Source organism: Vitis riparia, chromosome 8 (genome assembly GCF_004353265.1).
Source record: "Vitis riparia cultivar Riparia Gloire de Montpellier isolate 1030 chromosome 8, EGFV_Vit.rip_1.0, whole genome shotgun sequence".
Classification (NCBI taxonomy): domain Eukaryota; kingdom Viridiplantae; phylum Streptophyta; class Magnoliopsida; order Vitales; family Vitaceae; genus Vitis; species Vitis riparia.
Window position 1 is genome coordinate 1,039,106 of NC_048438.1, and position 72,089 is coordinate 1,111,194.

Consider the following 72,089-nt stretch of genomic DNA (forward strand, 5'->3'; position numbering starts at 1 on the left):
AAATGATGGTGGATTTTTCATGTTGATGGAGCATCCCAGGTCTCGGGGTCCGAAGTAAACCTCCTCTTACAATCACCAACTGAGGAACAGTTAGAGCAGGTTGTCCGACTTGGGTTCCCTGTCTCTAACAATAAAGCTGAATATGAGGCAATACTGGTCGGGTTAGATCTTGCTTTCACCCTATCTACAACTAAATTGGAGATATACAGCGATTCCCAACTAGTGATTGGGCAGATCTAAGGGGAATACGAAGCCAAGGACGAACGTATGGCTCGATACCTCTCAAAGGTACGAGCTAACTTAGACAAATTAAGCAAATGGGTTGTCAAGAGAATCCCCCGCGCAAAAAACATGCACGTAGACGCCTTAGCTGGAATAGTTTCTACTATCCCGATAAAGGAAGTGGTATTACTACCCGTCTACCTCCAAGTCGTATCATCAATAGCAATCGCACTAGTATGCAGCACCAGCTAAACAAGCATCAGTTGGATGAACGAGATTGAGGCATACATTCAGACAGGAAAACTATCTGAAGATAGCAAGCAAGCTCACTCACAAGATTCGGGTGCAAGCTGCCCGCTTCACTCTGATCGGGGACAACCTTTATAGGCGATATTTTATAGAACCATACATCAAGTGTTTAAATGATGCGAAAGCACAGTACGTATTGGCTGAGCTCCATGAAGGTGTGTGTGGCAATCACATAGGCATGCGTACCTTAGTGCATCGTGCTCATTCACAAGGATACTATTGGCCCACCATGAGACAAGACGCTGAGAACTATGTCAAAATGTGTGATCGATGCAAAATGTATGCCCCCATTCCTCGCATGCCCTCCGAAGTCCTTAATCCAGTTACAAGCCCTTGGCCATTCGCACTATGGGGGATGGACATAGTTGGCCCCCTACTCGTCGTAGCCGCATAGAAAAAGTTTATGTTCGTAGCCACAAATTACTTCAGTAAATAGGTAGAGGCAGAAGCTCATGCCAACATCAAAGGTAAGGACGTTTCCAAGTTTGTTTGGAAAAATATCGTCTACCGGTTTGGAATCCCACAAGCAATTGTAGTTGATAATGAGCCGCAATTTGATAGCATTGCCTTCAGAACCTTCTATTCAAAGCTAAAGATCAAGAATTTGTACTCCACGCCACATTACCCTCAAAGTAATGGACAAGAGGAGGCAACTTACAAAACTTTGCTCTCTGCGCTAAAGAAAAGACTGGAAAAATCCAAAGAAAAGTGGGTAGATGAACTACTTGGAGTCTTATGGGCCTACCGAACGACACCTGGAAGACCAACGAGAACCATTCACTTTGCTCTCGCATATGGGATGGAGTTAATTATTCCAACCGAGATAGGCATGCCCACAGCCAAGACAGTCGTCCAGGGCTAGAGAAACAAGAGTCAAGAGCTTGAAAGATACCTGGATTGGGCAAACGCAGCAAAAATGAACGAAGCCATCCGGATGGCATCCTATCAGCAAAGAGCTATTGCCCACTATAATAGGAAGGCCCGGTCATGCGTTTTTAGGACTAGGACTCTAGTTCTCATAAGGGTCTTTGAAAACACAGTTGAAAGAGGGGCCGGGAAACTTTAGGCAAACTGGAAAGGACCCTACGTTGTATTTAAGACTGGAGACTCATGGGCTTACCATCTGATTGGAGCCAAAATATGTGCTCGAATGGCACATATTCTATATGATTTGTGCACCAAAGGACATTCAAATCACCCAACTTGACCTAAATCAATACTAAGGACCTAGCCATGAGTTTAATTTGTACTTTGAAGACTTATCTCAGGTTTAAGGGAAGAAAATGGTGCAAGTTGAATCACTTTAAATTTTGAAATATCAAGAAAGGGCTAAATGAGGAAATAAGTGAGTCAAGACTCATGGACCATAAGGAAAGGCGAGATGATGATATCATGAGTTTTTAAGATGAGAAATAACCATTATGGAGTAAGAACGAAGACAACAAAACATGGAAAATGAGGCATGAAGCAAGATTTAGCCGGATGGAAATTTAGCACTCAAAAATCTGATGTCATTATATATTCTGACTTTGAGGATAAATTTAGAGCACTTTTTGGAGTCTATTGTATACATACTATATATCGTTTCGAAGCTCGAGAAGTCAAAAGTCCAATTCTTCAAACGGTGTACAAATTGGAGCTGAAATGAAGAAGTTGTGGTCATTTGAAGACCACTACACCAAGCTGGATGGTCATTTCAAAATCATTTCGAAATTCAACTTATGAATTTGAAATCCACTTTGAAATGACACCAATTTCGAATTCACCCACTGCCACTTTGATGTTTCGTCTCCTCTACCCCGGGAATTGCATTTATTCAACTTATGAATTCAAAATCCACTTCGAAATGACACTAATTTCGAATTCACCCAATGTCACTTTGATGTTTCGACTCCTCTACCTCGGGAATTGCATCCAGGGCACTTCATCTCCCTAAGTGGACCCACACGATTATAAATCACCATTTTATTATTTTTTTAATCATTTTGAGGAAATTATTTTGTAATAAGTGGTCAATCAGAGTGTGTCACATGTTAGGTAATTGATGATTTTATATAAACTCTCTCAATTCTAGGTTTTAGGGATCTTGGATTTTTTCTAGAGAGTTTGACATTGAAGGTGGAAGAATACAAGAACTTTGGTTTGTTTTCTTTTTCTTCTTTATTAAATATATTGTTTTAGGTTCTTTTGATTCAATTTATGGATTTTTACCCTATTATGGATTGTGAATGTGACATCACCCCCATGAGAGGCTAAGAGCCAACTTGGGGCTTGAAGCATGAAAACCTAAGGGTTAGGAAACCTATAAAGACAATGGGTAAATTATTATAACAATGAGATTAATTATTGGTTGGGTGATAATTTATCAATTTTTTTATTCTATCCTTGCGAGTTAGTTTAGAGAATGATACGGTAGGTTATTACTCGATACTAGCGATTCTTGGTAATTTTTTATTATTGGTTATCCTCGTCTTCTCTATCGTTATTTTCCCCAAAACAAAGCTATAAGGAGTAGGAATGGTTAAAAAGACAAATCTTAAACTATTAATGTCATTCATATGATGGTTTTAGGAATCTGTTTTAAAAAGAAAAAATTAGGTTTCAGATGCAATTTTGAGTTATAGAACTCAACTTGATCACGAGCGATCAAGGATCCCAAAACCCTAAGATCATATTACTTAAAAGACCCTTGTTTTCTCTAATTTTTATACCCTAGGTTGGATTATGGAAAACCTCAAACTTGAATCAATCGAATTTAAAATCAATATTCATTTTTTTATTAATTTAATTTCTTTTACTTAGTTTCATATCATTCACATATTGTTTTTCACTTTAGGATTTAAACAAAAGCAATTCATTTATTATAGTATTGACAATTTCCATAAGCTAATCATTGAGGACGATACCCGAAATACTAGAAAAGTCGTAGTGACTCTTTCTCTAGTTTTCTTGACCAGAGTTAATACGTAAAAAGGCTAAATATTTTGGTACAACAGAGAAGTTCGGTCATCATCTACAAACGCTAGACGGAGTGCCCCTGCTCCGCCCCTTAAAGGTATCTAACTTGAAGCAATACTATCAATAAATTGGGTTTAATGAAAGAAGATTTAGTAAAAAGACACAAATAAAAATAAACAAGTATGCATTGTTAGAAAGTGTTCATTACAAGGTCGTGTCCGGATAAAGCAATAAAAGAAAAAGAGAACAGAAATTGCAAGAATGCAATCACTGCCAGTCGGAGGACCCCACTGCATCTGAATCCTTATCTCCTTGGGCGGGGCCGCTGATTGCTGCATCCTCCTCATCGGAAGGGTAGCTAAGGATATCATGAGTAATGTCGTTCTTTCTTATACAACATTGGTAGCCAAAGAAGAACATATCATCAACTTGCTTATGATAATCCTCTTCTAGCTCCTTTTTCTCAACAGCAAACCCCGCCCGGAGCTCCTCCGGCTCTTTCTTCAGTTGGTTTTTTTACTGTTTTGCATCCTTGCACTTAGACTCCGCAACCTCCCTTTCTTCTCTTATCCGACACGTCTCGACCTTCGCCACCTCATTTTCCTCCTCCGTCTCTTTTAGTAGCTTTTCCCCGTCTATGATGGCTTTTTGAGCGACAACCAGGTCGCTCTCTGCTTGCTCAAATTGGGTACAAACAAGGATGAAAGTATCGATAATCACGGATATATCGGTATTTCGATTTTATAGATATATCGGATATATTTAAGATATATCGGATATATCTAAGATATATCAATGGATATTTTGACATAAAATATCGGTAAACCTAAAATTGATCAAAACTTATAAAAATATAAAATAAAACTTTTAGAAATGAAATTAAAAATATAATAGACATTTTAAAGTTATTTTGTATATATATAATATTGTAGGTATCCATAAAAAATATAAATTTGATAAGTGTATATTGATTATTAAATTATATCAAATATTATTTGATGATTATATTGTGATATTTGATTATAATATATTTCGGTTGATATTTTGACACAAAATATCGACGGACCTAAAATTGATCAAAACTTATTAAAATATAAAATAAAACTCTTAAAAATGAAATTAAAAGCATAATAGACATTTTAAAGTTATTTTTTTTTAATAAATTGGTATATATATATATATATAATATTGTACGTGTTAATAAAAAATATAAATTTGATAAGTGTACATTGATTATTAAATTACATTAAATATTATTTGGTGATAATATTATGATATGTGATTATAATATGTTTAATTTTAAAATCTATTTAATATTAAAATTATGATACATTATAAAATAAATGATGATAAATTATAAATTTTTAATATTTAATTAATATATTAATAATATTAAAAACAGTATGAAGAAAATTGTGATATGTTTTTACTCATCAATTAAATAAAAATATTTCATTCAAATTATAAAATAGTTATAATTAATTTGTTCTTTAAAGTGTTTTTTTTTTTTATATTTTATTTATATCATAACTTTTGATATATATTTCTTTAGTGCATATTATTTATCAAAGGGCAAGTTTGCCCTAGTGAAGCTTGTGATGCATGCTGAACCTTTTGTTGGGGGTTCGAACCCCCCCAATAGCAACAAAAAATAGCTCAATTTTGAGTTTTGACCTCATTGACCACCCGCATTGACTAGTCGTTGACCACTAATATATCCATGTTATATATCATTTCGAAACCCGCCACACACCGATACTTTCTTTCCCTGGGTACGGAGCTCTTTGTTGTTGTCCAACCGCTGGGTAAAAAATGCCCTCATAGTTTCCGCGACCTCCAGCTATTTGAAGAGTAAGGCTCATTGGCGCATCAAGTTACGAATAGCAGTCATTGCTTGAATGAATATTAAAGCAAGCGTTAGAACTCAGAGACTAAGGAAACGTAAACTAGGAAGGGGCAAGTTTTACCACTTCCGTCGTCTCCATAGCATTGTACTCCTGCATCGGCTGAATGTGGAAAAGAACGGATTCTAGGGTGTCGTGTGGAAAGCGAGGAGCGACAACAACGGGGGGTTACCAAGCATATCAATGCAAAATTGACAAATGAGCGGAAATAAATCGTCCATGCTAGTTGAAGGGGGCTTAGGCGCAGTGAAGCAGGGGACCTACTTCAACAAAGTCGCTATCTCTTCCCAGCTAGGAGCGGGAGAGCTGACCGGGGCATCTTTGTCGACAAGATCATCACTCGATGTTTGAGCGATAAAGGTCATTTCTTGCACCGAGCAGGCGTCCTTCTCAGTAGAAGAACGCACGACCAACGCTGGGTCGAACCCAACAACATCAGATAGAGGCATCAATGCCAGAGGAACATTCGAGACTGGCATTTCGGAAGGTACCTCCAGGCAAGTCCTCTTAGCAGGAAGAAGGGCAGTTGGAAGTGACTCAGAGAGGCATTTACGCTGCCTTTCCTTGAAACCAACCCTTAAGTTCGGTGCCATTTCTTCTTCTTCTTCTTTTTCTTCTAGCTCAAGTATGATGCAGGACACCACTAGCTCAAGCTCCTAATTCGGATTGGCCCCTATGGAGGGTGAGCCGGTTGAGTCCTGATCAGTGCTAACCTCAAAAGAAAGCGAACGAGAAGAAGCAGATGGAGATAAGTCCAAGGCCTTCCCCGGTAAGCCGAATGACAGACTTTCTCTTAGCAAGAGGATGAGTAATAGAGCTGGTGGACGACCGACTTACACTTAGAGCTTGTCTTAAGGGCCTCTCTTGGTGTTTTTTCTTTCTTTGATCGAGCCTATCTTGCTATGCCTTTGCGTTTGTCACTCGGGCCTCCTCGTAGAAAAGAAGATTCTCCAATACGTGATGTTTTTCGGGCACCAAAACTTTGGGCGCAAGACAAAAAATGATGGGGAGGACGTAAGGCTACAACTCCCGGACCACTATTAACAAGTTCCGATCAGTCAGCAGAGTCTGATGATGCCGCTCATTGGCATAAATCACAAATAACTTGTTAAGTCGGTCGAAAAAAGCTTTCTCCACACACTCTACCAACCTACCTCTCTTCTTCTTTCCTATATCACACAAAGCAATAAACATTAGCAACAATCTCACAATTAGTACAACCGTAAGGATAAAAGAGCTATGGTCTATTCTACCCAGAATTGTCAACGAACGACGTGGTTCGAATTCTCGGCCTGGATGCTCGAGTGAGTCAGCCTAAGGGCCTAAAACAACGACATGTCCCTTGGTTGCGCCCTTAGTAGAATCTGGAAGCCCCGTCACCAACTGACGAGAAGGGATATGAGCAAACAAGGTGAATATCCCTTTCCCGCTCATCTTCACAATGTAAATAAAAATGACCTCTAACAAGGAAATGTCCAAGCGGAATAGCATATCCAAAATGCTACACCCCATTAGGACTCTGACCGCATTTCAAATGAAGAAATGATGGGGGAATCTTCGTGAAATGAAGAAACTGCTTGAAGAGTGAAAGAAGAGGGAAGCAGAGCCCGACATTAAATTGCTCCTTATTGAAGACGGTAGCATTGAAGGGTTTCTTTTCGGTAGGCACAGGGCCACCATTCATCAAGCGAATAGCAAGACCATTCGAAATGCTGAAACACTCCCTAAACTCCCGCTTAGAAAGGAATTCGGTAGGCTTTTCCGAATGGGTGCGACTGACACCTTTTCTTGGCTGACCACTTTTCTTGCCTTTACTAGCCGCACTGGTAGAAACCACACCCCCTCGTGCTGACATGCTGAAGTAGTGGGCCAAGTAAGACTTGCACGACACAATGACCGGTTATTAGAAAGTAGTCACTCGACCCTTTTGCCAATAGGCAACACCTCAGATATGCAGCGATTAGCCAACACAAGCTTAAACCCACATTTAGGCGGAACGCTTGGCCAGTATGCAAGGAAAGCCCCAGCCAAGGCTCCCCCTAACCATACCCCACAGAGGTCTTAAAAAAAAAAAAAAAAAAAAAACAATGAAAAAGCCCTAGTTCTAATAACCGCCATCAGTCCTAACACCGGCGGCAATTCCTTTTCCCAGGGAAGCACTAAAACCTTGCATTCTACGCACTGCAGCGCCCATTTTGTACCCAAAAAAACCACAAATAATCCCAATAGCAATTAAGTGCACCATTGAAAATAAAGAAGTTAATGCGAGGGATTAATGGCTTGCCTAAAACTAGGAGAAGCACCGCTAACAGAAGTAGAACTAGTACAGATAGCGGGACCACCAAGAAAATGAATGGTAAACCAGAATCGTAGTAACACATAATGCAAAAGCCATCAGAGAAAATGAATGAAAAAACAACGGGGAATGCGTCAATTGGAGTTGCAGTGGGCAGAATGCAGAGGAAATGAAGGCAAGATTAAGTTGCAGGAGCAAGAAACGTCCAAAAAATGTGTTCCTAAAGGCTTGGAGTCCCCTATTTATAAGGAACCAAAACCCTAGGGATCCCAAAAGACATGCCGCCTGGGAATGCGCCCCGAAACGACACGTCGCCTAACAAAACGCTTTGATGGAAGCAACTCTCATTTAATGGCAGACACATGTCTCATCCTCACTAGAGGATCCCAATGGGCATTTTTAGCACATCCACATCTGCTAGAACACAAGTACACGTGCTAAAGGGGGTATTGTGGGGACCTTCTCCCACGTGTCTACCCACATGTACATCCACACGTCTGTCCACGTGGCAGTATCATTGCTGAACCACGTGTCACTCCTTCCATTACTGTCGGGACAACCTTTAAGGCACCCGAGAGCACACTATCCGGACCCTTTGGGGCCATTGAGCAAACCACATTTTCCTAATAGCCTTAAATCCTCCCTGATATGTGAAACGACGACATTCTGACACTGGAACGACTAATGGGACCTTCCCCATCCATACGTCAACATCAATGGGCCATCCTGCCCATCACCCATACTTTCAACAAGCTGAAATAACGGTAAGTTGTATCATGACGCACTGTCTGACACAACCACCAACCATCTTGCAACTACAATGATTGTCATGTCACTTACTACATAGTCATCATTGCATCATTAGGTGAAGACACCAACTAATAACTATTGTGTTTTCCCCATTTGAGCACTATAAAAACCCCACTGAAACAGGACTCAGGTACACAACACTAACGACCCCCTCATTTACTCTCTCTCAAAGGGTTCCTACCCACTTCAGTATTTGACATAGGCTTTGGAGGGTGTGTCCGGACGACCAGTTCGGACATCTTTTGTGCATAAAAAAATGGGAACCAATCTTTAGCAGCTAAGCACAAGCTTTTCCTGCCACAACCAAGGGAGGAGGCCATCCTCGGTTGACCTAGTATCAATAAGATTGACATGTAATCTTCATTAATTTTAACCAAAGTACATAATGGAATTTATTAATTTAATTAAACCGACTAAGTAATTCAAAGCATCAAATATGATATAACGTTAGTGGGATATGCTCCATAGATAATGTTTAGAGTAACATGTCGTTCAGTAAAACTAAAAATTAAGTATTGAAAAATTTTGGTATTGAATCATAAGAGTTAAGTTAATAACAACAAAAAGTGTTTGATATTAATTTAAATTTAAATTCTTAATTTAATATGACAATTTGATAATTAAAACAACTAAGTCTAAGAATGAATGATTTTTACAAATTTAACTTTATATTTATTATAAAGTATATTGTTTAAGTGAAATGGTTAACATATTTAAATATTAATGTTATTTAATAAAATTCATTTTAAATCATCAAAATAACATATTTATTTTCATAAATTATAATTAGGCAAATAAAATCGGGTAGTAAAATAGATTATAAAAGTAAGTAGGATAGGAGTGAAAAGGTACAATAAAGATGTGGACTTAAGAATAAGTTAACTATGTTTATTTATTACTTAAAATTATTTTTTACTTTGAGTTATATCATTCCGTCATTTTACTAAGTATATTTAATTTATTTAATAATTTAAATTAAATTATTAAGTTACTTTAAGTTATTAAGTTGGTTTACTAAATATCTACTTAGTCAAATCTTTTTTATTAAATAAAATTACAAAATTATTTAATAAAAGAATATTTTATTAAAAATGATAAATAAAAAATAAAAAAAGTTATAAAATTAAAAATTTACTTGTCGGTTTTCATTGGAAGTGATTAGAAAAGAATTCCTTAATTGGATAAGCAGTCCAAAAGTATCACAATTCAAGAATGACATGAGTGGGCCCATCTCGCGTAGAAAATTAATATTTTAAGTTAATTTCACACTCCATTTTATTTATTTATTTTTCAATAAATTGACTCCAATTATTAGACTATGACCCACGTATCATCTTCACACGCTCTATTATTTCGAACAATTCAAATAATCAACTTGAAAATTACATGAATAAGACTTAAGTCCTTTTCCTTGTATTTTAAAAAAATACTTTTAATCTAAAAAGTATTTTTAGAAAATTATATATTTAGTAAAATTTATCAAAAGCTTTTAAAATTTTGAAAAATCAATTATAATATTGAAAAATCGTTTACAATATTTTTTATTATAAATACTTAAAAGTACATATAATAAAATTTTTATTATAAGTGTTTTTAGTGAAATCATTTTATTATAAAGTAATTGTAGGAGAATCACATATGAGGTGTTTTTTCATAAGATATCATAAGTGATATTTCCATTTTTTTCTTAAAGTTTGTCAAATACCTAATATTTTTTAAAAACACTTTTTAGATTAAAACGTTTTTTAGAATCACTATCAAGTGATTCTCCTAAAAATGCTTTCAAAAAAAACAATTTCATTTAAGACAATCAAAATAAAAATACTATCAAATGCACTTCAGTGTTTTTAAAAAACACTTTTAACCTTTTTTTTTTACATAAAAAATTAAGGGTTTATTTGACAACTGTTTTCAATTACAAATTTATGTTCTCCATAACAAAAAAAAAAAAAAAAAACCATGAAAACAAATTTGACAATAAAAAACTTATTTTATATTTTTTGTTATTAAAAAAAAAGTGTTTTCAAATAACATCTTTTAGTTGTTTTATATTATTTTAACTTGTTTTCTGATAATTATTTTAAAAAATAATTATACAAACATGTAGAATGATTAAAAATAAAATACTATACATAAAAAAAAATTAAAAACATATCCAAAAATATTGAAAATAAGTTAAAAATATTTTAAGTTTTCAAATAGACTTTTTTATTTTTAAAACATCAAAATAACAAATTTTAAAAATTATTCTCAAACATACCTTAAGTGTTTGATATAATTTATGAAACAATTTTGAAAATTTTGAAAAATCACTTGTGATGTTGACAAATCACTATAATATTTACTTAATAAACATTTGATAGATTTCCTAAAAACACTTTAAAAAAAAACATTTTCAATTAAAACACTATCAAAATATAATTTTATTAATATCAACTATGTTTATAACCAATTTTGCATTATTCTCAATCTATTTGAAAAAAGTAATTCAATAAATTATCTCATAAAATTATATGAGAGAAAATCATATATAATCTTCACATACTCGAGCCACCATTATCGGTCTTATGAAATTAAACATAAAAAATCTATGTATAACCTTCATAATAGTATACGAGCAATCCAAATATTTACTTTGAAACTCATATGAATGGGACCCATGGCCCACATAAAATTTACACTGATGAAACTCAACTACGGTCTTCCGTGGTACCATGACCCAATTTCTTAGAAAATATTAAGGATATAAAAAAATAATAAGAAAATTTTATTTTTTTCTTTTATATTGAATAAAATAATTATTTTTTATATTTCATTTCCTTTTATATTCTATTGTTTTAAATTTATTTTTATTTTGATAAAAAATAAACAAATTCAAATATAATTTTTTTACTATTTTTGAAAACAAAAAACTAACATTTCTATAAATAAATATAAATATAAAAAATAAAAAGTATAATCATTATAGGTATTTAAAGTAACAAAAATAAATTTTATTTAATACTGAATTTTTTTTAAGACAAAATGACTTAAAAAATTAAATTAAATTTTTTAACAAATGAGTGCCCATGGGCCACGGCTTGCCGACATGACACGAAATGACATGATTAGCGGAACTTATGAGCTATGTCGGGCTACTTATTTAGCTTGCATGGATTAACTCAACCTGACACGATTTTTAAGTGGACCGTGCTGGCCTAACACGACTTGGACAACTCTACACTCAAATATACTGCAACTTTTGCTATCTAATTATATAATAAATAATAATTAAATATAATAAAAATGGTTCATGGCTATTAAATGCAAAAAGTATATTAATTCTAATCATCACCCATCATTGATAAAAATACATTGACTCAATTTATTGGGATGCACCCATGACCCACGAGTAGGTAGTCTTTAATACCTTGCCCTAATTTTGTATCATCATCATATATGTATAGTAAAGAATTTCCCCAATTTTGCCCCCAAAATTAAAATTTGTTAAAGAGCAATATTTTGCCATAACTTATCAATGAATAAATCATCGATGAAATAAATAAATACGAAAAATAATGAAAAATATTCGTTGTCTAGTTTGAAGCTGTCAATTTTACATTAGCATGCAAAAATCAAAATCGATGTTTTGAAAGTATTTGAGAAATTATATTTGAAAATTATTAATTTAAAGTTGGTTATATCAAGGTTTAAACTAATAAAACCGAAGTATGAAAAATAACGATCATTTTATAATTTTATAAAAAGTTTGTAATTAAAAACAAAATATTTGATTTTTAACAATTAAAATATTAAGCTTTGAAAACTAATGACATAAAATATATTTAACCTCTAATAAAAATGGTTTATTTATTAAAAGCAAAAAAATTAACTAATATTTCATCATCATCTATCATAAATAAAAATGATAATACATCCTAAGTATTTCTTAAGAGTTAATAGGGAGCATAATGAGAGTCATGAGACTACCCTCACAATTACCAAACCTTTATTAACTTAACTCTAGCCAATTAGTTGGGCGGGTCAATCACGCACGTGAAGATAATCATCATTATCTTAAATTTAAATTAAATTTTATTTATTTAGAAAAGCAATTTTATACAATCGAGAAATTACAGAATTGACCCTCAAATAACCCGCAACTATATACGATAAAAAAGTTAAAAACACCTAACACGATCCGCTTGTGGGAGCAGAGTGGAAGTAGACGGAGTTTGGGAGTTCTGGAGAGAGAGCAGAGACACTTTGTGCCAATAACAAAACCGCGTTCTCCATTTCCTACAATCGATGCTCTGTCGTTTTGCGCCCTCTCTCTCTTTCTCTACACCAACCCCAAAACCCTAGACCCGCCCATTCTTTCTTCAATAACCTCCTTAACGTCTCGATCACTTTTTTTTTTTTTGTTCGATAACGATCACTGTCGGTTCGTATTTGTTGTGATCGTTTGTTGATTGTATTGAAAACAGTGGACTCGGGTGCGTCGTGATCGGGGTTGGTGCTGCGATCGCGATGCCGGCGGCGGTGGAGGTTGCAACCTCGATTACAAGCGATGGGGGTGCGGAGATGGAGCCGGGGCTCGACGAGGTTGGGGAAAAGGTTAATGTGGATGAGGAGGTGAAGGCATCGCCGTGGAAGAAGCCGGAGGATGGGAGTGGTGCCGTTGCGGAGGCGCCGGTGATGGGGATGGAGTCGTGGCCGGCGTTGGATGAGGCGAGACCGAATGGAGGCGCCGGCGTTGGTGGGGGGCAGGCGGCGGCGCGTTGTGGCCCGCAGGAGGGTGGGAGTTCTCCGCCACCCACTCCGGTGTCCTCGGTGAGAAAAGTTATTGGATTTTTGGGCTGTGCCTGTTCCTAGGTTTTGATTGGTTTCCGGGAAAATGCAGGAATTCCTTTTTCTTCGTTTTTTTTCCCCTGAAATTGGATGTGCAATTTTCTGAAATTGGGTATGAAATGCTGACACAAATGAAAAATGCTATAGCATGTGTCGTTTTGTGGTTGTTTGTTCATTGTCTTTGTTTGGTTGCCAAGAAAATATAGGAAAGTTTTCATCTTTATCATAAGTTCCTGTGTATCTTTTGGTCGAATTTGGGAGTAAAAATGGTGACACAAATGATAAATACTAGTCAGATGAATATGTTTTTATGCTAGCTTATTTTTACATTTTTTTGGTTGCTGAGAAAATATATGAAAATGGATGAAAATATGAGAAAAATTTCATCCTTCTATTTAGCAATGGAGGATAAAAATGCTGGAACAAATCAAAAACCCGATCAGTCAGGATCATTTGTGTACTTGTTTGCTGTTTGACTTCCATTGGTTGCTGAGAAAATGTGGGAAGTGGATGGAAAATATTGGAAGTTTCCATCTTTAGCATAAGTTTCTGTTTTTTGTTTTTATTTTAAATTGTACAAAAATGCCGAAACAAATCTAAAATAAAATAAAAATACTAACTATTAGCTCATTATTCATTCATTTTACAATGTTTTGAATTCAACTGATGCATTTTTTTTTTGCACTTATAAAAAAAAAACTGATGCATCATCGTTTGTGTTACTAACCCATCAAAAAAAATAAATAAAATATTGTTTGTGTTTATAATAATTCCTAAGTTTCACCCAGAATTTCTACCTTTTGGTTCCAATTTTAATGAATTCTTTCAAGTTAAAATTGGCACTGAGTTAAATATTTAAGATGGCAATGTACTTTCATTTTTATTTTTTAGATTTAGGGTCAGGGAAAACTAAACCCATGTTTTGGTTATTATTATCTAGACAGTAGACTTTCATTTCGTTCTTGTGAGTTATGAATTATTTTGTTCTATGATAATGAATGACCTTAGATGCATAGAATTAGTTTCGGTTCTTTGATAAACCCAGTCACTGGTGACTTACACATATTAACGACAAAACATTTTTGTTATGATGTGGTTGTTCCTCCAAAAATTTATCCGACTGGTTAGTCTGATTTCAACTTGATTTCTTTTGTAAGTTTGCTTTATGAATAATTCATAATCATTTGAATGTTGGCAGTTCACTTTTCTCACATTTTGGTGATCTTGCAGGGTGCAGTTGGGCCACAGAAACCTGAGAGACATGGGAGTTATAAATCTTTCTCGAAGCATTCCCAATTTCATCATCAAAGGCAAGGTTCTAGGCGCCATCGTGCCCCCAGTGCTATGCCTGCTCCTCGCCCTGTGTCATTGCCTTATCGTCAACCACATTTGCCACCTGTTCTCCCTGTTGTTCCTCCACCATACCTTCCTATGCTTGAAGGTGCTCATCAGTTTTATACTGAACACGTCCCGACTGCAGAATCTCCTGTGGTGAAATCTGGACGTGAATCTCCTACCCGAGGTTTTGGTCCAACAGGGCATGGTGGCGGAGATAGTATGAATGGAAGCCATATGCCTCACCCACAAGGATACAACAATCCATATGCTGGTAATTTTGCTAATAGACGACCTGATTTACAAGGACCTGGTCTCTATGTTAATCCCACATGGCATCGTCCGTGGGGAATTGGTCCAAGGGAAAACGTTAATATGCCTCGAAGTGTTGGTCCAAGGGCTTTTATAAGGCCACTGCCTCCAGTGTTTGGCCCTGCCCCAGGTTTCATTGGTAGACCAGGTGTTCATGGTAAGAGTGGTGACCAATTGTATTGTTCCATCCATTTTGGCTTATTTAATTTGTTTCTCTGCTGTTTTATCCTCTTTAGTTCTCTCACTTCTAATTTATTTCACTTTTCCTTTTCTTTTACTTTATAGACGTTGCATTTCCCACCTTCAGTGATTTTTCTATTTTCTGCTGGTTGAGTTGGTTTGCGTTTGCGATGCAGGTCCTGCTCCAGTGTATTTTCTTCCTGGTGCACCTCCACACTCTTTTAGGGTTCCTCCACCTTTTATGATGCCACATTTTCCAAATCCTAGGTTTCCCATGCCAGCACCTGAGGCACTAAATTTAAGAGCTAATGTATTAAAGCAGATAGAGTATTATTTCAGGTAAGTGATCTAAGGAACATGCTGTATGATCTACTGAGGCATGTGCATTTAGGTTCTCATGTTATGAATATGCTGTATAATGCTTGTGGCACGTTTTGGTATTTTTATGATTAAAGGGAGCATTGTTTTTCTGTATTCCTGCTTTATGCTTTCACATGCATTATATGTTTCTGAACCTATTTTGTTATATATGCCTAATGATGTTATTAGCTCTTACATGGTGGATAGATTTATCTATATACAACTTGCAAAATGATCACTACTAGTACCCAATATCAGGGTAACCCAAAATTTTTCTTTTATCACTTGATTTTGTTATATTTTCTATGGGCAGCGATGAAAATTTGCCACATGATCGTTACTTACTTTCCTTGATGGATGACCAAGGATGGGTTCCGATATCTGATATTGCTGGCTTCAATAGGGTACATTTTTTTTTTAAAGTCTGCCTCTTTATGTTTGTGCATGTTCTATATCATATGCTGGGTTTAAGTATAATACTATTATATAACTGTATTATCTTTTGATAGGCAAATAATAAGATGTTATAAATAAGCTCCAAATGAATATATAGCTGTAGTATCTTGTTTGTTTTGTCCTTTGCTATGCCTCTAATATTTGTTTTGTCCTTTCCAATGCCTCTAATATTGTGGGTCTCAGGTTAAGAAAATGACTACTGATATACCTTTTATTCTTGATGCGCTAAGGGGTTCACATGCCATAGAGGTGCAGGTTAGACAACATAAATCTTTGGGTTGCTGGCTCTGTGTTTTGTCAGTTTTACATCTGAATCTGAGCGGTCAAGTTGAGTTTATATTCTATTGGTTCTGAATTTTCTGCTTTGGAATGGTTAATTCCTTTGTAGGGTGATAGGATACGAAGACGTGATGATGGATCAAAGTGCCCGCCACTTTCCGGGCAGCATATGATAGCATCTAGACCTGAAATGCCAATGGGCCAAGTAACTGATAAGGCTGAAGTTACTTTAGAGGCTAATGAGATCAATGATGGTAATACAAAGGGAACAATAGAAAGGACTGATGAATTTCAATCAGGTGATGAACACCTGGGGGAGTGCTTACCTCCAAACGAAGATGATTCCAAGGTCACATGTGAGAGTACCTTGAAAAGTAATGCTGTTAAGTTGATGTTTAGTGGTGAAAAGAAGGATCTGATTGAAGCAGCTAGTGATTCAAACGACATTTTCAATTCCAAACCAAGTGACAATTTGTCAGATCATGATGTCAGTTATGGAACCGTGTTAGACGAGGGCTTAACTGATGTAAAGGATACTGGTGAAATTTTCCATCTCAGCAGTGTTGACGGTTCAGAAGAAACTCTTAAACCTGGGAGTTATGTCGATCGTGGAATAGGAAGCATGGATATGCAGTCAGATTATCCTTGGCAGTGTCTAAGTCACCCATCAAGTGATTTTGAAAGCCCTTTTATGCTTGATGAAGAGCTGGAAATTGAGCGCGCAACTGCTAGGAAGGACCATCTTTCATCTCCTCGAAGGTAGATTTATGGCCTTTACAAATTCCAAAATTTTCTTGTCCTAATATGCAATTTTTTTAAGGACCATATGCATGCTCTCATAAGGTTTTTTATTTTTTATGTTTTTGAACTTTATTTATCCATGTTTTTTAAGTTCCATCAATACATGTGATTTACTAACAAATGGCTTTGGTCAGCCTTTTGGTGCCTTTGTATACAACATATATAGTTTTGTCTGCCTTGTTCTCAGGTGCTTTCAATATATCTAATCTTTGCCTAGTAAAAAAAAATGTGATTCACCAAAGAATACAGTTTCATGACCTTGGACACTAATAATTGCCTTTGATGAATTAGTGAAGTCATAGGCTAATGATAGACAATTGTTCAATGATTTCAACATTTCCTGAATTAGTTATGGGAATTTTTCAACATAAATTAATTTTTGAACCAACGAAAATAATAGTACAGACATATATTTTTCCCAAAATTGTTTCTTTGGTTAATCTTCAATTGGTGATCTCAACAAAGACCCAAAGTGTGACAAAGAAAAGCTAATTATCCAGAACTGGCTATGATGGCTTACACAAAACATTGTGTGCTAAATAGCAGATTCTTGTCATCTTTGTGTCATTGAAAATGCTGAAAGCCTCTTCTCACTTTATTTTTTGGTTGTGTCCTCTCAGTGCCTTGCAAAATTGGCTATGATCTAATCTCTTGTTGCACAATATGATAGTGATATCTCTTAGAAAATTCATAAAACCACGTGGATCCCACTAGTAACCAACAGGTCCTGCATTGGTGATGCATGTTATATGGGAGTGGTTTTGGAGTTGTGGGATTTACTTGGTTCTGCTCTCCTGGAGTTTGGTGAAATCTTTTAAAATTCATATTCAGAGATATTTTGAATGGTGTTTGCCGACAAAGTCACATGGTGTTTGATTATGAGTTTGGCAATTCTTATTCTTGTTTAGGTGCAGCCTGGAACCTGCTTTAGTTATTAGAAAGCTTTTCCTTGTTTTATTATAAGTTACTAAATTTTAGTCGGAGTTAGATTTGACAACTAGGCTTCAGGTAAAATTTTTTCTTTCTCCTAATTTTTATGTTATTCTATCATGGTTTTCTTTTTCTTTTTCTTTTTCCTTTCTCTTAATGTGCTTTTGCCTCTCTAAATGGTGCTGTTGGTTGAAGGGTGAATGATGAAGATGATGAAATGGCTGTCAGTGACCATGATGTTCAGAGACTCATTGTTGTTACCCAGGTAAGGGTTCTTGACAGCCTTTTTCTCTCTGTAATTTTTGATATGCTTTCCTGATTATTAAGTTTGTATTTTGGTTATGCATATCTTTTGGAGGTGCTTTCCTGAAAACATAATTTTTGTGTTGCCTGGTACTCTTTAAAGCATTGGAAAGTTAAAAAAAACCATGTCATCAAAAATGCACTTTTTCTACAAAATGCAACTTCATACTGGTTGCTTATCATGTAATTTCTTATGTCTCTGATGACCATTTGTTTTTCAATATAATGAATATCTAAGCAAACAATTCTATAGTTGTGTCTTAGGCATAATGTCCCCACTTCAAGCCTAGGACTGTGTCGCCCATCTCCCATGGGTTAGGAACCAGGCCCAAAAAGTGATCAACAGCAATCCAATCTTAAACTTGATGGACCCATGGGATCAGGCCAGGGCTCCCTCACCCCAATAGCCCTCTCCTACTGCTGCATTCTAAAGGAATTAGGTTTTGATGTCTAAACACGAGATGCCATGAAGGTTTTTCCTGAAGAAAGACGAAAGCAGGAGGATTTTGTGCTGGTTATTGATCATGATACACAACCTAGCCTCGTTGAGATATTTGATTTGGGTTCTTATGTGGTTTTGAGGCAGTTTATGGCTTAAAAATCAATTTGGATAAAATCGAGCTTATTCCTATTGGTGGGAGTATCAAAAGTGGAGGGATTAGTTTTGGTGTGGGTTGTAAAGTAGGGAAGTTGCCCACTTCCTATTTGAGTCTCCCTTTGGGAACTTTTCACAAATTTTCTAGGGTGTGGGATGCAGTGGAGAAGAGGTTTAGAAAAAGACTAATAACGTGGAAGATGCAATATCTTTCTAAAGGAGGAAGACCGACTTTGATCAAAAGTACATTATCAAGCCTTCCAATTTATTTTATGTTTTTGTTTGTGACTCTAAGAAATATCAGTTTAAGACTTGAAAACATTGAGACTTCCTTTGGGGAGGTGGCGCGCTAGAGAAGAAACCTCATTTGGTTAAGTGGGTTGTTGCTTGGTAAGTCACGTTGGAGTTTTGCAATAGAAAGAGAGTCCTTATCAAAGCAAATCATAATAGAGAGGTTTAGAGAGGCCCTTCTTGGTTGGCATGGTTCCTTTGTGGGCAAGAAGCGTAAAAAGGCTTGGATGACAGCTCATTATGTCTCTTTTTGACAGTTTGGAAGGAAAGAAACAAGATTGTCTTTGATAATGAAGAGTTTTCGATTTAAAGGATGAAAAATTCTTTTGTTTCTAATTTTTGGTCTTGGACTAAGTTGTTTATAGATGAAGGTCCTTTATCTTTAATCAATTTTTTTGATTGGTTAGGTTCTAGATGAGGGCGGGTAAGTTTTGGGTTTCCCCTCTTCTTTTTTGCTCTTGCCTAAGGTGCTTGTTGCATACTCCTTGTATGCTTTGGGTTGGCCTTTGGGCACCCTTTATTCATTATATATACTATCTTTTTGTGCTTTTACCTATATATATATATATAAAAACTACTAGAGAGGTTTAGACATGAGGAATGGGGTTGGTGTTCAAGTGGGGTGAGGGAGGGTTGCTGGTTGTGTTGGGTTGTTTTTGTTTACATGAAGATCTTAAGTTGGAATACAAGAGGATTAGGTTCCAAGAAGAAAAGGACTGTCAGAAGGTTTTTAAGTACTCAAAGTCCAGATGTTGTGATGCTTCAGGAAACAAAGAGAGTAATTTGGGACAGGAGGTTTGTGAGCAGTGTCTAGAAAGGCAGAAGCTTGGAGTGGGCTGCTCTTCCTGCTTGTGGAGCTTCAGGGGGGATTGTGATTTTGTGGGATTCAAATAAGTTCAAGTGTACAGAGAAGGTGTTAGGATCTTTCTCCGTAACTATGAAGTTGAACTTTGGTGAGGAAGGGTCTTTTTGGTTAACTTCAATGTATGGCCCGAATAAGCCTTTGTGGAGGGACTTTTGGTTGGAGCTTCAAGACCTGTATGGTCCGACCTTCCCAAGGTGGTGTGTAGGAGGGGATTTTAATGTTATCAGGAGGATCTCTGAGAAGATGAGTGATTCTAGGTTAACATTCAACATGAGGTGTTTTGACGAGTTTATAAGGGAGAGTGGTTTGCTGGATCCCCCCTCTAAGGAATGCGGCTTTTACTTGGTCAAACATACAAGTTGTTCCTATTTGCAAGAGATTGGATAGGTCTTTGTTTTTTTTCTGAGTGGGATTCCTTTTTCTCTCAAAGTTTTCAAGAGGCGCTTCCTAGATGGACCTCAGATCATAGCCCAATTTGTTTGGAAACTAATCCTTTAAAATGGGGTCCGACTCCTTTTAGGTTTGAGAATATGTGGTTGCTCCATCCTGAGTTTAAGGAGAAGTTTAGAGATTGGTGGTAAGAGTGTACGGTTGAAGGTTGGGAAGGTCACAAGTTTATGAGGAAATTAAAGTTTGTTAAATCAAAGTTGAAAGATTGGAATCACTGCCTTTGGAGATTTAAGAGAGAGGAAAAAGCATATTCTTTCGGACTTAGGTAGAATTGATCTAATTGAACAAGAAGGGAATTTAAATCTTGATTTTGTATCAGAAAGGACCTTAAGAAGAAGGGAGCTAGAGGATTTGTTGTTAAAGGAAGAGGTTCAATGGAGACAAAAATCTAGGATCAAGTGGATTAAAGAAGGGATTGCAACTCTAAGTTCTTTCACAAAATGGCCACTGGAAGAAGAAGCAGGAAGTTCATTAAGTCTCTGATTTCTGAGAGGGGGGGGGGGGGGGGGGGGGGGGGGGGACTTTAAGCAACATTGAGGTTATTTCTGAGGAGATTGTAAATTTCTTTGGGAAACTCTATTCCAAACCCGAAGGTGATTCTTGGAGGATTGAAAGAATTGATTGGGTCCTTATTTCTGGAGAGTGCAGTTTGGTTGGATATGCCTTTTTCTGTAGAGGAGGTACGAATGATAGTTTTCCAATTGAATAAGGAAAAGGCCCTTGGTCCTGATGGTTTTACTATTGCAGTTTATCAAGAGTGTTGGGATGTGATAAAAGAGGATCTTATGAGGGTGTTTCTTGAGTTCCACACCAATGGGGTAATAAATCAAAGTACAAATGCGACATTCATTGCTATGGTGCCTAAGAAAAGCCAAACTTTTAAAATCTCAGATTATAGACCTATTAGCTTAGTTACAAGTTTATATAAGATAATTGCTAAGGTCTTATTGTTTACGTAAAGTTCTTCATGAAACAATCTTTGGCTCTCAAGGAGCCTTTGTTGAAGGGAGACACATTCTGGATGTTGTGTTGATAGCCAATGAAGTGGTGGATGAGAAAAGAAGGTTAGGGGAGGAAGGGGTAGTCTTTAAAATCTATTTTGAGAAGGCCTATGATCATGTGGATTGGGGCTTTTTAGATCATGTGCTACAAAGGAAGGGGTTCAGCCATAAATGGAGATCTTGGATAAGGGGGTGTTTGTCTTCATCAAGTTTTGCAATCCTAGTTAATGGGAATGCAAAGGGTTGGGTTAAGGCCTCTAGAGGTTTGAGACAAGGAGACCCCCTTTCTCCTTTCCTTTTTACTTTAGTGGCATATATTCTTAGTAGGTTGATGATCAAAGCAGAGGAAACTAGGCTAACTGAGGGTTTCTTTGTGGGGAGGGATAGGACTAGAGTGTCTTTGTTACAGTTTGCAGATGACACCCTCTTTTTCTCTAAAGCCTCTATGGAACATCTTTTTTTTTTTTTGATAGGAAACGATAACGGAATATATTGATAAAAAGAAGGTACAATTAGAAGGATGAGAAATCCTCCCACCAAAGAAAAACAAGACTACAAGTAATCAAATATAAGAAATACAACGAGAAAAAGACTAACGGCCTATTTACACACTGCTAACCAATCAAGTTGTAACACGTTAAGAGGTATCCCCTTAAAAACCTTAGAACAAAAAGCCCATAGAGAAGCCAAAAAACGAATAGAATCCCAAAGATACCCTGAATTCCTTGCTTTATCCTCAAAAATCCTTGCATTCCTTTCCCGCCACACCACCTACATTAACGCGATGCACGCGTCTTGCCATAAAACAACCCCTCTCTTAGAAGATCCGAAACCATTAAAATTAGTAAAAAACATGTCAGATATGCTCCTTGGGGAAACCCAATCCATCTTTGCTAACTGAAATAATCTGTGCCACAACCCCTTGGTCAAAGAGCAATGGAGGAAAAGGTGATCTACTGTTTCTCCATGCTTCATGCACAACTTACATATGTCGGGACTAAGTGCTTTGTGGGGTCTCCTCGATTGTAGCAAGTCATTAGTATTAACCTTCTTGTGCGCCACCAACCAGACAAAGGACTTGACTTTGAAAGGGACTTGAGAATTCCAGACAAATTTAGTAGGGAACACTGGAGGCGACTCAGAATATTGGGATAAGGCCATAAAGAAAGATTTGACTGTGAAAAGACCTGAAGGAGATAAGGACCATGATCTCTTATCTGGAACCGAAGGAGATATGTGTAGACGATCAAGAGACCGCATAAGGCTTTCTAAATCTTCTATCTCAGGATCAGTAAGATTTCGACGAAAATTGAAATTCCAAGAGAAAGGACGGGAATATCCGAGAATTGATGAAATAGGAGCATTTTTATCCGTGACTACGCTAAGTAATCTTGGATATTGTATTCCCAAAGGTTGATCCCCCCACCACAAGATTATCCTTTTGGTTTTTGGATAAGTATCTGGTTTAAAAATCGACTTAGAAAAAAAGCACCATTTCAGGTATTAATACTAGACAGGAGCTGTTGTCTAGTTTGGCCTCGGTTTTAGATTGCAGAGTGTTAGAGTGACCTTTGTCTTATCTAGGCCTTCCATTGGGAGGGAACCCAAAGACAATAGGCTTTTGGGATCCAGTGGTTGAGAGAATTTCGAGGAGGTTGGATGGTTGGAAAAAGACCTTTTTGTCTTTGGGAGGGAGGATTACTTTAATTCAGTCTTGTCTGTCTCACATCCCAGCTACTTCCTCTCCCTGTTTAAAATCCCAACATCAATAGCTTCAAAGATTGAGAAGATGCAAAGGGATTTTCTTTGGTCCGGGGTGGGGGAAGGGAAGAAAGATCATCTTATCAAATGGGATGTTGTTAGTAGGCCAAAGGAGTTGGGAGGTTTGGGTTTTGGGAAGACTTCTCTGAGAAATGTTTCTCTCTTAGGGAAATGGCTTTGGAGGTTCCCTAGAGAAAGGAGTGGTCTTTGGCATAAGATTATTGCGAGTATATATGGGACACATCCTAATGGATGAGACGCCAACATGGTGGTTAGATGGTCACATAGATGTCCTTGGAAGGCTATTGCTCAAGTTTTCCAGGTTTTTTCCCCTTTTATCCGCCTAGTGGTGGGCAAAGGGGAGAGAATTCGTTTTTGGGAAGATCTTTGGTGGGGTAACCAAACTTTGTGCTCTCAATTTGCTGATCTTTATAGAGTTATTTCTGTGACAAACCTCACTGTCTCAAATGTCCTTGGCAATTCCTTTCCACTGTTTTGGAGTTTTAATTTTCGCTACAATCTTACTGATTCAGAAATTGATCTCCTTCAGATATTAATGTCCTCCCTTAGTTCTGTGCTTTTCTCTCATTTTTTGGCCGATTCAAGAGCGTGGTCTTTGTCATCGTCAGACTTGTTTTCAGTGAAATCTTTTTTCTTGGCCTTCTGAAAAGTCTCAAATCCTATCTTGTTCCTTCTGGCCAAGTTTTTGTGGAGTTCAAAAGCCCCTTCAAAGGTTAAGACCCTCGCTTGGTTAGTAGCACATGGGAAGGTAAACACCAATGATAAGTTGCAATTGAGAAGACCCTACAAATCCCTTTGTCCTCAATGGTGCATTCTTTGCAAAGGAAATGGAGAGTCGATTGACCACCTTTTTCTTTATTGTCCTGTTACCATTGGACTTAGGCACAAGTTGTTCAATCTAGCAAGGTTGGTTTGGGTCCCTCTAAGGTGTTTTGAGGACATGTTGGTTATTGCTTTTAAAGGCTTGGGGAATTCATTAAGAGGCAAGACACTTTGGCAAATCGCTTGCCTTACTTTGATATGGATGGTGTTGCAAGAGAGAAACAATAGGATTTTTGAGGATAAGGGGAGAACGGAAGAGATGTTATGGGATTTGATTCGGTTCTATTCTTCTCTATGGGCTTCTTGTAATGCAGCTTTTAGAGGAGTTCCTCTAAGTGTTTTACAACTCAACTGGATTGCGGTTTGTGCTTCAAAAGTTTGAAGAATGTTGGGGTTTCTCTTTGTTTTTAGATTTCTATTGTTGGGAGTTTTCTTTTTTGTTTAGTTTTTGTAGGAAGGACCTCTCATCCTTCCCTTGGTTTCTTCTCTTTCTTTTGTATCTTTTCTTTCTCCTGTATCTTTTCTTCTATTAATATATTTTTCTTCATTTCTGATCCAAAAAAAAAAAAAAAGAGAAGGGTAGGATTTTGGAAAGATGTTTGGTTTGACGATTTACCCTTGGAAGAAGCCTTCTTGAATTTATTCTCTATAGCTTCATGCAAAGATGGATGGGTAAGGGATGTGTAGGTGAGGGAAGGGGTTGGTTGGAGTCATTGCTTTTCTAGGTAGTTAAATGATTGGGAAATCATGGAAGTGGAGTCTTTCTTATGGAAGCTGCATTCCATGTCAATTAGAAGGGATGAGGAGGACATATTGAGGTGGATGAAACAAATTGTGGCAATTTATCAGTTAGGTCTCTTTATGCATCTTTGACCAAGGGAGATAAAGAGCCCTTCCTGGCAAGCATAGTGTGGAGTTTGCGGGCACTGATGAAGATAGGTTTCTTTGCGTAGGAAGTGACTTGGGGTAGAATTCTCACGCTTGATCAACTCAAAAGGAGGGGTGGACTTTGATGAAAAGTGTTATTTATGCAAACGTGAGGAGGAAAGAACGGACCAATTGCTACTCTATGTTTTAGAGGTAGAATGTTGTGACAGTTGATATTCTCTCTTTGAAATGGTTTGGGTGATGGAGTCTTCTATGGGAGGGAACCTTTTGAGTTGACATGACTCTTTTGTAGGGAAGAAGTGGAACAAAGACTTGAGGACCGTCCCATTGTGCGTGTCCTAGACTCTTTGAAGGGAAAGAAATAGGAGGCCATTTAATGATGTCAAATAGTTGGATCAAGCAATCAAATTTAATTTTTTGTACACTTTTGTGAATTGGATTAGGTTGTATATAGTTGATCAATCAATGTCTATGCTAGATTTTGTAGATTGACTGAGTTTCAAGTAAGGAAATGTCTCACTCAGATTAGGTGGCTTTTTGATACATTGTGTGCTTTGGTGCATCTCCTCTTAGACACTTCTAATACTATTTCTCATTTGCCTATCAAAAAAAAAAAAAGATGTTCAACCTAGCCTCCATCAGATGCAAAACCTCTATGATCAAACAAGTGCTTTGGTCCTGCAGAGGTTGGATTTGGAAGGAGGGTTTGTAGAGCAAGCCATTGTGAAAGAGCAGGATCTCCCAGACAGCATTGCAAGGTTCAATGGCTTTAACAGATTGAACTCTGATCTCCATTCTGTGACAGTGCTGGTATTGCCTTCAAAGACCTCTAAATATTATGGGCGAATTCTAACTTTTTTTGAGTTTTGGATTTGAAATTTTCTTCTCTTTTGAAATTGGTTGAAAAAATTAGTCCATCTTTCCTCAACCCTTCAATTTGCACCTCCTGTTAAGACATAATTGTCCTTATTTAATGGAGTTCGGTGGCCCACATAATCCCAATTACCTCTTCTCTCAATCTCAGGTCATGGCTCTAATTTCTTCCTCTTATAACTCTCTTCTTGATTCTACCTTTTCACCTAGGACCGTCTAACTACTGATGAGGAATTGTTCATCCCTACTGGGACTTTCTTAGATGATCCAACCTGTGACCTTAGAGACAATGTGTCATCTAGAGGGCCTTTCACCTGGCAAGATTAATAAAAGATCATAGGGCTGCTATCCTCTTCAAACCTTAGAGACGATGTCCTCTTTAAACCTTAGCATCCAAAGCAAAAACAGAAACACTAATTCATATTTTTCCTTCATGTGCTGTTGTGTATTTGGTGTGATAGGTATTCCCTTTTTTCCCCCAGTGTTTCACTCAGGAATATCAGATGTTATGTAGTTTACCTATCTTAAGAGTTTATAATGATTATTGATGGTTGCACATGAGAAATAAAGAAGGCTTAATATGACTGTCTATGTTCTGAGGTTGATTTTGAGTCTATGATGGGAATCTGAATCTGTCAAACGGCATTCCAGTTTCATTGTGCTGCAGTTTTTAGTGGTTGATATTTTCTTACCTAGTTTTTTTTTCCCCTGTGTTTATCACTGTGTACAATGTCGTATAACTGTATATGTGAGGTCCTTATTTCCGATTCTAAATTTGGATTTATTCTTATCTGTCATTGAGTGAACTTTATGTTGTTGACCATTTTAATTTTCTAAATGAATCTCCATTATTGTTTATTGTTACTATGTAGAGCCTGAGTGTAAGCCAAGAAAATAGAATGCATTCAGAAGGATTAAAAGTGATTCCAAATGAGCTTGTATCCAGGGTAATTGATGGCCCCTACTTACATGAGCAGGTTAATGCAAGCCCATTTTGGCCTTTCTGCTTTGAACTTTGCTTTGATTAAATGCAGTGGCTTTTACTTCCCATGTGGTTTTACTGATTTGTTCACTTTATGCAGGGTTCAAGAGGTAAACAACCTGATAACAAAAAGAATATTTGGGCTTTAAAAAATAGAGATGGAGATTCTAGATTTTGCAGTTCGCCTCCTGGATTAGCAAATTCAAGAGTAAGTGGAAGTATAGAAGGAAGGGATGGTTGTGAGGAGCCTGCTCATGCTACTTCCCGAAGGAGGCATAATAAAGGCTTTAACAAGTGGCAGTTATCACCTAAACAACAACGCTTGTTTTTGAGCAATTCTGGAAACAATGGAAGTAGTCCGCCTAGCAGTTCAGTTGGTTTTTTCTTTGGATCAACGCCCCCAGAAGGTCATGGGTGAGCCATAATACTGTTGCTTATCATTTCTAAGCTCTGATTTAATATTAAAAGCATCATAATTAGCTTTTTATGTTGTGGTCCTTGGTGGTGCTGGTGTGGTTCATTACTGTTTTCCTGCGTGCAGCACAACTTCTGTGAAATTGGCTAGTGGGATTCTCTCTGGGACTAGTCCACCAGTGGGTCATAATTCGAAACCATCCCCTCCACAACATCCAAGTCATCAGCTTTTAGATGAAAGAGGGCTTAAGCAACAGAAGTAAGGAACTTAAACTGTTTTAGGTGTGTTGTGTTTACAACAAAGTATCTTAGAACACTCAATTTGTAAATTCACAAATTCATTTGTACTCTTATTCATTAGGTACCTGAAGTTTCATAAGCATTGCCTCAGTGAGCGAAAGAGATTGGGGATTGGTTGCAGTGAGGTGGGTTCATAAATCTCCTTTACATTTATCTGGATTATTATGAAACTTGAACATGTATGAGTGAATCATTATAGTATGTTCTAATAAAAGAAAATCACCATAATATGCACCTGAGGAACATAGTGTTTTACATGCAGTAGAAGTATTTTATAGTAGCAGAGCCAAGTCTTGTAAAGCTTGAGACAAATAGAAGCATTCTCAATAGTTTTTATGGGAAATTATGATAGTGTAGCAGTAATTCTTTAGTTCTTGCGGGGGGCTACCTCTCAGGTTGCAGTATTCAGGGTGATAGGAGACACAATCTCAAAATCTCTCATCTTTTCTTTGCTGATGATACAATCGTGTTCTGTGAGGCTAATAAAGAGCACCTAACACATTTAAGCTGGATTCTTTTGTGGTTTGAAGCAGCTTCAGGCCTAAGGATTAATTTGGACAAAAGTGAAAATATCCCAGTTGGTGTGGTGGAGGAGATTGAGGAGATGGTAGTGGAATTAGGGTGTAGGGTGGGCTCGTTGCCTTCTCAATACTTGGGTTTGCCATTAGGGGCTCCTAACAAAGCCCCTTCAGTTTGGGATGGGGTGGAAGAGAAAGTGAGGAGGAGACTAGCATGGTGGAAACAACAATATATATCCAAAGGGGGGAGAATCACTCTCATAAGAAGCACCTTGGCTAGCATGCCAATTTATCATATGTCTTTGTTCCGGATGCCTAAATCAGTGGCTAGGAGATTAGAAAAAGCTCAAAGAGACTTTCTATGGGGAGGGGGAAGTGTGGAAAGGAAAGCTCATCTAATCAAGTGGGAGGCGATTTGTGAGGATAAGAGCAAGGGAGGGCTAGGCTTAAGGAAGTTAGTGCTCTTGAACAAAGCTTTGCTTGGTAAATGGATTTGGAGATTTGCTTATGATAAAGATAATCTTTGGAAGCAAGTGATAACGGCGAAATATGGGCAAGAAGGTCATGGTTGGAGAGCAAAGAGGGCTTATGGGGCGTTCGGAGTAGGGGTGTGGAAGGAAATCTTGAAGGAAACTAAATGGTGCTGGGATAACATGGGGTTCATAGTGGGGAAGGGAAGCAAAATCAATTTTTGGACTGATGTTTGGTGTAATGGTACAAGGCTGTCCCAAAATTTCCCTCACCTATTTGCTATGGCTTCTCATAGGAATGCTACGGTGGAGGAGATGTGGGATCAGAATTTCGGTCAAGGGGGGTGGAATCTAAGATTTTTTAGGGACTTTTACGATTGGGAGATGGATATGATAGGGGACTTGCTCCGTGCTCTGAGGGGTTACAAACCCTTTATGGAGGAAGACTCGGTCTGCTGGAAGGGAGGAAAGAATGGAAAGTTTAGGGTCAAAGAAGCTTATTGATTGGTGGCTAGATCCAATGATATTGTTTGTCCATCAAGATGCATTTGGGTGGATTCAGTCCCAACCAAGGTTGCATTCTATGCTTGGGAGGCTACATGGGGGAGGGTGCTCACTCTTGATTGACTCCAGAAAAGAGGATGACAACTTCCTAATTGCTGCTTTCTGTGTGGTTGTGAAGAAGAAACTGTAAATCATATACTTATTCACTATATAGTGGTCAGAGTTCTGTGAGATATTGTTCTTGGATTATCAGGTGTGCAGTGGGTCTTTCCAGAAACTGTAAAGGAGGTCTTAACTAGCTGGAGGGGCCCTTTTGTGGGAAAGAAAAGGAAAAAGATATGGAATAGACTAGCTTTTAGAGGGGGGGGGGGGGGGGGGGGGGAGTGTTAGATATTCAAAAGCTTAAGAATTCTTTTGTTTGTAGTTTGTGGAGCTGGGCTAGATTGTATATTGGTGAGGAGCGTATGTCCCTTATAGGGTTCTTGGAATGGTTAGCATCCAATTAAGGGGTGGTGAGTCTTGTTGGTCTTCTTTTTTGCTTTGAGAGGGGGTCGTTGCTTTGTATACCCCCGTATACTTTGTAACTTTCCGTCTCTTCATTAATACATCTTGCTTTATTTATCAAAAAAAAATAAAATTCTTTAGTTCTTTTGTTCTATTCAAGTGTTACTAGAACTAATTTTTAGTTTGCTTCCTCAATGTTCGTGTATTCTTTTTCAACAGTATTGAAGTTCAGTTGTATGTTCTGATGGCATATTAGACTTTAGCTCCTTCCATGTATTTTTTTTCCAGGTATCTTTATGACTAGTTAGTGTTTATAAACAAGCATATTCATGATCTTGAATATTGGTGTAAAAAGATATGATAATAGTTAATCAATTACTATTTCTTGATACGTGGCTTCCTTCCTAAAATCCTGTGAGGTGTTCAGTCTTCTCATGGGTTGTAAGAAAGAAATCCAAGGAGGGAGAGGATATAAATTATTCCTTCTTTTTCCCCCTGCTTAGTCTCAAAGTGGCACATGCATGCTAAGAAGTTTCCTTGAAGGGATGTCAAGCATCTGAACCCACATCCTGGCACATAAAGCACCGGCATGATACAGTTTGAGCAATGGGCTGGTGATCAAACATTTATTCATGTGCTCTTGTTACTTCATCTTCTTGAGGTTTCGATTATCTTTTCTCAAGGTTGCAACTTGTATCTTCTCAATTGTGATTTCCAAACAGTCCCATTGTGCTGAAGGTTATTTCTTGCTTATTTATCTATCTTCTTTAGCATGGTGATTTGAATTGTACGCATGCATCCTTTCATTTTATTAAATATGCTATTATACTGTGAATGAAGGTATCAATTTGAATCATGAGTACAGTTGGGCATGATAACAAACAAATTAAGTGTTTGAAAATTAGATAGAATTAAAAGCATATATTGGGATTGCAAAGTGGGAAGTCGAATTAGGAATGCCATACATATAATAAATCCTACAAGTGATGTTTTGAGCTTTGGACGTAGCTTGGGCTCTTAGGACAATAAACAACAGTTAGATAAGTATCTCTGTGATGGAAATAAAATTCACATGTGTACATGGCCCCAGTTACCTGTGTAGCCTGGTTTCTTAAGTTAGGACAATATAAAAAGTTAGACAAGTATTTTCCTGCCATGAAAATAATATTCACATGTGCACATGGCCACAGTTATGCATGTGAAGTGTCCTCATCAGTCTTCCCTTCTTTAATTCATATATGCTCTAGCATCCATATTCTGTGGTGTGTGAATTGTTATTGACACTAGTCTTTGTGTTCACATTTCAGTCTTTCCTGTTGCATTTTTTTTATTGTTTTTTGATAGGTAAAGAAAAGTCGTATTAAAAGTAAACAGGAGACACCAAAAACAGTGCCCTCATACAAAAAGTACACAAAAAAGCCTAAAGGCTCAAACCAGAGGAGGAGGGAGAGAAGCAAAAAACATCACCTGTCCTTACTTAAAGTCTAACCAATCAATGAAACTTATAAAAGAAATAAGGCTCATATCTATAGACACCTTAGACCAAGACCACAAGTTACATACAAAAGAATTTTTCAATCTTTGGATCGATAACTTCTCATTGTCAAATGCTATCAAATTCCTTCCTTCCACATTGTCCAAAATATACATAAAGGGGCCACTTGCCAAGCATTTTTACGAGCTTTACCCACAAACGACCCATGCCACCCAAGAAGAGTTTCCTTCATTGAACAAGAAAGAATCCAAGACACGCCAAAGAGGGAGAAAAGAAGACTCCAAAGAACCCAAGTCTTTGCATAGTGAAGAAGAAGGTGATCAATCGTCTTTGCTTCAGAGAGGCAAATGAAACACTTATTTGCCAAAAATTACCCCCTCCTTAGAAGTTGGTCAAAAGTTAAGACTTTCCTCCAAGAAGCCTCCCAAGCAAAGAAAGCCACACGCTCGATCTCTAGATACTACCACTAGAGAACAAGGGGGATCTTTGGGCTCCAAGGTAGAATAGAGAGATTTGACTGAAAAGGTCCCATACCTCGAAGCTGTTCAAATCACTCTATCTTCCACATCCCGATGAACCTTAATTGCTTGAATCTTTTGCAGGAAATGCTCCACCAAATCTAACTCCCTATCATTAAAGGCCCTAGAGAAAAGAGGGGTCCATCCCCCCTCCCCCCCTCTCCTTCAGGGTTCCAAACATTCGCCACCTAAACTTCCTTAGACAAAAAAAGGGTGAATAAGGAAGGGAAGGATTCACAAAGTGGCTCATCTCCACACAACTTGTCCATCCAGAATCTCACTATTTGCCCATTGCCCACTTGGAAGGCCAACCTATCACTCAAATAGTTCCACTCCTTCCTAATAGCTTTCCACAACCCCACACCAAACCTCTCACTCACCTTGTGGGAATGCCACCCCCCATCAACTTCACCATACTTTTGACTAATGACATGCTTCCAAAGGGCCTCCCTTTCATTGGCATACCACCAACTCCACTTGCATAAGAGGGCTATATTCATCAAAGAGAGATTTCTCACACCCAAACCACTTTTCCTTTTCTCCAAACAAACCGTTTTCCACCTTACAAGATACGGTTTCTGCACTAGAGCCTCACCACCCCAAAGAAAATTCCTCTATATCTTCTTCAGTCTTAATCTCACTTTTCTTAGCATGCAAAATGGAGACGTGAAATAGATAGGCATGCTAGACAAAGTGTTTCGAATTAAAGTAAGCCTTCCTCCTTTTGAGATATACCGTCTTTTCCACATGACTAGCCTTTTTCAAAATCTCTCTTCAACATCATCCCAAATTGTCACAAATTTGAAAGGGGCCCCAAAGGAAGACCCAAGGAAGGGACCCAAGTCTTATATTTTGCACCCTGCCTATCGGAATTAGCTCACTTTTATCCAAATTGATTCTCAAACCCGAACAAGCCTCGAACCACATAAGAAGCTAGCTTAGATAAGTCATATGGTCTTGAGACACCTCACAAAACACCAAAATATCATAAGCAGATAACAAGTGCGATATCAAAATCCCATCACCACTTCTACCCCTCACCTACCAACCAGATAAGAAGCCCCATTAATTGCTCTCTGGAAGGGACAACCAAACAGCTCCTTGGCTATCACGAGTAAATGAAGGGAGAGGGGATCTTCTTGTCTCAAACCCCTCGAACTTTGGAAAAAACCATGATGGGATCCATTTACTAAAACAGAAAATTTCTCAGTAGAGATATACCATTCTACCTAGTTAATCCATCTCTCCTCAAGACCCATCTTTCTTAGCACCGCAAACAAAAACTTCCAATTCACATGATCATACACCTTCTCTATATCCAACTTGCACAACACACCACCTTCATTGCTTTTCAACCTTGAGTCCACGACCTCATTTGCAATCAAAACTGCATCTAAAAATCTGTCTACCCTCCACAAAAACATTTTGAGACTCCGTAATCACTTTGTCCACTACTTTTTTAAGTCTATTGGCCAACACCTTGGCTAGCAACTTATAGAGACTGCCCATAAGGCTAATCGACCTAAAATCTTTCAGGTCTTCTGCACCTCCCTTTTTTGGAATAAGAGTCGGGAAAGTAGCATTCAAAGACTTGACAAATCTGCCGCACTCATGGAATTCCCTAAAAAACCTAAAACCTCTTACCTTTACAACATCCCAACAAAAAAGCCAAAACACCATGGTGTAACCGTTCGGACTAGGAGCTTTGTCCTTGCCCAGATCTGAGAGAGTAGCGAACACCTCTTCTTCTAAAGAAGGAAGCTTCAGCCTCTCTGCTTCACTGCTAACTAAGCCCGCAAAGGACAACCCTTCAATACTAGGATGCCATCCCCCTTCTTTTGAAAAGAGATTATGAAACGCCCCAACCACACTAGCTTTTAATTCATTCTCCTCGGTATACTCGCAACCATTCACTTTTACCTTGGATAACTAGTTCCTTCTACTATGAGCATTTGCCATCTTGTGGAAGAATCTGGTGTTATTGTCCCCCTCCTTCAACCACACTTCCCTCAATTTTTGTTTCCAAGAGATTTCCTCTCTCATAACCCAATTCTTATAAGACTCCCTAGCCTCTTTTTTGGCTTCAGATTCTTCTAGATTTAGGGTAGAACCTTTCTCCTTCTCATCCCAATATACAGCTTGGCTGAGAGCTTCTCCCTTTCTAGCCTTAATGAAACCAAACACTTCTTTATTCCAAGTCTTCAAGACTGCTTTTAAGGCTCTTAATTTTGCATCTAAAACAAAGCTGAAAGTCCCAATAAAGTTAAAGCTCACCCACTAATTCTTAACCTGATCTTTGAACCCTTCTTCCTCCAACCATATGTTCTCAAATTTGAAAGGGGAGGAGCCCCTCCTCAGGCCTCCTCCATCGACAAAACGGGGAAGTGATCAGAGACCGATCTTTTGGTAAAACAACCTGCACAGACCCATTAAAAAGTTTGTCCCAATTATCTGACACTAAAAACCGGTTGAGCCTAGATTGGGATTGGTTGTTCATCCCACTCTAAGTGAATGGACCCTCCTGCAGAGGAATGCCCCACAACTCCAGCTCCTCTAACATGTTTGAAAATCTCCTCATTGTTGAAGATAACCCTCCACCCCTACTACATTCCCCTGGAAATCTTATCATGTTGAAATCCCCACTTACACACGAAGGATCGCTCCATAAACCTCTTATTGCCCCCATTATTGTTTTTTGAATATATTCATTTATTTCTAAATATTTATTGTTATTACTTATTATTAATATATTGTCAAGTTAGGTTTACGTGGGTAGTTTAAGGACCTTAAACCAGTAACATCTTCATTGGAGATGTTGGTATTCATTGATTTAATTACATTGTCTAGAATGTTAGGGTGGTGTTGTTGCCTTTTTTATTTTTTTTAATGTAAGAGACAAAAATGTTTTTATTAACATGGTAAAACTGAGAAGGATGAGAAATCCTTCCTTAATTACAAACTTGATCCAAGCAAAGGAAAAGAACTAGAAGACATCAAAATGTCTCAACATTACTATTTTGACACTTTTGAACTACATATCGAAATCCAATCAAGATGAATAAAGTTGAGAGGAATGCCCTTGAAAGTTGTAGTAGTGGATGCCGAAAATGATGGATAGATATAGATTAGGTCTCATAATGTTTCAGATGTCCTCCACTTGTCCTCAAAGATCCTTGCATTTCTTTTCCGCCATGTCTTCCGAATCAAAGTAAGACAAGCGATTCACCATAGAACTTTGCCCCTATTTGTGCTCCTTAACTCCTTAAAAGAAATGGTCAACATATTACATACACTTTTAGGCGGAGCCCAAACCAAGTTGGTTAGTCTTAAAAGCTTAAGCCATGACTCCATAGTCATTCGATAGTGTAAAAAAAATGATCCATCAATTCCCCAATACCTATACACGGAGTGCAACAATATGGACTAAGGGCTTTGATAGGTCTTCTCACTTGAAGCATGTATTGGTGTTAACCTTCTTGTTAGCCACTAACCTAGCAAAGGCCTTGACCTTTGATGAAGGTTTTTATTCCCAAATGAAATTAGCTTAAGAGAAGAGAACTAAATTTGATTATTTGGTAAGGCTACGAAAAAAAATTTGGCCCAAAATAAGTCGAAAGATGAAAAAGACCAAGCTCTCACATTGGGGATGATGGTGATAGGTTAACAATATTGAGAATGGACATGAGTTTTTCAAGATCCTCTCTCTCTGTCCTCTATAGGTCGAGAATAAAGTTGTAGGGGTGCCATTAACTAATACAACCAATCTCACAGTAGAAATGCAAAAGGGGATCCACTGTCTCCATTTGGGACCAAGCCCCATCTTTTCTAAAACCGAAAGAAGGAACTTCTAGTTTACATGATCGTAAGCTTTTTCTATATCTAGTTTACAAACTAAACTTGCATTGGAACTTTGTTTCCATGAGTCAATCGCCTCATTTGCTACCAGGGTTGCATCTAGAATCTGTTTACCCCACCAATTGCATTTTGGTTGTTTGACACTACTTTGCCAATCACCCTTTTCAACTTGTTAGTTAGGACTTTTGCAAGAATTTTGTAAAGGCTACATAAGACTAATTGGCTTGAAATCTTGTACGTCACCCCCCAATTTTGACAATGCTTTGGTCACCTCCTCCTCTATAAATGACCCCTCCAAACCCTCATTATCTGTAGAGTCAATACTCTTAAATAACTCTGAAACCACCTCAGGTCTTCTCACTTGGGGTTCTTCAAACACAACTTTGAAGTAGGAACCAATCCCTTCTTTAAGCTCCTCCTCTTTTTCTAATCCAACACCCCTGACAGTAAGACTGCTGATAAAATTTCCACTTTTCCTTGCATTGGCCATGCGATGATTATGGAAGCATTTAGCAGATTAATTGCTAAGGCTGAGAAGAGAGGTGTCATGGGTTTCAAGTTATAAGGTAGAGAGGGAAAAGGTACTCAAGTCTCTCACTTATTATTTGTAGATGATACTCTCCTCTTTTGCAAGGATAATGAAGATTAGTTGAAATATTGGAAGAGGATTGTTACTTGTTTTGAATTGGTGTCGGGCCTGAAAATAAATTTGCAAAAAAGTGAAATTATTCCAGTGGGGGCATGGAGGATGTTGATAGAACAATTGCTCTTTTTGGGTGTAAAGTAGGGAAACTTCCTACTTCTTATTTAGGTTTACTCCTTGGAGCCCTTCATAAGTTTTGTAGTGTTTGGGATGCAATAGAGGAGAGATTCAAGAGGAAATTGGCTGCATGGAAAAAAGAGTACTTGTCCAAAGGAGAAAGACTTTTACTTATTAAGTGCACTCTTTCAAACCTCTCGATCTATTTTGTGTCTCTTTTTGTAATTCCCAAGAAAGTGAAATAGATTATAAATGATTCAAAGGGATATTTTGTGGGGAGATATAGAAGAGAGGAGAAAGATTCACTTGGTAAATTGGGCATATATTTGTGATGATAAGAAGCATGGGAGGTTGGGGCTAAGACACTTGGAGAGTCTTAATCAAGCCTTGTTAGGCAAATGGTTATGGAGATTTCCCCTTGAAAGGGAGAGTTTCTAGAGGAAAGTCATTCTTGGAAATTTTGGGGAGGTGTGGGGGGGGGGGGGTTAGACCATAAGAGAGGTGAGGGATTCTCATAGGTTAAGCCTTTTGAAAGACATTAGAAAAGGGTGGGAAGAGTTCTTTCTTAGAACTAGTATTTGTATTTGAAATGGTAGGCGTACAAGATTTTGGTGGGACAATTGGGTTGGGGAGTCTAAGTTGAAAGATGTTTACCCTACACTTTTTAGGCTAGCTTCCCACAAAAATGCTACAATGGTAGATTTATGAGGGAGGGAAGGGGGTGTAAGTGCTTGTTGGGACATTCATTTTAGAAGACCTTTCCAATATTGGGAATTAGAGGAGGTGACTCATTTTTTGGAACACATTTCTTCGTTAAAAGTGCAGGAAAGGGATGATACTTTACTATGGAAAATTGATGGGAGGGGAAAGTATAATGTCAAGTCTTATTATAATCTCTAAGGGCTAAGAACAATTTATTATTCCTAGCTAAAGAGATTTGGGGATCATGTGCTCCTCTTAGAACTCTTTTTTCTTGCTTGGGAAGTAGTTTGGGGGAAGATATTAACTGTAGACGCGCTAATGAAGAGGGGGTGTTCCATGGTTAATAGATGTAGTTTTTGTAAAAATAGTGAAGAATCAACTGATCATATTTTGATTCATTGTGATAAGACAAGGCAGCTTTGGACATTGTTCATTACCGCGTGGGAAATCTTCTTGTAGAATGGAAATTCAAGGGGCTAGGGAAGAAGAAAAGGGCCATTTGGCGGTTGGCTCTAATTCATCTATTTTGGTGTATTTGAGGAAAGCACAACTGAAGGATCTTCGAAGATGAAGAATTGTCAAACCAAAGTTTGAGTGATCTCTTTATCCGTATGCTTGTAGAGTGGTCCCAACAGTTTTTGAATTTGGAAAATCCCTTTTATCTGAATTTTTTGGATGCTCTTTATTGTGGCTAGCCTTGCTCTTTTCTTACTTTTTTGGTGCTTGGTTTGGTTTTTTTGTGTATACTGCCTGTATAGGTTGGGTGCGTCCCCTGCTTTTAGCGTTTATTAACACAAGCCTTGGTCTATAAAAAAAAAAAAGGATCCTCTTTCTTTGAATCAGTGAGGCTTTGTTAAAATTAGAATTTCAATAAAGTGGGTGAGAAATTCAAGGATAGATGAAATAGGGGAATTTCAAATTGATGAAACTCTATGAAGGCTCGAAAATTGCAAAGGCCCCCCCCCACAAGTCTTCCCAAAAATGAATTTTTGTCCCATGTCCCACCAAAAATGGGGTATGATTAGAGATATCATGGAAGACCTAAGAAATGACCTTCTAAGGGCAACGATATGACCACCTAACTAAAATGTTTGCGCTCAACCATTTGGATGTGTTACATAGATGCTTAAGATAACCTTATGCCAAAGAGCAGTGCTCTCCCTATGAAACCTCCATAGCTACTTCCCTAAAAGGACTTTATTTCTCAAAGAAATGCTCTTGAACCCCAACCCTCCTTCCTCCTCTATCATAGTTGGATCCAATTAATGAGATGATCTCTCTTTCCTCCCCCAAACCTTGACCAAAGAAAATTGCTTGACCAATGAAAATTGCTTTTATTTTCTCAATATTTTTTGCCATTGAGGATAAAATCTTATAGTTTTGTTGACATTCTAAGGTTTTAGCTGGAGCCAATGGGAAGTGGAAGAATAGTTCTAATGGGTTATTTGGATGGAAATGAGTGTCATGATATTTGAGTATAGAGAAAATAGGTAATTCTTTAGTGCTTTGTATACACTATGCATTCACATTGAGTGCAATCAATATCCTTTTTGGTTTTCAGAGGGGGGTGGTGTTTGTTGGAGGATTGTGGATCATGTTAGAGGGTTGTGTTGCCCTTTTTTGTGGAAACATAGATTGGAAAATCACCATGTTGATAAGATGGCCAAGAAAGGAGGCTCTTTACTAGTTGACTTCATTGAGGATATCATAACCCCTTTAGATGTAGTACTCTGTTACTTGGATGTGACTCAAAGGTTTTCTGCTGTGAGATGTTTTATATTTTTTTTTTTACATATTCTCTTGTTCCTTTTCCGGTTATGAAGGGCTTCTTATCCTTTGTGCTTTTTGTTATATCTTTCTTTCATATAATATAAAGTAATTGCAGTTTCTTGTGAAACACTAGATCCAGGAGCATCCTGGATGGATTTTTTTTTAGGTGTATATCATAAACAAAATATATTCATTTCATTGGAGATGAACTACCCTTCCAAGACATTCTAGATGGAATCTTGAGATTCTTTGATTATCTATATGCCCGAAGCAAGTCCCACTCATCTGTTCATCTTGAGAAGTCCTACAGGATAGTTGTTTTTTATGTCATAAAGTGAGGTTGTTAATGAATGAAATGAAACAAAAAGGGGAAAAGAGAGAGAGAGAGAGAGAGAGAGAGAGAGAGAGAAGAAAAACTTATTATAGTTTGGGTGAGAAAGTGGAAATATTGTGCTTGTGAGAACTTACCTCTTAGAGCTGTTATGCTGGTGAAGCACACATTGTCATAAGAGAACCTTCTTTCTAGTAGTTTCTTTGAGGAAAAATGAAATATGCTTTGCACATCTGTCATTTTCTTATTTGTTTGTGATTCACAAGAGTGGCTTGGCAGTAGTTATATCTATTATTGTAGCCAAACTTTAGATGTGTCATGATCTCTTTGACCTATATGGAAGTCTTTGTTATGTTGTAGAATATCTATGTGCACTAAAAAGAATGCTAAAAATGTTAAGATGTTAATCATCATTCTCTTGACCATTGTTTCTCCCTTTCCTAGGGCTTTTAATATATTCTTGTATTTTACTGATACAAAAATTCTTCTCTTTACCAATGGCCTGACATGGTCTTGCCGTAGAGCTTAACAAATAAAATGATGTTTGTCTATTTCCTCGATTGTTATTATTTTCAAAATTCAAATCTTTATGATATGTGTGGTGGTCATGTTTTTAATAATGAATGAACTATATTTGAACTTCTGGTGAGGGTCTTCATATAAAAGTAAACTATCATTAATTTTTACTGTCATGAAGATCTTGGTTTACATTTTTGAAATAGGTGGTTGGGGCTTTACATTGCTTTGCATGCAGGAAATGAATTCACTATACCGGTTCTGGTCATACTTCCTCAGAAATATGTTCCATCGTTCTATGTATGAAGAGTTCCGGAAATTGGCTTTGGAAGATGCAGAATTCAAATATAATTATGGCTTAGAGTGCCTCTTCAGATTCTACAGGTATTTCTCTCAATTTATACTGATCAGAACTTAGAATTTCTTGAAAATGGTTCTTGGACAGTTAGAATGAAATGCAAGGGAGAGGAGATGAATCACAGATCATTGTTTTGTTTCTGGGATGGATGTCAGTTGGTCGTGTCATGCAAACTTTCTGTTCTTGAAATGTTTTGGAACCACTAATTAAATCATGTAAAATATTTGAATAAGTGAGGAATGCATGGAGGGATGACATGGATCAAGTAGCTGTTTCATAGTCTTCATGATCTCTTTGAAGAATATCTCATTCTCCTTCATATTTATTCTCTCTTTAATCAGAAACAAACACTCTATTGCTATGAAATTATAAGTACCAAGAAGGTTGAGAAATCCTTCTCCAATAACACAATCTGCTTCACAAATATGATCGAACATAGGAAAAGCTATACTAATCTAGATGGTTTTGAGAAGTTTCAATGCGCTTTGGGGAATTTGGAAGGGCTTCAATGAGTTTTGTTTGAAACCATATAGTTCTCCAATTGCATTTTTTTTAATGGGTAAACAAAATGCTATATTAAAAGCACCAATCAAAAAATTCTCCATTCGCATTTTGGTTTCCTTATGGTTACTTAATGAGGGGTTTTGGTGGTATAGGAAACTTAACTCGAGTTCTCTGATTTTGTTCTCTTGATTTTTTTTTTTTTCATTTCAAGTAATTGCTTTATTATTTTTCCTTTGGTTATGGTTCTGATGTTTGTCCCTTTGGGTTCTACCCCTTTCCAGTTACGGGTTGGAGATTTGTTTCAGAAAAAAAGTGTATGAGGATTTTGAACGGCTAACTCTTGAATTTTACAATAAGGGAAACATTTACGGGCTCGAAAAATACTGGTAAAATCATGATCTTCTCTATGAAAGTCTTGTTTTTTTGTTACTTTTTTCCCCTATTGTTATACTATCTTTTAGGAAAGGGTTTTGCTCTTTGAACTGCATACTTGTATCTTGAATAATATTTATATAAAAGACTAGGCATTTAAGGTTAACCAAATTGAATTTATATGCCTTTTTATTTTTATTATTATTTTTTTATAAGCCTTTAATTTTAGTGCCAGAGATGTGAAAGACTTGAATTGCAAAGGGTTAATAGGGATAAAAGGAAAATCTATAAGAAGAATCTTGGAACTAATTCAGAAATAAGATGGCAACAGGTGATTTAGCCATGAATCTGCCACACCTTGCCATGATGTGTATGAGTTAGGATCCATTTGATTTTTGGTCAGCTGGAGTACAAAGTCAGAATCATGAACCAAGTTTGGGGTCAATACGGAAAAAGATGGCAAGCCAAGTCATCCTCTCCCGATTTTATGTTGGGATTTATGTGATAGGGGTCTGGTTGGGTTTAGGCTGTAATTAACTACTACATTTGGATATTATGGTTTTGGATTTTGGGTTTAGGTTCATTTGATTGTCTTGGGCACATTTATACTTTTTCTTAACATATTTTATGGTAGACTCAAGTTTCCTATTTGTTCCCGCTACACATCTATTTACTTCTGGTACAGAAATAATTTAGCTTTGGTTGGGTTCATGTTCAATGGGGGAACATAGGCAATCTAAGTTAATTGAGTTCATGCTGAGCAAAGGGACATAAATAATCTTAAGCTAGATTAGGTTCATGTTGAATGGATTTTCAATGGTTTGGATCTAGGGTGATCATATTTGAGTAGGGCTGAAGTTGAGGTTCATTCTTTCTGAACTTCATTGTGATTCCTGCATTTTATGTGAAGATAAGACACATGGCTGAAAATGATCCTTGGAAAATTAGACAATTGAAATATTCTGTCATTTTTAGGTTATAATTCCATCTCAGAACTCCTTTGTTTTAAAGTCAAACACTTGCATTACTCTTTTAAATTTAGAAGTGCATTGAGGATTTTTGTTTCCAACTATAAAGGATTCCTGGTTTTTAGGTTTCAAAACAGGTTATTTCTTCTCCAACCAATTAAAAGGTTAAAATTTCAATCCTCTGGCCTTCAAAAAGAGCTCTACTCTGTCAAGTTAGGGGCTTGGCCAAAGGATGCCATTTTCACAATCAATGCGCATGAGGAGGAAAGAGTTGGTGGTCCTTTTGAGGTTTAACGGCAGGAAGTCTCTTGCTGTTGGAGATTTCGTTCAAGATCACCATTCTTGAAGCATTCAGTATTGTTGCACGTTCCTATCAAATTATAACAGCCAAACAAGATATAGGATACTTTTAAGGGAAGCACATTGGTCCGCACAAAGTCAACCATACAAGTCAGCAAACACCTTTCATGAATTTTGCAGGTTGTATTGTCTGCTCATGCTATTTTGTATGGATTAGGAAGTGGCTGTATCCAACCAGCTCACTGACCTTTTTTTTTTTTTTTTTTTGATTGGCAAACACACAAAGAAGCATATATTAGCAAGGAGCCCCAAAAACAGGCCCAAAAGCATACAGGGAGTATACAAGAGGCGCCTAAGGGCACAAAAAGAAGCAGAAATACAATACCAGCCCTCACCTAGCACCTAGCCAATCAAAAAAACCGAGTAAAGAGAGAGGACCTTCATTTACAACTGGTTTAGACCACACCCAAAGATTACAAACAAAAGAATTTTTCAACCTATTCAACGATAGCTCCTCATTGTCAAAGGCAATCCTATTTCTTTCCTTCCACACCGCCCAAAAGATACACAAAGGGGCAGCCTTCCACACCTTTCTGCGCTTCTTGCCCATATTAAATCCACTCCACCCACTAAGAGTATCTCTAACCGAATAAGGCAGGACCCAAGAAACACCAAAAAGAGCAAATAATAATTCCCATAACACTCTAGCCTTAGAGCACTGAATAAGAATATGATCAATAGATTCTTCTTCCTCACAGCAAAGAAAGCATCTGTTGGCTAAACACCGACCCCTCTTCTTGAGTTGATCCAAAGTTAATACCTTACCCCAAAAAGCTTCCCAAGCAAAGAAACCCACTTTAGTAGGCACACAAGGATTCCATATAATATTGATAGGGAATTGAACACCTCTTCTTGAATCTAAAATGCTATAAAGAGATTTAACTGAGAAAATCCCATCCTTTGTCTCTTTCCACAACAAACAATCTTCCACAAGAGGATTAAGCCTCCTCCCCCGAATTATCACAAGTAATCTCTCCACCTCCTCCACCTCCCAGTCATTAAAGGGCCTAGAGAATCTGGGACTCCAAACCCCTTCACCTCCAGAATGGTCCCACATCTCCTCTATCCAAGCCTCTTTATGAGCTGCAAAGGCATACAAAGAGGGGAATGAATTACAGAGAGTGGAGTTCCCACACCAATTATCTTTCCAAAATTTCACCCTTCTACCATTTCCCACAGAGAAGCCCACCCTGTTTTGCAAAAGAGCACCTTCCTTCCTTATATCCTTCCAAAAACCAACTCCAAAGCCCTCCCTGACTTCTTTAGAGTACCACCCCCCTTCTTCCTCCCCGAACTTCCTACTAATGACACGCCTCCATAGTTTATCCCTTTCATTTGCAAAGCGCCAATTCCATTTACAAAGAAGGGCCTTATTGAGAATAGACAAGCGTCTAACTCCCAAACCACCCTTACTCTTATCCATACACACGATATCCCATTTTACTAGATGAGGCTTTTTCTCCAAAGCTCCTCCTCCCCATAAAAAATCCCTTTGAATTTTTTCCAATCTTAAACTAACCGCTCTAGGAATTCGAAGTAACGACATCAAATATATAGGCATACTTGACAAGGTACTCCGAATAAGGGTCATTCTCCCGCCTTTAGTGATGAATTGCCTTTTCCACTTGGCAAGCCTTTTTCGGAACCTTTCTTCCACTCCATCCCAAATGGCCACGGACTTATGATTCGCCCCCAAAGGGATCCCCAAGTAAGTAGTTGGCAGCCTACCCACTTTACAACCAACCTCAAGAGCCAACAACTCCAAATTCTCTACTCTCCCAACCGGCAAGATTTCGCTCTTATCCAAATTGATTCTCAATCCTGATAAGGCTTCAAACCACATCAACAACCAGCTCAAATAAGTCATCTGATCTTGGGATGAATCACAAAAAACTAGAGTGTCGTCAGCGAACAGCAAATGAGAAACCAACGCCCCGTCGCCTCTTCTACCTTTTATCTTGCATCCTGAAAGGAAACCCCCTCTCACAGCCCTATGAATAAGCCTACTAAAAGCCTCCATCCCAATCACAAAAAGATAAGGAGAAAGAGGATCTCCCTGACGCAAACCCCTTGAACTATTGAAGAAGCCCTCTGGGGTACCATTGATTAATACCGAAAAAGTTGCTGTGGAAATACACCAAGATATCCAACCAGTCCACCTCTCCCCAAATCCCATTCTTTGCAAAACCGACAACAAGAAATTCCAGTTTAGATGGTCGTAAGCCTTTTCTATATCCAGCTTACACAACACACCGTTCTCCTTACTTTTCAGCATTGAGTCTATTGCCTCATTGGCAATTAGGGCTGCATCTAGAATTTGTCTACCTTCAACGAATGCATTCTGAGCTGAAGACACCACCTTTCCCATGACCTTTTTGAGTCTGTTAGCTAACACTTTCGCCAACAGTTTATACAACCCCCCTACCAAACTTATCGGTCTAAAATCCCTAAGATCCTCCGCACCCGCCTTTTTAGGGATAAGGACCAGAAAAGTTGAATTAAGGCTCCTTACGAATCTGCCACGCTCATGAAATTCCTTAAAGAAGCCCATAACCTCTACTTTCACAAACTCCCAACTAAATTGCCAAAAGCTGAGAGAAAAGCCGTCTGGGCCAGGAGCCTTGTCTCCATTCATATCTGATAAAGCGGAAAAGACCTCTTCCTCTGTAAACACCTCCTCCAACCTGGCTGCCTCCTCACCATCAATCCTATTAAAAGCCAAACCATCCATAGATGGATGCCATTCACCAGGATCAGTCAAAAGATTCTTAAAAGCTCCAACCACCCCTCCCTTAATTTCCTGCTCCTCTGTTAACCAAGTTCCATTCACCTTAATCTTAGACAAGCAATTTTTCCTTCTATGAGAGTTGGCCATCTTATGAAAAAAGCCAGTATTTTTGTCTCCCTCCTTCAACCACACCTCTCTTGATTTTTGCCTCCAAGAAATTTCCTCCATGAGAACCCATTTTTCAAAGTTCTCTTTTGCCTCCTTTCTAGCCTCCAGCTCCTCCATGGATAAAACACGTCCCTTCTCCTGATTATCCCAGAAATCCACTTTATCCAAAGCCAATTTCTTATTCACTCCCACCTTTCCAAAAACCTCTTTGTTCCAAGATTTTAAGATGACTTTCAGAGCCTTCAATTTCTCAGCAAGGATGAAACTGAAGGAACCACTGAATCTTAAACCTCGCCACCACCCGCCAAGCAAATCCTTAAATCCCTCCTCCTGAAGCCACATATTTTCAAACCAGCTCACTGACCTACAACCTCGAAAACAACATTAGCACAGCTACCACTGTCAAAAACCTTTGTAAACAGCTTGTTGATCTATTGACCATTTGTAAAATTATGTTTGCATGCCAATCTTCTGCAATTTATTTAAAGTAGTGGTAGGTGAGGGGTGGGCACATATCATGTGGTGTTTGCTTCTGGGCAGTTGGGATAAATTTCTCGCCAACCAGGTGGATTTCACCACATTATAAAAATTAGAGGATGTAGGAGTAAGCTAGGCCATTGTTCATAGTCAGTTCTCTAGGACAAACCCTATGAACACCATTATGAATTTCTAGATGGAAAGAAGTTATGCCGTTGCATTGATGGATAAAACATTTAATTACTATAACTGGAGTCGAAACTTTTATGATTGCTCCATTTTCCTTTTGGTGCACTATGGAAATGAGCCTGGAGCTCGAATCACCACTTCAGAAAGGTTGCACTAGAGTGTTGTTAAGGAGCAGTGGTTCTGAATCCTCTGGAGGGATCTGAACTTGTCAGAGCAGCAGCTGGATTGTGTCTCTCAGGTTCACGAGATGATTCTTTGTTTTTGGCTGTATTTTTTTAGTTCTTATTTCCCTCAGAAGGGATGCATACCTATAGAAAGATTGTTTTTGTCCATGGACAAGAACCATGGATGTGTGCAGAATGCTAGGCCTTGCTTTCTGCTGAAATTAGTGTATTGAGAGTTGAATGCGTCCCTATATAACTTATCTGCTGATTGAATTTTTACTTCTCCTTGTACCTGAGTCCTTTATTTATGTAGAGTTCAAATATATACAAAAGTAACCAAACTACCAAGAAACACATAAAACACAATACATAAGAACCTGTGCTTCACCGTTTTCCTTGTTTCCCATCGTATGCATTTGCAGGGATGGCCTTATAAGCTAAAACCAGATTGATATCAAGAATTCTTAACAAGCTTGGTTTGCATGTTGTCCTGCTCTGAAACGAGCTGAAACTCACTCATATATGGTGCTACCAACTCTTAACTAGCTTGACCAACATGTTTTCTGCTGCTGTGATTGCTGATTGTTGTTCCATGACAGGGCGTTTCACCATTTCCAGAAGAAGGATGATCATAAGGAACCTCCAAAGAAGCACCCTGAACTAGATAGATTGCTGAGGGAAGAGTACCGTAGCTTAGATGATTTTCGTGCCAAAGGGAAAGCTATGAAAGAGGACAGCCAGCAGTAATTACAGCTACGCTTCTGTCAACAGGAAACTCCGACCATCACCGAATTCTGAAAACTGGATTCCACCGTCACAGGTGAGCCCGAGTTGGGGTACCCAGTGTACAAAAATTGCAGCCAGGTAGGCACCTTGAATAGGCAGTTTAGTTTATGCCTCCTGGTTGGTATATAAACTAGAGAAGTTTTGGTCTTGGGTCCTTGGTATATTTTCCCCTCGGCTTATTTTTTGACTCAGTTGTGAGAGGTGTTGAGCCTTGGGCACCCACACCCACACCCCCAACCCCCATGTACATAGGAAAAAAAACCCAAAGAAATCAAAATAAAACCGAAAAAAGAAACAGAACAGAAGAGATGAACAGAGGGAACAGTTTATAACTGAGCCTTTTGGAAGGCATCAAATAAGACTTAAAAAGTTTTAGGTATTTCTTTGCTTTGTTCCACCTGTTTGGTTTATTCATTGTGTTGTTCTGTTCTGAGTTAAAACTGTTTCAGAAACCCTAGTTTATCGGTACGCAGATCTGAACCCTAGAACCCTAAAACGGGGTTTTGGATGGGAGAGGTCTGGTATCCTCTTGGTATCTTGCTGGGGTTCAGGGCATATATCATATATGTTGCTGTTTGTAGTAGGCTCAAACGCCAAAAAAATTGCAACCTGGGAATGAGCAGGACCAATTAGATCTTTCCAACTGGGAATGAAAGGCCTTTTATCCCCCACCCAGCCCGATCCATTATTATCATTTATGGATTCAAGGAGCGGAGATTACTAAAGGATCAGTTGTTGGTTGGGTCGAGACTGATTTTGGTGACTACGGGAACACGTTTGTTCAATGTAAGAATTATAGTCATTACACTATGGGCATGAAGGTCACTGCCATCTTCACATTGAATAATGAATCTATGGATGGAATAGACATACTTAATTAGCACAAGTTAACAAGAAAAATTTATTATTTGGTAATTATTTTTTAAAATAGTTTTTAAACTTTTAGAAAAAAAAAAAACATGCAAATAAGTGAGGAACGTGATTTTTTTTAATTAAATATTTATTTTTTATTATAACTCTTTTTAACCTTTGGAGCCACCAAGCCTTTCCATGGATTTGTAGAGTTCTCTATGAATCCTGACTTCTTTGGTACAACTTTATGTGCCATTGATTTTGTGTTAAAACTATATTTATTAATAATGATATTTTTGTAATTTAGAATATTTTAAGTAAATAAAATTTGTGCTTAAGAATTCTCAATTTTTTTTTTCAAAATAAAGATAAAGAAATAGTGTGTTCAAAAGTATATTCGAACATACTTTCATAATTTGATTTTTGAGGTCTCGATACCATGAAATCAATTTTTATTTTTTTCATTCATTTCTCTTAAACTTTTTCAAAATCTTTCACTTCTAAAATACTTTTAAATTATTCCTAATTATTTTTTAACCATTTTCTACAACCAATTTTTAATCATCAACTCTAAAAATGTATTCATGTAGTGTAAATATAATATTAGTGCGTGAATTAAAAAAATGTTTTAAAAAATATTTGAAATCACCGATATAGTAGTGATATTTTCATATATATACATCTTTTTCGATATATCTCAATATTTTCATGAACCTCCCTACCTTTTTTGGGAACACAAGTAGGATTGGTAGAATTCAAACTAATAAGGGTTGGAGAACATATGAATATGAGATCAAGCATTAACACACTAGAAAGCATTATTCGAGCCAATGTCTAGTCCAAGCTTGAGCGAGGCTAAGGTCTAAGCCTAGGTTCAAATCAAGATAAGGTCCCGGCGTAAGTCAAGTTAAGGTCCAAACCTAAGCGTTGCCATGGTTCAAGCCTAAGCCCAAGCTACACCATGGTCCAAACCCGGGTTTAGACCATACAAAGGTCTAATTTCAAGCCCAAATCGAAGTTTAGGTGTAGACACAAGCTAAGTTTCCAGCAGAATTAAGAATAGAAGTTGCACACTCAATTTTACAAATCAATAAAATTAAATTTGTTCCTTCTTTTTTACCATTTTTTTAAAAAGAAATTTATGGGTAGAACCTAACTTTCTTGGAAAAAAAAATAAAGGAATAATCCAAATAAACATTGGTGACAAACTCCACTGAAAATAGCGTGTGCTTGGATGGTAAGCTAAAAAGAAATAGGGAAAGGGCATGAACCCCAGTAATAAGAGCAGAAATCAGAGTCGGGTTGGTTATATAAACAGCCGCCTTGGCGTCATAGCCTCTCACTTGTCTTCTGCCCACATGGCTTCTGAGAAGGAGGCTGCTGTTGTAGCCACTCCCTCTGATTCTCCAACCATGTAAGTTTATTGACTCTATTTAGATATTTCGTTTTCTTTTCTGATTGTGGTTTTGTTTCTGATTTTCCTTCTTTCTTAATGGGTTCTGATTTGTTGATTCTGCTGTGGAAATGGGGTTTCTCTTTTTGGGTGTAGAAAATGGTGAAAATTAGTCTAATGGTGTTTTTGGATAAGGGGAAGGGAAATTTTTTGAAGGAAAATTGAATTGTGTTTTTGGTCGTATGGGAACTGGGAAAAATGATGGAAACTTAGGGGGAATTTGTGGATTTTCGACCTTGGGGGAAGGAATGGTGGAAAATTTTATTGAGACCAACCAGGAAATGGAAAATGGGAGACCAAATTATCTTGTTTGGTTGTCGTGGGAAATGAGAAATGGGAAATGGGAAATGGGAAATAGGAAATAGGAAATGGGAAATCAAATTCTCTTGTTGGGTTGTTGTAGGAACTGGAAATATGGGGGCAGTTTGTGGGAAATTTTCTCGTCATTCTTTGTAATATCACGCACTGTCAAGGATAATTCTTGTGTACATGGTTTTGTGGTCCGTTTGACGGTTTTTTTAAAAAAAAATCTAATTCCGATATCTACCACACTGGGGGACATAATAAGGAAAAGGGAAAAGAAAATGAAGTAGTGATGGAAACGGGAAGGAAAAGAAAACGTGATGAAAATTTTGAGGCAAATTTATGCATTTTGAAACTTGAGGAAAGAGTTTGTAATTTATTTTGTTCTCTTTCCTTGTTGAAACATGGTGGAAGAAAAGATTAGTTTCTAGATAGAATTTGGTATGTTTCTTCCCTTTTCTCTCATCCATTTCTAGACCCAAATGGAGCCTAAGTGCTCCACTTGGACCTCGGAAAGTGGGGAAACAATTAGTGAAAGAAAAATGGGAAGGAAACGAAAAGAAAAGGAAAATAGAAAGCAAGTATGATCTTAGTAATTTCTTTTATATTTTTTATCCAACTTTGTTCACTTTTTAAATAGAGAATGCTATTGAAAGTGTATAGAATCTTCAAGTATTTTTCATTACATTTCATTTTCCTTGTATTTTGCCATCAGATTCTTTTCCTTTCTTCACCTTTTCCTAATAGTTAATAGGATAAAAAGAAAAGGGCAGTTTTAGGGGTTTATTTGATTGCTTATTTAATAGTAGAATCAATTTAGTGAAACTTATGTTGTTTTCTTAAAACTAAAAGAATATCAAGGGGTTTGAACTTAAATCAGAGTTGAATTTCAGTTGGTTTGGAAGTGGAACAATTTTTGGTATGTTTATGCCCCAGTTTATGAGTTGTTACTTTTCCTTTTCAATTGCTAGGGGTGTTAGATTGTGTTTTTCAATTTGGATATTTTTATGAGCATGTCGGTCTGAAAGTCATTGTATGTTGTGTTTATTTGCAGATTTGACAAAATCATTAACAAGGAAATCCCAGCAACCATTGTTTATGAGGATGACAAGGTATTATCAAACTAACTACCTTTCTAATTGAGACTCTTTTACTAGAGATTTTTCATCATTTGATCTGTGGTCAAATTGACTGTTCATATAAGAGTCGTACTTTTGGATTTTCCATGTATATTTTAGTCCCTACTCTGGAATTTTTGAGAATTTTCAATTCATCACATGCAACGAGAAGTGTTATTTGGAATTGGTTTGGATTTTTCTCTGGTGTCATCTTATTTTTCATTATGGATACAGGGAAATCATCCATTTTCAGGAAGATTATTAAGATAATCTATTCCTGTTGCCTGGTTTTTTCTTGTGCTCTCTAATCTTAACCATACATGTACCCCTTATTAGTCCTATGGAGGGGGTTTTTTTAATGCAGTTTTACTAAACAAATTCGTACAAATGTCCTGTATAATTGTTGATCACATTCTTCACAACCAAGTAGGATGTATCTTACACCCTTGTGTTCAAAAAAATTGTGCAATTTATGTCCTCATTTGAATGACTTTTTCCCTTAAGAACTTTTTGTTTTTAATTTATCATGGCATATCTACCCAATTGCAGTCCCATTAACCATACCGTGGCTACTGTTGTTGGGAAAGGTCTTTGTTAACTTTGTTTTGCTTGGAGGACTTTTCCTAGTTTGTTGATTTGGGGGAAGGCTTCAATGGTCCAAGGTCTCCAGTGAAAATAGAAATTGTAATGAATGCCATCTTTATGTTCTATTCTTAACTTGTAGAAGCTGGTTGATCTTTTTTTCCCATTTGTTTTATTATATAGTTTTTCCAACAGAATTGAATGTGCTATTTTTCTTTCATCCATCTTTTTTTTTTCAACAGGTTCTTGCTTTCAGGGACATAGCTCCCCAAGCTCCTACACACATTTTGCTTATTCCCAAAGTTAAGGATGGATTAACTGGACTCTCTAAGGTATTACTCCGTAAATGCCATTTTTTTCCCTTACGTTTCCATGGACACTAATTTAGTAACTTGTTTCGTTTTGCGCAAAGTGAAATGATCCCATAAATTACTACTAAGAGCTGCTAATTGCTCCCCAAAAAGAAGCCATTTTGCTATTGAGTTTAAGCATCTGGTAGAGGCTGTCAGCAACGGTTTAGTTTCTAGCAAATTTATCAAAATTTATTAATACTTTAGGTTAACATATCCTGAATTTTGGTACCCTGAAATTCAAGACTAGTATGAATGTTTATTGGAAACATGCTTGAGTGAATGGTACTAGTAGAAGTAAATTTTTTCCATATCTCACACTGTTTGTTTGGGCACTGTAAAATGATAATTTTTATAGTATATTTTTTCATCTGTCCTCTATACAGGGCAACTCAAGAGTTAAGACACCCAGACACAAGTGTTATTGTGCTTTGCACTTTGAGAGAACTGCTATTCATGAGACTGAATATTGCTTCCTATTAAGATTTAATCTGGGAGAGTCTCTATCATTGAATCATATGGGGCTTACCCTTGGGTGCATTCGCAGTGGGGATCTGGTTATGGAGAGCGTTGGAAGACTGTTGGCCAACTGGAGGAGGCACTATATGTCAATAGGGTCTAGGGTTACTTTTAATAGGGTGCTCCTCATACAGTATGCCTATGCACTTCATATTCTACTCATCCCAGGCTCAATTAGGAGTACTTGGGAAATTGGAGATGGGTTTTCTCTTGTAAGGGTTAGGCCGAGGAGGGAGTTGTTTGATTGGCTTGAATTGGGGGTTGTGCTTGCTATTAGGGATTTGGAAAGGATGACTAGGGCTTTGCTTGGAAAATGGTTATGGAAGTTTGTTGTGGAGAGGGATAGTAGTTGGAGGGTTGTGTTTGAGAGTCGGTGCTGTTATTCTAGGGAGTTGAGAGGTTTTGATGTGTGTGGGGACCATGGAAGTAAGTTTTTGGTTGAATCCAATACTTTCCTTCTCATAAGATGGGTGGTGGTGGCAGGAGGGGCCATTGAAGGAGAGTTTTCAAGATTACACAGGATTGCAGAGGATATAGGGGGCTTGGATGGCAGAATTTGAGTTTCAAAGAGGAGTGTGGAATTTTCATGATTAGTAGTCAGAGTTGATGATGGCATTTAGTGACCACATTTAGATGGTGAAAGGTGTGCTCAGTCCAGGATGATGGTTTTCCTATGGAGGCGGACTTGGATAACGATTGGTTAAATCCTAGTGTAAAAAGATGATGAGAAGTGGAGTGGAAGGATTTCTGACCAAATAAACTCGAGGTTTCTACCAAAATGATATTTTCTTTGCATGCACAACAGCTCAGAGCTTACCTATGGTCCAGCCAATGAGAGGAGGTAGAATCACTCCAACCAGGCTTGCATGTGCTAGAAGGATGGGGAGAGCATGGATCATCTATCAGTTTTCCTAGAAACTCTGAAGCATATGTTGGCAAGCTCACATGGACCATATGGCAAGTCTGTAAGTCCCTATTTCCCCAGAAACTCAAAAGCATATGCTGGCAAGCTCACATGGACCACATGATGAGTTGGTAAGTCAATGGAGAGGGTGAGGAGGAATGGTTGGCAGGCAACCATGTTCTTATTTTGCCTGGGAACTGCAGAAGAATAGGAGAATTTTTTGAGGGTGTAGAAGACAATGGGTGGGAGGCCAAAGAAAATGATTCTGCATGCCTTATTTTTGTGGACAACAACCTTGAGCAGTCAGCTTAGGAGATTACTTCTGGTCTTTACTGATCCTTAATTGGAGCCTGAATTGTAGATCATTGCTCAGAGGGGTACTTCTCCATTCTGCTTCTTTAAGAGTTTCTCAGGTTTTCTTTCCTTTTTTCCTTCTTCCCCACTGAGGTTTCCCTATATGATTTGTGTGTAAACTGGTAGTTCCCTCTTCTGCACTTTTTGTATTGGCCCTTCCTCTTATCAAATGAAAAGATTTGGTCTAGGAGAAAGTTAAAGCCAAAAAAGTGAGAGTCCATAAGCCAAAACCCCATGTTGAGGAAGTAAAGTTTTGAAGCTCAAAGGTGTTGTATGTTGAGAATGGAGCAAGTTTTGGTCTTTCCACATTTCTACATAAGCAAGGATTAAAATATCAGAAATTATGGAAATATCAATGGTTAGATTTTATGGAAATGTTGGATGGAAATTTGGACAAAAAATATCAATGGAATGAAAATTAATCAAAACTTATATAAATATTCAGAAAAAACTTGAAGAAATGATAACAACTAGCAATAATATACATATTGAAGTTGTTTTGTTGAAAAAAACAATATATGTAAAATATAATTTGTGACATTTAGTAATAATGTAAAAATTTGAAAACGCTTTTAATAATAAAATAATAATCTATCTAGTATTCAAGATATAAAAGAAATGATTATATATATATATATATATATATATATATATATATATATATATATATATATTAAAAATGTTAGTAATTTTATTTACAAGTTTATATTTCCTTTGAGGCTAGGGTTTGATTCCCAAGCTCTCCTCTCCCTTTTCATTTTGAGACCCTTCTTTGACCAGTTGGCCCGAAAAACTACTCGAGATGGCAATGAAAATCTGAATAAAATCAGAACAAAACCGAAAATTTCCCTCCACTACATATATTGTGTTAGGGTCCCTCTGTGGCGTGATATTTTGTCAAAATATTGCCGATTTTCGGCTAGAAAATGGTGTTTCGTCATAAGTTCTCTTTGGCTAGTTTTAATGGTTTTTCGTGGTTTTATGGACTTCATTTTCCAGGCTGAAGAGAGGCACACTCTGATTCTGGGCCACCTTCTTTATACTGCCAAGCTCGTTGCTAAACAAGAAGGCCTTGAAGATGGATTCCGGATTGTGATCAATGATGGTCCCAGTGCATGCCAATATGTATTCTTCTCCATTATCAGAGCTGGAAATTGAATGATATTTTGTTTCAAATTTGACTTCTAAAATTTCTAAAATTCGGTTTGGTTGCATTGCCATTTCCTGTCTCGTGTTTCTGAAAATAAATGATAACAATCATGAAAACCTCTCCATTTAACTTTGTTTTTATTTCTAGAATTTGTTATCCTGCAACTGTCATCACTGCTCGTCAGCTGTATCGTGTCTACCACCACCTTCTCTACTGGCATTCCACCATCTTCCCCTCCACCATCACTGCCACCCCACCCCAGCACACAGCACCACCACCTCCATTTCTGAGTATTGTTCATCTTTTTTAATACATTGCAGCCGTATTGTTGAACTACCAACACCCTCACATGCGGTCCTATACCCGCGTGTGGATGACACATACAGTAATAAGACAAATAACAAATTTTTGTTGATAAAAATGGAAGACTTGAACCCGAGGTCTCTAGTTAAGCAGATCTCTAATACCATGTTGGGTTTAAAAACTTAATGACTAGTGATGCAACCAATGCTACCTTCTTTTCTTAACCCGATATTAAGGCAAAAATGATTTTTGCAGGCCAATCTGTTTATCACATTCACGTCCATCTTCTAGGCGGACGACAGATGAACTGGCCTCCCGGCTAAGCTGAAGCTATCATGGACGTGTCATATGGTACGTCTTCCAATATGTCGGTGTCTATGGAAAATTAAAATCAGTATTGAATAAATTTGTCTTGGAAGTAGACCATGTTCAAGAACCCTAAATGCTTTGCCTCTATGGATTTTGATGCTGAAGAATGCCAAACTATGAAATGTATCTTCAGTGTTTCTGCTGTTATGGAATATCCAAATTAGTTACTTTGAGGTTAGCATCCCGAGGTTTGGATTCTCATGAAGAGTCTGAAGAGCTCGACCATGAAAGGTCGCTCGGTCATCATAAAAAGAAGAAAAAAAAAATAATTTATATATTAGCGTATAATACCTTTACAATAAATAAGCAAACAAAATTGTTTTTATTTTTGAGTACTTGAACACGTTCGAGAATTAATTTTAAGAATTGTTTAAGCTCCTTTATCGTATATTGTATTTTGTCCTCTCACATACAAGTCTTGACACTTTGTCCCTAAACTTATTTAAAAAAAAATGTTTTACATTCAAAATTAATTAAAAAAAAAGTCAACAAATAGTTTATTAAATGAAGAAATAAGGTTGAAATATAAATATCGAAGATTTCACATTTCACTATTACAATGAAAACTTTTGAATATTTATGCAAGCATGAAATCAATGTAAAAAAAAAAGAAAAAAAAAAGAAAAAGAAGAAGGGATACGAAACAAATCAATATTCATTGATAACTTGTGAAATCCAAGGAAAAAATTGGTGGCTTGAAGGGTAAAAATAATAAATAAATAACCATATCCTCAATTATTTGCATTTATTTTTTTGTAATTTTTTAAAGATTAAAAGTATGGATGAATGTTAATAGAGAAGGGTATTTAAAATAGATAGAAGATCTTATGGGTGTGAATGATTTGGTCATCAATCATGTTAGGAAGGTACATATTTTAGTTGGGACAGCTTTTCTGGTGATTTGATCTCCAACTTTATGGTGATTTGATCTCCAACTTGTTCCAATTAAATATATGCCTCCTCCATCCATCCAACACCTTTTATTTTTTTTGACCCCTAAGATATTTTCTATTTATGTACATAAATATTTTTTTTTATATTAATTTTAAAATTTATGTTGTCCAACAATTAAAAATCAATTTCTGACCCTTCATAACACATGGAAATATGATATGATTAAATTACATTTTTAAATTGTAGGGTCAAAATTTGACAATTCTAGTCAAATTTTATTCCTTTGATTATTTTAAAAGTTATTTGAAAATTAATGGAAATTTGCATATCAACCTTTCAAGCAATATTTACAAACATTATATTTATTTATAAATAAAATTGGAAATAATAACAACTCCAAATATATATATAATTTTTAATATTTGACATTTATTTAAAATAAAAATTCTATTTCATTCCAAAATTTACTATAAAAAAAATATGAAATTTCTCTTGTGATATTTAGAAATTGTTCAATAACTTAAAATTTTAGTAAATAAATAATTAATTATTTATTAATAATAGTCATGATTAAAATATTTAAAAATTTTATATTATATTATTCAATATATAAATTTTTTTATATCTATTAAATAATATATATTAGTATTATAAATATTTTTAGTTTCTTCTTTTCTAACTATAATTTAAAATTTTAATCAAAATTTTTCATTTTTTAAAATAAGTAATATAGAAAATAAAGTGTATAATATATTATACCACTTGACCTATCACATGTTGATCAAATATAAGATATGATAAACGCCGTGACAACTTATCTTATTACCAACTAGATATAAGATATGATATATTATTATTTTTTATTCTATATTATGTTATATTTAGCAACAAAAAAAATAGTTTTTTTTTTTATATATATAGAAAATTTGAAGAAATAAAAAGTTTTCTATATGTACTAAGAAGATGGTTTTAATTTTTGAAAATTTTGAACCAAAATATAAGGAAAAGAAAATAAACAATAGGTTAAAAATTAATATATCATTTTTATTTGGAAAATGCAAAAAATTATGCTTAAGTAAATAAAGAAAAAAAAATGGGTTGTGGAATTTCTTTTCTTTGCACATAAGATATTTATAACATATCCTTTTATTTAGAAACCAAATACAAATTTTTAATAATATTCAACATTTCAAGAAAAATGATTATGACATATTAATATCTAAATGATATATTCATAATAAGATACTTAGGGTTTACAACTGTTTTTTAGAATAATTTTTTAATCTTTAGAATAAAAATTATAGAAAACATATTTAATAATTAAAAATTATTTTCTGTTTTCTGTTTGTATAAATATAAAATATTGATATTTTCAAAGAATATCTTTTAATTGTTTATGTTTTTTCATTTATTTTTTAAGGGTTGATTTAATAAATTATTATACAAATTTATAGAATAATTAAAAATAAAATATTTTTAAAACATATTTAAAAATAAGTTAAAAATATTTTAAATTTTCAAACAAATTTTTATTCTATAAAAATTGGAGAACAAAAACTATTTTTTAAAATAGTTATCAAATAGATAATTATGTTTTGTCTAATTCTAGAAAAATTTAAATAAAAATATGAAAAAAAATAAAATAAAAAATGAAGAAAATTTAAATTTAATAAAGTAACTTTAATTTTTTTCCCTTCTAAAGAATTGAAATAATTTTAGAATAGATAATTTTTAACTTACTTCAGTTATATTATATTTTCTTTTATTAATATATTTTTTTGCTTGGTATTTTACCGAGAAACAAACACGATCAAGTACAAATATTTCCCTGTACCCTACATATACATATACCAGTGGCAGCTGGCATGAATTTCACAAACCCAACACCCACTTCTCCATCTCAATTTTCCCATAAATTCCTTCGGCTTTGATTTTGATTCCCCACAAAGGAAAAAGGAGAGAGAGATTCACACCCAGAAATGGAAAGGCTAACCGTCATGAAAAGCTTCAACAGACCCTTGCCTCCATCTCCCTACTGTTCCTACCTTCCAAAAACAGCCCCACTCAGGGATGCGTCTTTCTCCGCCTACCTCAACCCCGACGGCCTCACTTCCGCCCCCAAGAAGGACGTCCCAGCCATCGCCGAGGACTCCGAGATCAGCATTTTCGATGCCCAGAAGTACTTCAACGAGAGCAGTGAACATCAGCAGAGGGAGAGCAAGAGGGTGGCGCTGGTTGGGGCGGAGCATTGCGAGTCCCAGTTCGTCACCAGGACGTCTTCGGTGTCGTCGGTGGAGGGGTACGGGAGGAACTACCGGGCCCGGTCCTTCCACGCCACCCCGACGGCCTCGTCGGAGGCGAGCTGGAACAGCCAGACGGGGCTTCTGTGTAATCCTCCGGGGACGATTGGTGTCAGCGTGAGAAGCATAGGTAGTGAGAAGAAGAATGTGTGGGGTAGAAAATGGTTTTTTGGGAGAAAATGCCCGTGTTCGGGGAAGAAAGCGGTTGAGATTCAGGAAAAAGTGTCAGAGCCCAGGTCACCAATCCGCCTGAATCATAATCTTGGATCGGATCCCAAGAGGCCGACAGAAAGATTGAGTGGAAACACCCTGCAAAAAGTGTCCAAAAAGTCAGCAAAAAGTCTCGACAGTCCGCACGGCCACGGCCGGGACTGGGCAGACAGGCATGATTTGATTCCCAGTCCTCCCAAATTCCCACCGGCAACCCATTTTCCCTCCAACCAATTGGCTCGCAGGGTGTTGGCCTCCGGAACTGGATTTTCATTCCCCATTCTCAGCCAAGCTCCGCCGGTGAAGTTGGTGTTCACCTCCGCACGTAATCCCATTCCCCTTGAAGACCCTCCGCGCGACTCCTTGGAGATTTTCCGCCCCTCCGACGACTGCATTTCCCGGAAATCAACCGACAGTATCCCACCCCGGATCTTCGCATCCAATCCGGCAGCTGCGGAACGGAGGAGCTTCACGTTTTCGGCGAGCCCTAAGTCGCGGGGCACGGCCATGGACGACGACGTGGCAAGCGATGCCAGCTCGGACTTGTTCGAGATCGAGAGCTTCACCACCCAGACGACCACCACCACCGCGACCAACTACCCAATGTACCACCGCCGCGACTCCCTCGACGATGCATCCCGGCGGTTCGGGTATTGCCGACGGAGCCTGGACGAGCCAGCCACTCCGTCCGTCGCCCCGACGGAGTGCTACGAGCCGAGCGAGGCGTCCATTGACTGGAGCGTGACCACGGCCGAAGGATTCGACCGTGGCAGCGTGACGAACTTCTCGGTGTCGGCATCAGACATAGTAGATGATGTGACATTAATGAGACAGGAGTTACAGAGACTGGGCAATGGCGGCTTCAACGACAACGATGGGGGTGGGGGCGGGAGACGACGGGGGAACGGGATGCTGATGAGCTGTCGATGCGAGAAGGCGGTGAGCGTGGGGCCGGGGCCGACGCCGGTGAAGGAGGGACAGTGGGGAAGAGGAGGGGGGCCAGGGTACATAGGTAGCTCAACGTCTAGGCATGTGAGTAGTAGGGCAGGGGTGGTGAATAAGCCACCCCTCGCAAGGTCTCATTCCGCTCGCTTGTCCCTAACTTTTGCAACATAGGGAGAGCCCTCTCCTCCCTCACTGTTTCCACATTCTTAAAAAATAGACAACACTCTTATCCACCGCCTTCTGCTTGTACTCTTCTTCACTACCTTGTATGCTTCCCTTTGTTTACGTGTTCATTAATGATCAATAATCCTTTCTTTTTCTTCCTCTTCAATCTATTTGACCAGTCCTTTTCAATCTCATTTTTTTTTTAATAAATCTAGTGAAAATACCATACAATTAAATTTTTGTTAAGAAAATGTTTATACTATGTGCATGTATAAACCAAATAGAAATAATTTTTATTTTATTTTCTTGAAAATATCATGATTTTCACTTTCACTATTAAAAAAAATAGATTTTTATATATAATTTTTAAAGAATGCACTCTAATACTAACAACGAAAGAAATTCCAAGATAGTCTTCAAACTATTCTCTCCTACAACCCAATTAATTAATTAATTAATTTTTTTAAATCTTTAATGAGATAAGTCGAGAACCTTCGTCATGTTTTGTACATTTGTTATTAGCTTGACATGGGTGAACCAATGACACATTATTTTTTCATTTTCCCCCTTTTTCTCCATTTTACCTCAAATATATATATATATACTAGTTACACATTTTTTCATGAAATAGTTATAATTTTATTTTTTTATTCACTTTTTTATCTTTTCAAATTTATTTAAAGTGTCTATAAGTAATTAATAAATATGAAAAAATAGAGTGAAAAAAAAAGATATTATAAAGATTTCATGAGAAAGTATGTAATTAGCATTTTTTTAAAAAAAAAAAAAAGGTCAAAAGTGACATCAAATTCTAGGTTAAATGGAGAAAGATGGAAAAAAAAAAATGAAAAATAATGTATCAAATTCTTGACTTGTTTTGTCAAAGTTAAAAAAAGAAAAGAAAAATTGAATTAATTAAAATGCAATAGATAAATGATTAGAGGGCAAACTTTCGATTATTATTACTATTAAAATGCATGCTTTAAGAATTAATTTTTTTACCAAAAATTTGAAAGTAAAAAAGTAATATTTATTAAAAATAGGGAAAAGTGGATTATGAATCGAGATACACTTTTTCATAAGTTAAATAATTATTTTCTTAAATACATTTTTACTTGATAATATTAAATAAAATTATCCAACATTCATTTATTATTTTAATTTGATAAAAATGTTTTATAAATAAATATATTATACATTTTTTATTATATAATATGAGATACAAATAACCATAGAAAAATTCTCCAACATCCTTCAATAATAAATAAAATCTTTCTAATCCTTTATTTAATAATGATTTTATATCCTAAATTATATAAATCCCCTCATCTTCTCATTTTTTTTAATAAAATTTTTGTTAATTAACATAAAAAATAAAATAAAAAATTCTAAATCTTAAAAATACAATTAAAACTAAAAAAAATTAAAGTTTTTATTTAGTTTTAATTGTATTTTAATTTTTAGAATTTCTTATTTTACTAATCTCAAATCAATTATAACATTAAAAAAGAATTGTTATTTGGTGTTATTAACATCACAAATAATATCGTCATTTCAAAAAATAATTACTTAAATTATAAAAAATTATATATTAAAATATTTTTAAATAGGTGGAGATAAAACTGATTTAAAAAAATTAAGATTTTTTTCTATATTTTTTTTATAAATGTGAGAGTCAAAACCCAATTTTCCTTAAAAAAATATATATATATATCTTTTATTTTTATAATAATACCATTATCACTGTCTTTAGTCCATAACGCATGCAATGATGTAATCTATGATGGGTACCACAACATCTTGTCTCTACTTCAAAGTCAAAAAGTTTTTGGATGGTAAAATATCAAGAGATTGCTTGTCAAATTATGTACCTTGACAAAGGAATAAGAGTACTATGCATGATTGTTAACTCATAAATGGAATAGTCTATATATATTTTTTATTTCCTTTTATGTTATACATTATAAGGGATTTTAATTTATTTTTTATAGTTAAAAATAAATTAATAAATGTGTCCAAAAAATTGTGTACATTACAAAAATTAATCAATAATTTAACTCATGTGGGTACTCATCGAGCCAAGAAGTCTCATCTCCAAAAGTAATTTTTGACCCAATCATTTGTTCAATAAAACTATTTACGAGGAAATTTCCTTTTCAAACTATCAATCAAAACTAACCACGAGCGTTATAAGTCTTTTTCTTTTTGTTTTTATTTTAGTTATAATCTTATTTCTTCGTATCTGGATCATTTTTATTTACATCAACGAATCATATTAAATCCAAATCCTGGCACAAAATGAATATAAACAAGATGTTCACAAAAATGATTTTGAATAAAAGGATATATCTTTATATAATTTTTAAAAAAAAATCATTAAAAGGTAGAAAAACAAGGCACGATCAAGAAGACAAATGCCACCTGAACTTTGCATGTGTGTTTCAAGAGATCCTCAATTTAAAAAAACCAATACATGAGTAGCATGTATGGGAGTGAGTGTCCTAGGACAAAGGCCAACCCATCTCAATTCCTAGCCACACAAGCCCATGCTAAAAAAATATAAAGGCATCTCATGTTACATCAAAGGCAAAATGGAACCCCACAACCCCAAACACAATTTCCAACATCCATCAACCTCATTAGATTAGGCAAGTACCCACTAGTTGGCATCTTGTTTCTTTAGTGTTTGCATCAATGTGGGGATTTTCCCTCCACAAAAGTGGTAGTTAATTGCAAATATAAATAATCATTTATGAAATTCAAATTTTGAGTACCATCAATCAATTGATGTGTGATTTGGTAATTGGATTTTACTTCCACCACCCAACAGAGCAAGGTTGAGCTGCCTCATGATGAAAAAAATCCAAAAAAAGAATGGTCATCCATTGAAAAATAGATGAGATGATGTATCAATTTTATTGTAGTAATGCTGGAAACAATAAGGTTTTTTCATGTTATGTTATTGGTATGGTTGATAGGGATTGTTGCAGTTTAAAGCACAAAAAATCAAATCCAAAATTGATCCATGGAGTCAAATAATTATAGTACTTAAAGTATAACTCTTTTAAATAATGAGTTAATACGAACTATAATATTAACAGACAAAAGATCAAATTTATCAATAAACTTCAAAATTATATACTATAATCCATTTGGCTATGTTTGGTTCTATAAAAATATTAAAAATATATATATATAATAAGAGAATGATTTTATCATGTTTGATTTCATTATAAAAAATACAAAAGAAAGTTAAATATGATTTAAATTAATTATAAATTTATACATTTTAAAATTATTTAATCTTTATATAATAAAGAAAAATAAGTAAATAAATTTGAAAAAATATATACAAACAATTTATTAACTTTAAATCCATTTTTTATTTTCCCTCAATTTTTTCTTTCTTTCTCATTTTCCTCTCTATTTCCAAGAACTAAATATAGCCTTAACTTTTTCTTCTTTTTTTTTATCCAAAATAAAATACACCTATTAGCTATTTGTTTTTCATATTCTATTTAGTCCGTGCTAATAAACATTAAATTGATTCATTTTTATGTAAAGCCATATATTCATATGATATATTCTATTCATATAATTGAAAGAGATTGTTGTGACTTGCCCCACTTGTCACACTTGCCCCACTTGCCACAACTAATAATTCAATATAGATTTATAACTTTTAAAACCCGATATTTGTGATTGAAGTTTGAATAGACACGATCTCACTCTAAATTGATATAAATATGTGTTAATCATATGATTGAAAGAGATTGTTGTGACTTGCCACAACCAATAATTCAATGTAAAATCAATAATTTTATAACTCAGTATTTATGATTGAAGTTTGAATAGAAAGAATATCATCCTAAATTAAGATTACTGTTTGCACTTAAATAATACCACATTTAGAAATATTTTAAAGGTTTAAAAACATTTTGAAAAACTCAAATAACTAGTTAGAATAATGTTCTCTCTTTCGTGTTGGTTAATAATAATATTTTTTAAAAAAAATTACTTGAGAAATAGAATAGCTGCAATAATGAAATTTGCATTTTTTTGTTACTTGCGGGACAATCTTGGTATCTTTTGGAAGGGTGAGCTCTTGGACTAGAGGGTCACAAAAAGGGCAATAATGTTTGTTATAAAGTATTTCAAATATCTAATTAGTATCTATTCTTTTTTTTGTAAAGAATATTTTTTTATATTGATATATTACTTTAATATTAAATATCCATCAACCTCATTAGATTAGGCATGTATCCCTTAGTGGGTATGTTGTTTCTTTAGTGTTTACATCAAAAGTGGTAATTAATTACAAATATAAATAATTATTTTGTATTTCGATTTCGTTTATTAATAGAGTTAAATTTTATTTTATTTTTTATAATTTTATTAATGATTAAAATTTATTTATATACATTAAAGGTTAAAATTGAATATGATATGGGATAAGATTTCTTGCAACGATGTTTCCTTAAAATATAAATTCAAAATTTGTGCACTATCAATCAATTGATGTGTGATTTGGCAATTGGATTTTACTTCCACCACCCAACAACAAGGTTGGGTTGCCTCATGATGAATAGATCCAAAAAAGAATGGTCATCCATTGAAAAAGAGACGGGATGATACATCAATTTTAGTGTGGTGATGATTGAAACAACAAGGCTTTTTTCATGTAAAGTTATTAGTATGATTGAAAGGGATTGTTGCAATTTAAAGAACAAAAAACAATCAATCCAAACTTGATTCGTGGGGTCAATTAACTCAAGTACTTAAAGTATAACTCTTTTAAAAAATGAGTTAAAATATGAAGTATATATGTATATTTACTCTTGTTTTATGGAAAAGAGATTAAATTTACTAATAAACTTTAAAATTACATAATCCCAATTTTTTAACTTTTCTTTATCCAAAACCTAATACACTCACACATTAGCTATTTTTTATCATATTCTCTTCACAATACTAATAAACATTAAATTGATTCATTTTTTCATTCTCTTTCCCTCTCTGTATTTTTCTCTCTAAATTCTATGTAAAGCCATATATTTATAGAATTTTATAATCTAACCCTAAATAGTGAGTTCTCCTCCCCTCCCATCCCCCTCTCTCTCTCTCTCCAAATTCTATGTAAAGCCATATATTTATAAAATTTTATATTCTAACCCTATAGAGTGAGTTTTTCCTCTCTCTCTCTCTCTCTTAGTCTTTTTTCAAGTTCTATGTAAAACCATATATTTATAGAATTTTATAGTCTAACCCTAAATAGTGAGTTTTTCCATTCTAGTGAAACTTAAAAACAGTTATTTATATATGCACGTGATATATTATATTCATATGATTGAAAGGGGTTGGCCCTCTCTCTCTCTCTCCAAATTCTATGTAAAGCCAGATATTTATAGAATTTTATAGTCTAACCCTAAATTGTGAGTTTTTCCACTCTCTCACTCTTTCTTTCTCTCTCTCTAAATTTTATGTAAAACCATATATTTATAGAATTTTATAGTCTAACCCTAAATAATGAGTTTTTCCATTCTAGTCAAATTTAAAAACAGTTATTTATATATGCCTCTAATATATTTTATTCATATGATTGAAAGGGGTTGTTGTGATTTGCCACAACCAATAATTCACAAGCTTGAATAGACATGATCTCAACCTAAATTGATATATATACATATATATATATATATATATGCTAATCATATGATTGAATGAGGTTGTCGTGATTTGTCACAATCAATAATTCAATGTAAAATCAATAATTTCATAACTCAATATTTATGATTGAAATTTGAATAGAAAAAATCTCATCCTAAATTGACTGTATTGTTTACACTTACATAATACCATATTTAGAAACATTTGACAGGTTTAAAAACATTTTTAAAAACTCAAATAACTAGTTAGCATAATGTTCTTTAGTCTCTCATTCACGTTTGTTAACACTAATATTTTTTTTTTAAAATTACTCGAGAAATGGAATAGTTATCATAATGAAACTTGCATTTTCCTATGACTTGCTAAACAATCTTGGTGCCTTTGGAGGATTGAGCTCTTGGACTAAAGGGTCATAAACAAGGTGTAAAGAATATTGTATGAAATATTTTTTATATTGATATATTACTGTAATATTAAATTTTCTTATAAAATAAAGAAAGTTATTAGGAATAATTTTATAGATATTCTAGATTATGAGAGGAAAATGTTATGACATGGAGATCAAATTATTAACTCTATACAATTTGGATAAAATGTGGGGTCTTTATACTCTTGAACTAACATGTTTATATTGAATCTTCCATTGATACAACAATATTAGGCTTGTCGAGTTCCAACCTATGAAAGTTTTTTAAGTCTATTATATGGTAGTGTCTAGAGCTATTTTGAAGGGATTGAAAAAACAAGATAAGTGTCATGGAAAAGGGGAAAATAAATGATGATTTTTTAGCATTATTTTAGGGCTGCAAGGTGTTGAAGTCAATCTATCATGGGTAATTCCTTCAACTTTGGATGCGAAGGTTCTTCCTTCAATCATTATGAAAGCTTTTTGGTATGATCTCCTCATTCTCTTCCTCTTCTTTGTATTTTTGAAATGAGGATGTGCACATAAAAATGGCCATTAATTAAAAATATATATAATAATATTGCATTTAGATTCAATTTATTAATAGATTTAAATTTTATTTTTTTAATTGTTTTATTAATGAATTGAATTTGTTTATACACATTAAAAATTAAAATTGAATATGACATCAGATAGGATTTCTTGTAGTAAGATATTATTTTCCTACACTATAAACTAAAAAAGACCCTCAAATATAAATCTATCAATGTTGCGCTAGTAAGAACATAAAGATAAAATAATTCACATAAATTACATGAGGTTTTAACATGGTTCAACTAATCATTTCATGGTTCAATCAACCATGTCCACATCCACGAATGAGAAAGAATCATTTTACTATATCATACAAAATATTATAAAAAACAACAATAAATATAATTATTGAGTTCCTAAAACATCCATATTTCCCATTCTTTATATCTACACCACAAGCTTCTTCATTCCACCAAATGTCTTATATTTTTTCTCACATCCGTATTTACCTTTGATAGTTTTTACAAGTTCATTTCCATCCCATAACTTTTTTTCTTCATAATCTAAAATATTAAGAAAGTTATTTCTAATCATTTTCATTATTCTATAAAGAAATATAATATTATAATAATATATAAATATAAAAAATATTCTTAATAAAAGAGAATCAATACTTATTAGGAATTTAAGACATTTTTCAACAATTGATGTGTTATTTGGCAATTGGATTTTCCTTCCACCACCAATAACAAGGTTTGGTTGCCTCGTGATGAATAAATCCAAAAAAGAATTGTCATCCATAGAAAAAGGGATAAAGACAATGTATCAATAAAAGTGTAATGATGCTTGAAAGTCGAAACAATAAGGTCATTTATATGTCATATTTTTGGTACGATTGAAAAGGTTTGTTATGATTAAAAAAAACCAATGATCCATGGAGTGAAATAATTTTGGTACTTAATTTATAATTAATTATTTTAAATAAAAATTTTAAAATATGAATAATACATTTACTCATGCTTTTTTTTTTATAATAATTTTATCTAACTATTATTTTAGGATCAAAATTATATATATACTAATAAACACCAAATTGACTCATTTCCTTCGCTCATACTCCAAATCCTATGTAAAGCCACATATTTATTAAGTCCTATAAGCTAAATACAAATAGTGAGTTTTTCAATCTTAGTGATCAAACTATAAAATAGTAATTTATCTAGACCGAAATTATATATATGTTCTATTCATATGATGGAAAGGGGTTGTTATCATTTGTCACAACCAATAATTTAATGTAACACAATAATTGTGATTGAAGTTTGAACAAAAATAATATCTTCTTAAATTGATAGAAAGATATATATATATATATATATATATAACCTAAAATTAATAATTTTAGAACTCAATATTTGTGATCGAAGTTTTGGCTCATTTTCTTCACTCTCTCTCTCTCCAAATCTTATGTAAAGTCACATATTTATAGTGTCCTTTAGGCAATCCTAACTAGTGAGTTTTCCAATCTTAGTCAAACTAAAAAAACTACGATTTATACATATACATATACACATATGTACACTATTCATACAATGGAAAAGGGTTGTTGTGATTAGCCACATCAAGAATTGTAAAACAGATCATTTTAGAACTCAATATTTATGATTGAAGTTTGAATAAAATGAATGTGATCCTAAATTGAGAGTATTATTTGCACTTAGATAATACAATATTTAGAAATATGTTAAAGGTTTAAAAGCATTTGGAAAGTCTTGAATAACCAATTAGAATAATGCTCATTAATCTCTCATTTTTGTTGATTACCACTAATATTTAGAAAAAAAAGAGTAGTTACTGCGATGAAACTTGCATTTTCTTATGACTTGCCAAGCAGTCTTGGTGCCTTTGATGATTGAGTTCTTGGACAAGAGGGTCATAAACAAGGGTGGCAGTGTTGGGAAGTCAATCCACATTTAGATTTCAGCCCATGAAAGCTTTTTTCAAGCCTAATATATGGTACCATCTAAGGTTGTTTTGAAGGAGCTAAAGAACCAGATAGGGGCAAAATAGGAAAATAAGGGTTGGTTTTTGGGCACTATTTGAGGGTTGAGGGTGCTTGATATCAAGGTGTGAAAGTGAAGTTCTTATGGGTGATTGATTAACTTTGGATGCAGAGGTTCTTCCTCTAACCATTATGAAAACCTTTATGGTATAATCTCTTCACTCTCTTCCTCTTTTTTATATTTTTTTAGAAGAGAATATATGCATAAATTTCAAAAGTGCAACAAAAAGAAGTAAGATATGATCATCTATGATAACATTCTTTATAAAAAAAATATTTTTCTCTTATTCAATTCAATTGGATCATAGTCCAAGGGATGACAAGTTGGTATATTTTTTAGGGTTGAAATTCAGTAAGGGCATAGCACATGTGTTGTACTTTGTGCCTTTCTCAAACTTGTAGGTGGCTCCCCAAGATTTGGTCGTTCAATTTAAGAAATTTGACTCATTGATTTTAATAATTTATCTTTGCCAACAAAATAATACTCTTTTTTAATTCTCTTTTGACTGTAATTAATTTGATTTTTTTTTTCTTAAAAATTGATTTTATAATCTTTCAGATTTTGTCATACGTCATCCTTTAAATTGCATATCACATGTTTGATATGTATGATCATCATTGGCCAAACCCAAATTTGTTGAGCTGAAGAGTCACAGTTTTGATAATTAATTTAACGATAATTTAATCCACCAACTTTTTTTTATATGTACATAGGGATTTCTATATCAATCATCGAAGATTTCAAATCAAACATAACTCATTTGATAAAGGAACTATAGGTTAACGTGAATATAATACAAATACCATTAACCTTAACCCAAATTAGATTATTTCATATTGTTTTCAAGTCGTATTTAGGAGTCAAGTCAAGAATTGGCATTTACGACTCGTAATAATCCAATGTCATAAATTTTCCAAAATTGGGACCAATAGGGTAAAAAAAATTAACTAGATTTTATTAATGATTAAAAAAATTCATACATATTTAAGGTTCTAATTTAAAATTGAATATGATATCAAATCAAATAGAATTTCTTGCCACAAGAACTTTCCTCCCCTAAATGTCAATTAAAAACGATCCTCAAAATTTGGAAAGAAAATAATTATCACAATGAAATGTGCGTTTTCTTCTTACATTGACAAATAATCCTTGTGACTTAGGAGGGTTGAGGTCTTTGGAGACTTGGAGTAGAGGATAGAAAACAAGGATAGCAATGTTGGGCTAGCCCCATATGGGTTTCAGCCCATAAAAGTTCTTTAAGCCCACATAGTGGGTTGTTCTTCTAACCATTTTTAAGCCCAAACAGCATTTAGGGCTGAAGGACTATTATGAAAGCTTTTGTGGTATAACTATAATCTCTCTATTTTCTTTCTCTTCTTTGTATCACCGAGACGATGGATTTTCATGTCAAGTATTAATGTATTTCTACCGACCTCTATTACAAAGAAGATAATAAGGATTTCTATTCCCTTTTTTTATATTTTTTTTTAAATCTAAGAAATCTTCCCCATTGTTATTTTCCATTTTCTATTATGGTTTTTCCACATCATTTATGATGTCATCTAACTCGTACATTCTTAGATTATTAATAATAAAAAAACTCGTAAAATTTAGTCAATTGATAATGATTCATTTAATAATTATGTGAATGTTTTTCTATCTGAAAACGACATATATCAAACCTATTTATTATACACGTGACATGACACAACTTGTGTAGCTCTAATGATAAACATGTAGAATTAGATTTTGTTGAGTTATATTAAATCAATAAAAAATCAATAAAATAATGTGTTTCATTATTTATTGCCTGAACATCTTTACGAGATATTTGATATGAACCTTTTGTTTTTTTATCGAATTCAAGGTTTCGAATTATATAAATTATAAATTCATTTATTTTTCAAATCATATATAAAAAAATAGAATAAAATTATTATAATTTAGTAATAAAAGTTGTGTTATTTGATTTTTTTGTTAGCCTACAATTACACAAATAAATGAATTATATGTGAATTAAATCAATAATCATATCAATAAGACAAGTTAAATTAAATATTTCAAATCGAATATAATTTGTTTAATAAAGGAATTATGAGTTAACATGAATATATACAAACATTATTATCATCCTAAAACAAACTAGATCATTCCATGTTGTTTTCAGTTGTATTTATAAATCATGTCAAGAATTGATGCCGTGGGACCCATGATCGCCCAACATCATAAATTTCCCAAAATGGGGTCCAATGGGACCCAAAAAGCTAAGTATCTTTGGCCCATCTTATTATTATTATTATTATTAAAGGAGAAGATTTTTCAATTAAAAGTACAAATAATAATTAAATATAATAAAAATTATTTAAAAAATTATACATTTTCAAATTCTTATATTTTTAATAAAAAATAAAATAAAATTAACGAACATATAATAAAATTATTATTTACTTTGAATTTATTATTTATTTTTCTTCGTTTTCTCTTTCATTTCATTTTTATTTTTATTTTCTCTCTAACATGCACTCCCTTTAAACTTTCCAATTTTCAAATAGCGGATTAAGCTAATTTGGTATCCATTTCATTTAAGTCTATTCTCATCTCCTTTCCAGAAAAATAAAAATAAAAATACAAATGGAACAACCCCTATCTCACCCTTGTTATTTAACTCTATTCTCATTCTCATCCCAATAAATAAATAAATAAAAATGGTGGAGTAGATATAAAATTTCTCATATTTGCCCCATTTTATTTTTTAAAAAGTTATTTTTCAATTTAGTTTTTTTTTAAATAATTATATTAAAAATAAATATAATTTACTAATAAAAGTATCATAAATTTTTATAATTTTTTCTTGAGAGGTAGATTTATTTATTTTATATGTTTATACATACACCAAAATCAAGATTTTATTAAAAAAAAAAACCAAAAATTAAACTTATCCATAACCGGTTTATCTTTATTCTATGAGGGGTAGGACAAGAGAATGTTTGAAAAACCCCATTCCATTAACATCCTTAACGAAAATTGAAGAAAAAAAAAAGATTAACTCCATTTTATTTTTGAGAATTCAACATGACCCAAAAGGATGAAACAATCACATTGGCCCTCATGATCACATGTAATTAATCCTTATATCTTAAGGATTCATGACCTGGCCATGAACATAATGAATTCACATTTTCCATATTATCTAATATATGTGAGAAGATTAAATGTATAAGATATATGGAAATACAGGATATCATGATCAAAGTCGTAGACTTAATAAATTGTGTATAAGGTGTAATGATCAAAGTCATTACCTACTTTAAAGTTTTTATATACCGTAAATTACTACATGACATTGAAAAATGTGGATTCATGTAATTCAAAAGAAAGTGTTCATTTGTAACTCTTAATGGAATGTCACTTAACATGATATAAAAATGCTATTAGTCCATCTCTCTATTGATCCTAAATTTATGAGATTTCCCATCATTTATACAAACAATTAGAGAGAGAGAGATGCAATATAAGATATAAGTTGTCAATATTAATACTAAGTGACAAAGTGTTATCGAACTGTTTCAACATTATAAACAATTTACATAAAGTGTTCTTTATTAGAATGGCATAAAATGATATTTGTATCTCTATTTTGGTTTATTAAACTATAATTTGTGAAATGTTATTTACTTGATTTTTTAACAATACACTCACAAATTTGATACAAGAAGATCAAAGTACAAAATAAATGTCATTCCTTCATTTTCCAAAATAAAGACTAAACTCAGAGTAAACTAAAATGGGGATTAATTGTTCTCGATAATATTTGATTCAACAATATTTCTATATTTTACTTTAGTTAAAAACCAAAATTGAAACTAAAGTCACATTTTTCAAGGGGTAATATTGATATTGTGAAATGTAAAAGATTCAAAGAGAAAAAAATAAAAAAGAAAATTAGGATTTCTTATTATGAACACATGAAAAATAAATATGACACAATTAGAGTTTAAATAAATTGAAAGAAAATAAAAAAAACTTTCTTCTCAAAAAAATAATTCTAATATAATAAATAAATAATTCTAACAGATATTATGA

At 35.3% G+C, this 72,089-nt stretch overlaps 3 protein-coding genes across 6 annotated transcripts; all 3 read left to right on the forward strand.

Moving 5' to 3' along the window:
- The first annotated feature begins 12,691 nt into the window (after positions 1-12,691).
- Positions 12,692-46,960, forward strand: LOC117921234 (la-related protein 1A-like). 4 transcript variants are annotated; one of them, XM_034839065.1, is made up of 14 exons: positions 12,692-13,311; positions 14,560-15,133; positions 15,333-15,495; positions 15,830-15,920; positions 16,156-16,227; positions 16,361-17,010; positions 18,178-18,247; positions 26,725-26,829; positions 26,935-27,248; positions 27,376-27,507; positions 27,610-27,673; positions 39,730-39,875; positions 40,635-40,739; positions 46,379-46,960. In XM_034839065.1, the coding sequence occupies exons 1-14, from the start codon at positions 13,009-13,011 to the stop codon at positions 46,524-46,526; spliced, it is 2,937 nt and encodes a 978-aa protein (XP_034694956.1). In that variant the 5' UTR covers positions 12,692-13,008; the 3' UTR covers positions 46,527-46,960. The 4 variants fall into 4 exon arrangements, 3 of the variants coding, with proteins under 3 accessions (XP_034694956.1, XP_034694957.1, XP_034694958.1); XR_004652307.1 differs by lacking the exons at positions 40,635-40,739; positions 46,379-46,960 and adding an exon at positions 30,048-30,282 and having other exon boundaries at positions 39,730-39,813; XM_034839066.1 differs by lacking the exon at positions 26,725-26,829.
- A 1,696-nt stretch (positions 46,961-48,656) lies between these two features.
- On the forward strand, positions 48,657-55,000 carry LOC117921249 (14 kDa zinc-binding protein). The gene is made up of 5 exons (XM_034839089.1): positions 48,657-48,831; positions 50,228-50,285; positions 51,116-51,205; positions 54,000-54,117; positions 54,709-55,000. Exons 1-5 carry the CDS (start codon positions 48,683-48,685, stop codon positions 54,774-54,776), a joined length of 483 nt encoding a protein of 160 aa, XP_034694980.1. The 5' UTR covers positions 48,657-48,682; the 3' UTR covers positions 54,777-55,000.
- Positions 55,001-57,566: 2,566 nt separating this feature from the next.
- Positions 57,567-59,443, forward strand: LOC117921090 (protein PHYTOCHROME KINASE SUBSTRATE 4). The gene has a single exon (XM_034838887.1). It carries the CDS (start codon positions 57,696-57,698, stop codon positions 59,340-59,342), a length of 1,647 nt encoding a protein of 548 aa, XP_034694778.1. The 5' UTR covers positions 57,567-57,695; the 3' UTR covers positions 59,343-59,443.
- Positions 59,444-72,089: the final 12,646 nt, after the last annotated feature.

Excerpts from the sequence above, each read along its gene's own strand:
- LOC117921249 (XM_034839089.1), top strand. The coding sequence starts at position 48,683 with ATGAACCCCAGTAATAAGAGCAGAAATCAGAGTCGGGTTGGTTATATA. Across the intron at positions 51,206-53,999 it reads GATTAACTGGACTCTCTAAG|GCTGAAGAGAGGCACACTCT; the intron begins GTATTACTCCGT and ends TTCATTTTCCAG. Across the intron at positions 54,118-54,708 it reads CAATGATGGTCCCAGTGCAT|GCCAATCTGTTTATCACATT; the intron begins GCCAATATGTAT and ends TGATTTTTGCAG.
- LOC117921234 (XM_034839065.1), top strand. The coding sequence starts at position 13,009 with ATGCCGGCGGCGGTGGAGGTTGCAACCTCGATTACAAGCGATGGGGGT. Across the intron at positions 15,134-15,332 it reads TGGTAGACCAGGTGTTCATG|GTCCTGCTCCAGTGTATTTT; the intron begins GTAAGAGTGGTG and ends TTTGCGATGCAG. Across the intron at positions 27,674-39,729 it reads TGGGGATTGGTTGCAGTGAG|GAAATGAATTCACTATACCG; the intron begins GTGGGTTCATAA and ends CTTTGCATGCAG.
- LOC117921090 (XM_034838887.1), top strand. The coding sequence starts at position 57,696 with ATGGAAAGGCTAACCGTCATGAAAAGCTTCAACAGACCCTTGCCTCCA.